Source organism: Mus musculus, chromosome 18 (assembly GCF_000001635.26).
Source record: "Mus musculus strain C57BL/6J chromosome 18, GRCm38.p6 C57BL/6J".
NCBI lineage: Eukaryota > Metazoa > Chordata > Mammalia > Rodentia > Muridae > Mus > Mus musculus.
The window spans coordinates 72670022-72742110 of NC_000084.6; the positions used below are offsets into that span (position 1 = coordinate 72670022).

A 72089-nucleotide genomic window follows, 5' to 3' on the forward strand; every position below is an offset into this window, starting at 1 on the left:
GTCCTGTATCACGATGAGGCTGGCAGAGCCATTTAATGATGACAAGAAATTTAATTATTTTATTTATAAATAAAAGCTATGTGTTAAAGCTAGTGAGGTGCAGATTTTATGCTATTGGCCATAAGTTTAGCAAAACAGGTCAGACTCTCTTATACAAAGGTTAGATTACAGAGGATCTTACACAACAAGAGACTCTCACTTCCATACCTGAATGTTTCATTGTTAGCTTGAAGTATTATCATTGTAATTGTCATTTGTCTTACAGAATAGCTTTTCCTGTGTTGCCTTTTTATTATTAGAAAAACAATACAAACATGACTTAATGCAACAAAACATACATCTGTGATGTCGATTCTATCTCACAACCACAAGCAGGAAAGCCTGGCTCATGAAACGGGTGTTACAAAGTATTCCTAGTTTAATACTCGCTACTTTGGAGATATGAGTCTGTGGATGTTACAGTAAGGATGCGGTCATGGGACTGATGCTCTAACAAGGACCTGGAACACACAGTTCCACCAACCCCAAACACCATCTTTGTATATATCTTCATATCCAAACACTTTCTCATTCTGACCTCACTAGAATCCTCTGGTCTACCTGTAACTTCTCTTTTCTGTTCCAGAAATTTATTAGTGGAATCACATGAGAAGCAAACTTTCAGATTGCATATTTCACTTTACCTAAAGACTTTCAGATTATCTGTGTTTTAGACATCCATGATCCATTCCTTTTTAATACTTTTAATAGATTTTTAATCAAAATGTAATTACACCACTTTCTACCTTCCCATTTTCCTTTTTGACCCTCCCAGGAACTTTTTCTTCAGTTCCTCTTATGTCCCCTCTCACATTAATAGCTTCTGGTATACTATTATTATGCAAAAATATATAAATGTAATCATTCCCTGTGTGTTTGGGTTTTTCTGTGTGTATGGTTTCAGAAATAACCACTTTGTATCAGATAACCAATAAGAGGATTTATCCCTGAGGGAATCTATTTTGCCCTCTCCCATGTCTTTTTATTTTATTTTATTTTATTTTATTTTATTTTATTTTATTTTAATTTCCGAGGAGTATTTCATAATTTAGAGAGCCACAGTTAACTCATCCATCCATTTATTAATGGGTGTTTCAGTGGCTTCAAGATTAGAGTAATTATGAAGAATTATGATCAAAGATTTAATATAGACTATCTGGATAAAAATAGATTTCATTTCTATGGTACAGGTACACAAGAAACAGACTGAATAAACACGGGGTGTATGTTTCACTTCATGAGATGTCAAGACACTTTCTAGAATAGAAGCATGGTTTTTAATTTCTACAAACTGATACGCAAAAATTCTAGTTGTTCTGTAACTTTGCAAGCACATGATAATGTCTTTTAATTAGAATCCACAGTGGACACATTGTTTAGTTGTGGGTCTCTGTGTTAAAGCTTTACTGCAGAAACCTTTTCAGATGCAAGTTGGGCGAGGCACCAATCTATGAGTATATCTGTATGTCATTAGGAGTCATTTTATATTGTATAGCATAGTTTTATAATGTTCTTCCTTGCTTCCTTCCTTTCTTTTTGTTCCTTTCTTCCTTTCTTTTTGTTCCTTCCTTCCTTCCTTTCTTCCTTTTTCTAGAAAGGTAAAGTCTTACTATAGAGCTTTAGCTGGCCTGGAATTCACTCTGTAGAACAGAATGGCCCCAAACTCAGAAAGGTCTGCCTACCTCAGTCTCCCAAATGCTGGGAATAAAGCCATGTGCAACCATGTCTGACTTCTAAAATACTGCTTAAAGAATGGGTATATATGTCTATATAATTATTTTGTAAATATGTTTTGGCTGTTCTAACTTTTCTGATTGTCCTCATAACCTTAAGAACTAGTACTCTATGTCAAAATGTTACCTTGCAATTTTTATCTGAATTTTATTTTATCTGAATTTTTATCCTGAATCCATTAAGTAAAACTGACATCGGCATTGAAACTTTCAACAAATAAAAAAGGAAACATCCCTCTAGTTATAGAGACCAATTTTTATTTTTTTTTATTGGGATTTAGATATTTTCATCACACTCTACATAGAGTTAGCTGTATGATTACCTAAATCTTTGACTCTTGTACAAAGTCATTGTAAATCATATCGCCGTTTCACTTTCAATCTTCAATTGTTTACTGCTAAAACATACACTTATATTTGATATTTGTAGGAAAGTAATATTGTGACATAAAGTACATAGTCACTTATTCTGCTTTTGTAAATGCTAGAGTACTTTTTTCCATAGACAGTTGTGGTTTGTGAATAAACATAATATTCCTTTTGGATATGAGTGCATAGCTTTATTTCATTTTCTTGTTTTGCTGTATTAACTAGGACTTCAGACAGGATTTAAATACTAAAAGCACACATTCCTCTCTGACTCCTCAATTTAAAAAATTTATGTTAAAATAGCTATCTGTCTATCGACCCACCTCCAAAATTTACCTTGAATTTGTGATCCTTTAACTCTGCCTATGCAATACTGTTATTATAGGAAAAGACTATTATGCATTTTCTGACTCACTACTCTGTGGTGGTTTGAATAAGAATGATCCCATAAGCTCAAGTATTTGGGCACCTGATTACCTAGGAATGGAACCATTTGAAAGGATTACAAGGATTAAGAGGTATAACCTGGTTGAGGCAGGTGTGGGCTTGTTAGAGAAATTGTGTCACAGAGGGTGGCCTTTGAAGTTTCAAATCCCCATTCTAGGCCTGGTTGTCACTCTCTTTCTCAGCCTACAGATCAGGATATAACTCTCAACTACTTGAGCACCATGCCTGCCTGTATGGCTACATGTCACCTGCCATGATGATAATGGATTAACCTCTGAAACTGTGAGCAAGCCCTCAGCTAAATGCTTTCTTGTATAAGAGTTGCTTTGGTCATGGTCACAGCAGTAAAACAGTGACTAAAGACCAACGTTGACACCACAGGGTAAACTGAGTCAGGCACCAAGGTGTGGTGCCAGTAATTGGGGTCAGTGCTCATAGCAGGTGACAGGGGTCAAGGACTGGTGGGGGTTGGTCCAAATAGCAACCAATGGGGGCTGCTGTCTATGCAAGACAGCAATTCCAGGAAAAAGGTGGGGGGAGGGGAATCAAATACACACACACACACACACACACACACACACACTGAGTAGTTGAAGCAAAGGCAGACCCCAGTTTTTTATTGTTTCTCTTAACCCTTTTTATACCCCTTTAGACAGTTTTTCTATGTAAGGAAATTTTCTCATAGCCACAAGTGACATATTTTCTTAAAAAAATACTACAAAAACATATTCTTCAGAAACAGATTAAAATCATTACACAAGAGGAAATTACAAGAGGATTATTGATTTGCATTCCTTTTTTTGAAGCCTCATACCTAACTAAACATTTCTCATCTATTCTTCTCTGCACAAATTCACTGAAACCCCAAAGCAATAATTCTCTTGTCATAGATTATCAAAGTTTAAACAGGCAAAGTATCTCCCTATGCTTGGCTGATGACAATCTCTATTTACTAAGAAAAAGGTCATCTGTCCTAAGTCTTAGTTTGAAGTTGACGTCTTGATCAGCTAGTCTGGGTAGTTCTCTGTTCTCGGTTCTTATATTCATAAGAGAATTGTTTACTCTTTGTGCATGGCCTTTCTGTTTCATGGGGCACACTGAAAACCTGCTACTACATCCCTAGATTACAAGACCAAGGAAATCAGTCCCAAACTAGAGTGAATGCTCTCTTTGATTATTAACTCGTCCCATGATTAGTTATCTTTCTACTACAATCACACGCTTAGAATGCATGAATGCTCACTGAGTTCCTTTCTCTAAATCATGCAGTTCTTGCCAGTCTATGAGGAGGGGGCATATTCTAGTCTTGATTCTAACTTTAAGCTTTCTATCAACTATCCTAACTTCCTCAAATTATTTAAATCAAACTAACTTCCTATAACTACTTGAATCAAATTAGTAATTGCAGAAAGTCATTAATTCACCTGAAGAACATTATTTCAAGAATTTTGATCTTCATGTTGATCTGTAGGAATCACTCGAGACTATAGGCAGTGAGGTTCTCCAAGTGTCAAATTGCAGATAAAAGCAATATTAAAAAAATCCTCACACAGAAAGGGCTAGATATTCCAAACACACTTAAACAGATGCTGAATCTCAATAGTATTAAAGTCTTGCAAAGTTCTCTGCTACGGATACAGTTTTATATTCCTGAAATCACCTTCTTTATAATTACATTTTTTGGTAGAAGAGAATTTCTTGAGGAAGCCATCTAAAAATTCACACAGTGTTTTGATGTTTCACAGTTTTGTATAACAATGTGACTGAGTTTAAGGTATATATAAATTTTAAAATAGTTCTATTCATGAAAAATAATTAATTCTTAAGCCATCTATTGTTTAATATTTGTGTGACTTTTAAGCACTTTCTGATTCAAACTCTGGCAGTATCTACAGGGAATGAAATAACAAGGACAGGAGGGGCTCTGTCTCCTGACATTAGTAGAAGGGAAAATTCAGACAGATAAAGTCAATCTTAAGCATACAGTTAAGTTTTCTGTTTTATATACTTTGTCTGAATATGATCATGGGACATCTCCCATTAGTCTCCTTTAGTAATAAGTATTCTGTAACCCTGACTTTTCTTATCAACAAAGGAAAATATTTTACTCTGAGAATTTACCATCAAAATAAACCTAACATATGTTTCATTTGATTCAGAGATTTCCTTTAATTAAAACTGAGTAATTTCAAAAGGTATACCATTCCTTTTCCATTTACTTTCTGAAAGTGGAACTTACATTGCCTATTTGCATATGGATTGGCATTATCCCAGTGCATGGAAGTGTGGCATGGTCATGTAAACTTAGATTTCTAGGGCTCAGGAGGTTCCAGGCTGTCTAAAATGGAACAGGATCGAGTGGGCTGCAACAATAAGAAATCACTGTGTCCATGAAAATTAGCAAATACAAAAACAAACAAAAATTTCTCTCAAGTATTAACAACTTATATGAGGAAAGAAACTTTGCACACTGTTGTATAAAACAATGTAGAAACAGCCTCTTTAATTTTTGTACAACAATCTATATTTAGGACCTCAAAAACATTTAGGTAGGTAGGTAGGGTGGATTTAGAGTGAGAGCCTTGATGAGTGAGCCTGAATTCCTACTTTAACTCTAACTATAACTCTAATTCTTAGATATTGTGGGAGTTATGAACATAATACTTCACTGTAGAATAGTGCAATTTACATTCTGTTTACTGCTTGAATTAGTTATATTGTTATCTCTGCTAAAAAAGCAATATAACTGCATTTATGAAGCATTTGTTCTTGTTGTTTCCCATACTTTTAAAAGATGTAATTCTTCCAAATATTTGTAAAATCATTACTATATTACTAAAAATGTAACTCAGAGAAGTTTGCTCCATAGGTGGACAGCAGAACCAGGTGTGGTCCAAGTCCCAAGCCCCTGCTTTGTTCAGTGCACCATTGTGTTTTTGTTACCATGACAACTAAATTTTGCTATTACCTCCCACCCAAGAATCAGGGAAGCCAATTATTCCTAGGGCAGGACTATAATGCCATAGTCAAGTTCCTATCTTTCACTTTCATTTTCTTCACATCCAGGTTGTTATTAGCAACAAGTTGCTGTGCTGTGAAATAAATGAGATGGAACAAATCCCCAACTATTTCTCACCCCCTTCTCTGTTACTTGAATAATTTACTAACTCTGGATACCTAAAATGAGTTCTTTGAATCTAATGATAGTTTGGTAATTGCCCTTTGACCTCCATTACATATTTTCAAGAAAACTTTTGATCATTTCATTCATATTTGAAAATGTAATATTTCTTGGTTTAATGAAAAGTCACATTAGTCCTTTTTGGGATTATATGTTTAGAAGTATTGAAACCATTATGCCAGTAAAGCAACAAATATTAAAACACAGTGTAATCTAGCACTCATGGTTTCACTGAACCAGTTCACAACCTTCTGCAGGACTTTTGAGAAAAAACTGGGATCCAGAATGCTGTGGCAGCTGGTTGTGTATGATTTTCTTCAGCTCCCAGGCTAGAGACTATCCAGAAAATCAGTCTCAGCACAGGGATACACTTTGTTCACCACTCATTCAAGCCTAAAATCTGAGAACAGCTGCAGGTGGGCTGGACAGAGAAATGAGGCAATCCTCTTTGCAGCCGCTAAGTAACCAAGCAACTTTATGTATTTAATTTACAGAGCCCCTGCTGTTGCTTGCCTCAGGACTGATGCTAAGACAGAGACACCCAATACACACACTGCCTGGCTTGCCAGCTGGAGCAATTTGCTTCCACCTGACCCCTTTAGCCAGGTTGATATTTAGTTGGCTTAGTCCCAATGGCAACAGACACGTTGTCTTAAGGAATCAATCAGAATTGTTAACGTGTGTTGATGCATCTGTTTGAGCTGCACTGGCTCATTCAGCTAGGGACAAAGGAATCCCCCTACAAGTGTATTCAGATGTCATGTTATAGGAAAGTTATGGTCAGGAGTCAGAGAATCCCAGTGCAAGCCTCTGAAAATTACATGGGTGTTGTTTGTTTGTTTGTTTGTTTGTTTAATAAACACTTAAAGTCATTTTCCATTTGGGGATTGGGCTACTTAGATCATAACCAGAGGAAGAATTTTCTCAAATTCCAGGTTCATTAAAAAGTGCAGCTTCTGTACCTGCCAAGACTGTGATGTGTGTGTGTGTGTGTGTGTGTGTGTTTGTGTGTGTGTGTGTGTGAGAGAGAGAGAGAGAGAGAGATGAGAGAGACAGACAGAGAGAGACAGAGACAGAAAGAGAGGGGGGCTTTGTATTATGTACTGTAGGTTTGGTTTATCATAGAATGAATCATATTGGAAGAAATAGTTCTACATGGATGCTAATGATACCATCGTCTACCTGGTTCTCCATATACATGATCTTGATCGTGACATCACCACAGTACTGAGGATACCTTAATAACCTAGGAAGGTGACCACTGTGGGTTTTCAATAAGTGGTGAATGAAGGAAAGAAAGTCAAAATGGTGAAGCTTCTGATAAATCTTTAAATTGAAAATATGGAAAATGTCTTCAAAATATCAATCTATCTCCTTTATCCCCACAGTTAGGTATTCTTTCTCATAAAATACTGAGCATTTGTTCATTTCATGGTTTTCATAAAATTCTATTTTTAATGATACCTACTTGTCAAAACAATATGTAAATCAATGAAAATTTCACAAATCTTTAAGGAAAGCTATGAAAAATATCTGCTACAGTAACTAACATTCTAGACTGGCATGAAGTTAAACAAAATCTTCAAACTTGAGAGTTTAGTTTCTAATTAATTCATGTTCTAGTCAATAAATATTAAAGCCTACAACTGAATGGATAGTGTTAAAGTATTTTGTAACATTTCAGTGAAATCAGAAGTGATAGCTCAAACCTTTGACCTCACCACTGAGATTGCTCAGGCTAGAGGATCACCATAAATTTGAGTCCAACCTTGGCTACAAAATTAATTAATTCCAGGCCAGGCAAAGTGACAGAGTCACACACACACACACACACACACACACACACACACACCTGAAAGTAGATGGCCAACAATACCTTCTAGCATTTTAAAAAGCAGAGAATTAATGACAAAAATAAAAAGTAAGAAAATCATATTTTGATGTCATATGCATTTTTATAGAGTATATATAGCAAGGTTAGGAAGAATGGAGTAGTTTGAAGAAACAGTAAAATAATTTTACAAGGACACTGGTAGGCTACATTGCAATGTGACATTTGGATAAGTGAATAAAGGAAGGGTTAAATAGGGAACTGAGTGCAGAGGCTGGAAGAGATCACTTTGTTGATACATTAGAGGGATAATGAAGAGAATGAAGTGGTATTAACAGGTTGAAAGGGAATACTTAAGAGTAGGCTGAACAGGAACCCGAAAAAGGTGGTTAGCATCATAAGTCACTGTAAAGTCACTGACTTTTTACTGACCACATTAAATCACTGAAATAGAAGGCAGGGAGATAATTGTTTAAATTTCTTTCAAGTAGACGGCATGTTCATGTTAAGAATAGAAAATTAATAACTATAGAAACATATATACTTTAGAGCAAAATATAACAATGGTATATCAAAAAGAATCAGGTGTACAAACCCGATTGGTCACTGAGAAGGAAATAAGACATGGCTAGATCCTGGTTGCTTCCAAAATGAGCCACCAGCATTTCCTACTGAACTGGATATAGAGGATGGGGAATAGAGAAGACTAAAGAATGACCCAGTTCTCTTGATCTTCCATCCGAATAGGATGATAGGATCTGATTTCTGAAGACATCATATGCTTTGTTGTAAGAGCATAGAGAAATCAAACAAGAAGCTCCCTCCATGCTGATAGTTTTCATGGTGCTAGAAGGTCTATGTAAGGCATACTGGTGGGAAAGCTAACAATGGAGTCCAGCCATGGGCTCTGTGAGCTCAAAGAATGCCTACCTGATACATAAAATGTGATTAATAATACATTAGTGGCACAGATGTTATGGAAGTATCCAGCAAGTTTCTTTAGATCTATTCAACAGGAAGAATTCATGCCTAGTATTGTAAATCTTACCTAAAGATTTGTGAGTTCACATTCCTTGTGAGAGAAATTACAGCCATTGTTCTTACTCTTTATGGATATGATGATAAACTGTCTTCTTTTTATATATGTTTATGCCTATAAATTAGTATTATTAACAGCTTCGGTCAGAGAAGTTATTGCTTTAAATTGGGTAATTGAAGTGGAAATTTCTGGTTTGTTGGGAGACTCAGTTGTGTCATGTGATGTTTGGGTAAAACAGACACCAGAGAGTGTGTGTGATATCCAATAAAAAAAAAACAATAAAAACTATAGTTAAAAAAAAAGAAAAGAAAGAATTTAAGTATAACCCAACAGACAGTAAATGATGACCTTGCATTGGTTCACCTTGCGAAACTTTGTTGGTCTTCCCTGATCTTTGCTTGTCATGATTTCATAGAGAGAAAATAACTTCTAGTGGTATTCTAGCTGCTTCTTGGTGCTTCCACAGACTCAGGCAGATTTGGTGGAGCCTTGCAGTTTTTTCTGTATTAAGCTGCTGCTACTGACTCATGTTTGGTGTTTACCGATGGGACTGGACCTCTGCTAGAGATTACTATTTGAAATAACCCCAAAGAAGTACTTATAAACAGGTCCACAGCCCTTATTTTCTATTAACCTTTCTTTTTAGTAGATGGGCTAGAAGGGAAACTGAAGCATTTAAGAACCCTTATTATACAATGTAATTTATATACAATGATATAATTTATATAGAAAGTAGGTAAACAAAACTAGTAAAGTATTTTTAGAATACATGCATGTAACTATGTTAAAATAACCCTTTTCAAGCAATATGAAAATAACCCAAACCCACCAAAGATTATTAATTTCCTTAGTGACCTATTTATAAAACTCTGCTAAAACTATATGACTAGCTAGCTAAAATAAGTTAGAGATATACAAGGACTTTGAGAAACTTATGAGCCATTAAGATAAATACATTTAATAGTTTAAAAATGAAATGGCATCATGCTATAGAAGAAAAGTATTAGTTCTATTTGTTAGTTGCAACCCTGATGCTTATCTTAATTCTGAATATCTTTGCTCCTCTGAGAACTGCTGCCAGTACTACTTACTCATACAAAAAAGTGGCCATAAGTTTCAATTATCTCACATTTACTTATCCATATTTGAATTAGGTGAAGGAAACTTCATGAAGAAATCATAGAGTGAGCCATAGGATTAAGACATCTGTTGAGAGACCTTTGTCTTCTAGATATGACAAGGGAAGTTACACCCATGAAATTAACAACATTATGGATGCCTAAATAAAACCTTACCACTGACACCACCAACTGACAAAGTAGGTGGAGCAAATCCCACATGGTTCCACCCTTAGATGAAGCACTATAGGCAATTTAGAGAAAACTCCTCAAATATATTGTTAGACTGTGAATTTACTCAATTTTCTTCTCCCCTGAATCTCAAGTCAGTACTAGAAATTATATGTATATGATGGATATGTATGTATATAATATGTAATATAATTTATGTGTATAAATATATATAAAACTTCAGCTATCCCAGTATTACAAGAAAATGTACAGTATTTGGAAGAAAAGTATAAAAGATAGAATTTGAAAGTTACTAATCAAAATATTAACATAGACACACATCTGCTATTATTGCTTTAAAACACATAAAACATAAGTTGATTTACTATATATATATATATATATATATATATATATAAAAGAACCCTTATTAAAGTAGGTTTTAAAAAATCTAACCATAAAGGTAATAGTTAATAAAGATTCCTAATTGGTGAAAGTGCTACGAATAAATAAAGTATTTAGCCTTAAATAAGACATCTATATCAATTTTTTTCTTTTTCTATTAGATATTTTCTTCATTTACTTTTCAAATGTTATCCCCTTTCCTAATTTCCCCTCTGAAAATCTTCTATCTCCCCCCCCACACACCCCGAACCCAACCACTCCCATTCCTGGTCCTAGCATTCCCCTATACTGGGGCATAGAGCCTTCACAGGACCAAGGGCCTCTCCTCCCATTGATGACCAACTAGGCCATCCTCTGCTACATATACAACTAGAGTCACAAGTTTCCAGCATGTGTTTTCTTTGATTGGTGATATAGTTCCAAAGAGCTCTGAGGGTATTGGTTAGTTCATATGGATGTTCCTTCTATGAGGCTTCAGTCCCCTTCAGCTCCCTGGGTATTTCTCTGGCTCCTTTATTGGGGACCTTGTGCTCCATCCAATGGATGACTGTGAGCATCCACTTCTGCATTTGCCAGGCACTGGCAGAGCCTCACAGGAGACAGGTATATCAGGCTCCTATCAGCAGGTTCCTGTTGGCATCTGCCTCATGTCTGGGTTTGGTGGTTGTTTATGGGGTGGATCCCCAAGTGGGGCAGTCTCTGGATGGTCATTCCTTCAAGCTCTGCTCTGAACTTTGTCTCTGTAACTCGATCCATGGTTATTTTGTTCCTCATTCTAAGAAGGAACGAAGTATCCACACTTTCATCTTCCTTCTTCTTGAGTTTCATGTGTTTTGCAAATTTTATCTTGGGTATTCTAAATTTATGGGCTAATATCCCCTTATCAGTGAGTACATATCATGTGTGTTCTTTTGTGATTTTGTTAATATCCAATATATACAAAGAATTCAAGAAGTGGGACTCCAGAAAGTCAAATAACCCTATCAAAAATGGGGTACAGAGCTAAACAAAGAATTCTCAACTGAGGAATACTGACTGGCCGAGAAGCACCTGAAAAATTGTTCAACATCCTTAATCATCAGGGAAATGCAAATCAAAACAACCCTGAGATTCCACCTCACACCAGTCAGAATGGCTAAGATAAAAAATTCAGGTGAGAGCAGATGCTGGAGAGGATGTAGAGAAAGAGGAACACTCCTCCATTGCTGGTGGGACTGAAAGATAGTAAAACCCACTCTGGAAATCAGTTTGGTGGTTCCTCAGAAAATTTGACATAGTACTACCGGAAGACCCAGCAATATCTCTCCTGGGCGTATACCCAGAAGATGTTCCAACCGGTAAGAAGGACACATGCTCCACTATGTTTATAGCAGCCTTATTTATAATAGCCAGAAGCTATAAAGAACCCAGATGCCCCTCAACAGAGGAATGGATACAGAAAATGTGGTACATTTACACAATGGAGTACTACTCAGCTATTAAAAACAATGGATTTATGAAATTCTTGGACAAGTGGATGTATCTGGAGGATATCATCCTGAGTAAGGTAACTCAATCACAAAAGAACACACATGATATCAAGTCTTTCATAGAAAATTTTATAAGAAAGGATAGGCAGTACTGACTTCAGTAAGAGACTGAAGAAGGTGAACAATTCTGTGAAAAGCTGTATTCTGGACATAAAATGGCTATTGTATCCATGAAATTACCATAGCAGTGGCTAACTGAACAAGGCCTATATAAGACTGATGCCATGAACATTCTATGCTGTAAGGGAGCGAGGTTCATGATGCTCACCACTCATAAAGGAGCTACAGACAGTTATTAAATGATTTTAAATAATTTTAATGGTTATTAAAGAAGAGAATAAGATTCTTCAGTGGTAGCCACAGATACATTGCCCTTGATCAATTAAACAATCCCCTATGTATGTTCTTGCAGGCAAACCTGATTAAATGTAGTGGTCTACAAACAAACAAACGTATGAAAATAAAACTGGCACTTGTTGGGAGAAAAGGGTTAGGGGGGAAAGTCACAAGAGAATATAATGGGGTGAATATGCTCAAATTTGCATATATATATACACACACACACAGAAACATATATATATATACATATATATATATGTTTCTGTGTGTGTGTGCCTGTGTATGTGAAAGGAATTTTGGAAGAAAAAAGTAGCAAGTAGAATTAGAAAACTATATCTAAAGGCATTGTTCGGCCATCACTGGGCAAAATAATTGATAAGAGACATTAATAAAAACTTCATAAGGTGGAAAGAAATATATATGGATCAAGTGTTTTGGAAAGACAGGATCATAATGAAGTAATACAGAAACAACTGTTTAAAAAGTAACTCAAAACATCATTGAATAGGATATATATATACTAGGCATATATGAAAATATTAACTCATCAGATAGACATACAAGTGTGGAACCAGTGAAGAAGGCATCTGGGGTCAATGATGTGCCAGACACTATGGGTGTGTTGGAGTGTTGCAGAAGTCTTCAATGGCAGAAGTAAAGGGTTAGGATTGGTAGTCATTACCCTAATAAGCCAGAAGATTCTCTAAAGATTGAACGTCTACATAATGTATATTCCTTGCTCTTGTTGACCTTTTTAAAATTTGTTACTCTCCAGTTTCTTAGTTATCACCCTTGGGTCCTTAGAATTGCTAAAAAGCACTACCAGAAGTGATCAGCATCCATCTTTTCTGTGTGTTCTCTTTTCCCATCCTTACCTACTCTGTCATTCAAATTTCTACTGCAATGTGTGTGCTAGCCACTTCTTTTCTCCAGGGTTCATAAATTAATGATTGAGTTAAATACTACTCCCAGGTTAATATGTTAAACATATTCGATAGTAATGAATGTGAACAAAGATTCTCAATGTTTCAAGCAATCATTCCCACGGGGATTTCAGATAAATTGGCAGAGTTACTGCTAAAGACATGTATTTTATACAACTCAAGTGGCCAATTCTGTTTCAGGGGACTCTTTGCAGAAGGTAAAAAAATCATTATTAATATACATCCTCAGACCTATAAGCCTCCACGAAGACAGATGTTGGAAAGCATTCAGATACACAGAGTGGTTCTTCCTTTACCATTCTTAGCATTTTTTTTTTGAAAAGCATAGATTTGAGTTTTGTACAATGGGATTTGATCGTGTTCACCACCCATAACTTTATGCACCAAACTTTGTAAAATTAAAAAGAAAAGCTAAACTCAAGATCAATTAGTGCTATCCAAAATATTTTTGGATATGTGGTCTTCTACTAAAGTGTGGTCGACTTACCATGGTCTACACTCATAGAAAAAAAAAATGACCCTTTCCCAGCAGCTAACAAATGTCAATTGTTCCATGTCTCTGAGTGAGATTATGTGCCCAGCTCTCCTCTTCATACTAGGATTCGGGCTGCCTGGGCAAACACAGGTGTTATCCATGCTCCCATAAGTTGATGTGTTTTCCCTACTGCATCAGAAAGCATATTCCTGTAATCATCCACCACTTGTGACTCTTACACTCTTTCTTCTTCCTTGTCTTAAATAATTCTTACTTGAGGGAATAGCATATATGTTTCCTTACTTATGATCAATCTACACACTCTTCATGTCTAACTTTTGGCCACTTTGTGTTTCTGTATTAACCACCATCTATTGCAAATAGAAGACACTTAATGATCTACACAGATTAGACTCTCCTACTTCCAATAGCATACTTTGTGAGTCCAATTAAGCCATATTAGTTAAATGTAATGAAAACTTCATCTCAGTTAATAGGTTTTTTGCACTTAGTGAAAAATCTCTACCCTCTGCACTCCCCTTTGTCCACCAGCTGGATTCCTTGTTGGTTACTATGGGTCAACTGCTTTGTTTTCTACAAACGAGTGAAACACATGGATTTGCCTTCCAATACCTGACTTACTGCATCTGAGATCCTCTGCTGCTATTCATATTTTCAAAAGCGACATTCTTTTTATGGCTAAATAGCATCCACTGGGTATGTACACTACATTTTTTTATACACTCAACTGTTGAAGGACAACTTGGTTGATTCCCTCTCATGGCTGTGATGAATTGTGCTTAAATAAGTGCAAGCATGTACTCATCTCTCAGACAAAATAGCTTCATTTCTTTTGAATATATACCAGGTTGTGGAAATTGCATAAAAATTTGAAGTCCCCTTGTATAAACTTCTACTTTGCGCCTTTTACAGTCATGTAATCAGTTCTTGACCCTGGTCTTTAAGGCTGTTTCTACTAGTGTTCCCAACAGGTTCACTATTCCAACTTCATTCAGTTCTCCTGTGAGATTGGAAACTCCAGAAAATTAAGGGCTTGGCAAAGATAAGTACAAAGAAGCAGGCACTGATTTAGTACTTGAAAAACACTTTGGGGAAAAGGCTATGATCTTGAGGCATGTGATTTTTGTTTGTTTGACTGGTCTGTAAGGGACATTTTCACTTCTCACACAGTGCTGTCATTCTCAAGACAGTTGCAGTCTGAAAGGAAATGTTATTGCACCCATGTCTACACTGGTTAAAACATTAATGATCTCGCCTTACAGGTGCACATGCTATTTAAATTCTATAAGCTCATAAGTACTTCATGTATGTGGTACCAATTTTACCCCATGTAAATATGCAAAGAGGATTTATATTCAATAGAAATAGCAGCTCAGATTTTAAATTCTTGTCTCTTCTTAAACTAGTAGTGCTGACATCATATTCTCTCTCAAGATTCACGGCAATGGCAATTCACCAGTTAGGGAGGAGTCACAAGGTTAAATGTCTTGCCATACATCTATGTTAGAATTATTATATGCATTTTTGATAGGGTCTCATAATACATAGTATGTTTATTGGGAGGAAATGGCATTCAATCAAGGAGCATTTGCATAATGAAAATGTATATTGCTCCATGTTTTACTTCTCTTGCTTTGTCTACCTTTATTTTCTTTTAAAGATGAAAAACAAAAGCCCAAAACACAAGTTTCCTAGGTGGGAATCACTTCTGCCTTATCTCCAGTTTTACTACTTAACCAGCTACATAGACAATGATTGGAGACAAAGACTCTTTTAACATTTATGAGTTTCAGCCTCCTCAACTATAGAAATTGATATTTAACTGCTGAGACTTTCAGGCTTGAAATGATAACTAGATGTCAGAGTGCATTAAAAAATATTTCATCCACTATGACAAAGCTCTTTGGAGCTATGTTAGCTGGAGGAGAGAATAAATGTGTAGAGAATATGAGGAAGTGGATTGGTATCTTAGAATCAAGGTAAATAGAATTTACAGAAACAAGAGTTTTTTCTATGAGACACAATCAGTGAACGCACAAAATTAAAACAAACAATCAATGGAGAACTCATGTGGTGCAGAATAGTAACTGCTTTAGGCCTCGAGAGAAGGTAGACATGAAAACTGAATAAATTAAAAAGGATTTTAGAAACATGCTTCCACCTATTATATCTTGAAACCCATGTAACTCTCACTTCTATCTGTAGCCAGTGTCATAGGTAGGAGGTCAGATGATAGATAGAGAAATTGTATGGGAATCCCAAACATCATCATTTTTATTAGAACTCTTGGTGCTTTCTGGTGACACTGTGCATGATTCTCAAAGAGGCATCTGGTAACAAATGTGACCTCAACCTTCTGCTCTTGGTAATGATAATATAGAAGAAGCAGATCTCTACAATTTCCTGGTATGGTGAGGGCACAACCACATTTTGTAATTGTTCTGATGAACAGCATACAGTACCATATACATAAATCTAGATGTAACTTTTCATATTATGGGCATTCATTCAGATTTCAGACATACATGTCCATGGGACAATTCATTTAAATTCATCAATCTTTTTTCAAAGCAAAGTGTTATATTAGCAGATGAAAATACAAATATGGAAGCTTGCATCTGTCCAAAGCAATTTGTTAAGTCTTTGTTGTTTGTTTGTTTGTTTGTTTTGTGTTTTTGTTTGTTTGGTTGGTTTTTGAGACAGGGTTTCTCCATGTAGCACTGGCTGTCCTGGAACTCACACTGTAGACAAAGCTGGCCTCAAACTCAGAAATTCGCTTGCCATTGACTCCCAAGTGCTGGGTTTAAAGGCGTGCACCACTATTGCCAGGCTGTTAAGTCTAATATGTGAAAAAGAAAAGAAAAATAGAAAAATAATGAGTTCTATTACAATGTATTTGGTCATTCAATAGACAAAGATATCAAAAGCAAAGTCTTGATTCATCTACGTTTTAAATCTTTATCCCAATCTGATAAGAAACATAGTTCTTGAATGCTAAAATAAACAGATGGTCTAGAAAACTAAACTGTTAGACACATAGTGAGATTTGGTTGGTAACTACTTCATTGTATTTTCTAGTCGTTGGCCCCGGAAAGTTAAGGTATTCTTCTCTTTCCCTCCTAGATTCTGAATCAATAATGAAATAAGAGACAAGCAACAGAAAGATGAATGAAAAACTGCATCATTGTCATTGGCAAAGCTGCTTAAACAATGTAACTTTGTATGGTACCATAGTTGGCTTACTGGTGGAATGATTCCTTACATTCTAGAGTTATGCAAATGGAAAGAAATTGGAAGAGACCATTTCATATATTTTCTCCTGGTTTCTAGGACAGAGTGTGTCAAAAGTCTGTTAACTATATGAATATTAGTAATCATTTTGTATATTGAGCTTTCTGTAATGGAAAGATGGGCATGCACTCTTATGAGAAGCCGCTAAGGTGATGCCTTAGTGTAAGGGACCGGGGGCAAAGATGTGGAAGCACAGGAGATGTCACTGGGAAAGGAAAGGAATTCAATTTCTCCCTACAAGTAGTCCTCCTCCTTCCCTCCCTCCTCCCCTCCCTCCTCCCCCCTCCTCCCTCCTTCTCCCCCCTCCTCCCTCCTTCCCTACTTCCTTCCCTCCCTATCTCTCTCTCTCTTATTCTCTGCCTCCTGTCTTGATCTTTCAGGCCATTGCTCATTTTGCATGTTCACTGTACCAGAAAAAAATCCCTACTGGTCACATAAACATCATTTTGACATGATCCTACCAATAGTCCCACATATCATGTATGCTAAAAGGAAATAGTAGTACATTTTAATTCAGAACTAATATCATTGTTTTATGCAATGAGATGTTCCAGTAAACAAATTCCCTCATGCCTTAGAAAAGGATGATATTTCTTCATCTCTCCTTTCCTAAGTATCCAAATATATAATGTTCTACATTTGGGCAAGACATTTTCCTCTGACTTCTTCATAGCAATCACTTTGTGCTTTGAAGCATGAGATTCAATTACCCATATCATTGTCTTGGCTTGCATAGCTACAACCAATATTAATGATCATAAAATTACCTACTTATTTGATATAAATTCAGCCACAGTATGCAGTTCCAACCATGCATCAATTGTATACATACACACACATATATATTTTATCATAAATTTATCCTAGGAAATAAAATCCCCTAACAAAATTTGCATTCTGTTTAAGACAAAGTTGAAAAATAAAAATGCAAAGAATATTTGACTCTAAATAGCCAAGCAACTATCTAAATTGAAGAAATGGTTCTGAGAGAAAAATAAAGTGATGTTAAATAAATAATAGGCTTGTTTTTTCTAATACATATGTATCTTTATTTCAAATGATATGTATGGATCATTTGTTTTTAGAACATTTTTTTGAACTTTGAATGAATCCATCAATCCATCCTTTTAAGGAGTGAACATAATGTCTTAAATCAGTATTTCAAAACCAAATCAGCAAGAGTGGCATTTCCAGACTGGCATGTGAGTGAGGTGTCAGGCAAATCTGGGAATATATAGGAGGCTTCATTCCAGGCTGCAGAGAAAGAATCTCTCACCCAATAAACACACTGCAATATCACTGGTCTTCCTCCATCACACTTGGAGTCTATGGAACCAGGATAACATCACTGCACCTTACATCATGGAAGGTAAACTTGTAATTTCCATGTTTCAGTGTATGTTGCTAATGATAAAATACAAATTCAGTGATAAAAAGTATTTTTCATGAGGCTGGAGACATGTCTTGGTAAGTAAAAAAAACTGGCTGCTCTTTAATTCCCAGCACGTGGCAGCTCACAACATCCATAACTCTGCTTTTAGGAGAGCCAGAGCCCTCCCTCCTCTGTCCTTCATGGGTACCAGGTATATAAACGTTACACAGACTTACATATAGGCAAAACATCTATATACACAAAGAAAAATAAAAAAGCATTTTAAAAATTCCTTCAGCATAAGCAGATACAGTTTTATTATATGGAATATGATTAACAGTGATTCCTCGTATCATCGAATTCCAAAAAAAGGTTTAAATTTCAGAGTCTTCAATGACAGATTTTGGTTATTAATTAATTAAGACTTAGTTTGTAATTAATAATATTTTTCTCTTCTACAGAAAAAATTAATCCTGTAAAGCTATATTGTTTCATTACTAAAAATGACTGAATATTAATTTTAGTGATGATGATTGTTAACTCAATATTTCACTGTATACTTTTAAAAATAAAAATGGATCATTTTCCATAGATTTCCTGTTTCATTTTAGCTTTTCATTGGATTGAGTTCTTCCCTCTACATAATTTTATATGCTCTTATATTTTCCCTATTTGTTTTGACAGATTTCTCATTTTATATTTTGTTTTATATATTTCATACACATAGGCTTTTTAATATACTATATAATATACTAATTTTATAAATAGGTAGATAATAGTATAGATGGTATGATCCATCATTAGCTGAAATATCTCACACATGGTGATGTCTGTCCATCAGGAGGTCACAGCTGATGGTGATGTGTGTTTTCTCACAGTGTCACGTACAATGGTGATGTGAATCCATCAGGGTGTCACATACAATGGTGATGTGTGTCCATCAGGATGTCAAAAAGGGAGGTCCTCTGTGTCCATCAGGATGTCACAAATGATGGTGATATGTGTCCATCAGGTGTCACAGATGACGGTGACAAGTGTCCATCGATGTGTCACAGATGTTAGTGATGTGTGTTCATCATGGTGTCAGGCTGCAAGTTTATTTATGTTGAATTTCTCTCTTAGTTACCTTGTAGAAGTTACAAAATAACAATACTCACAATACACTCTGTCTTCATTAGTTAGCTAGAACCTTTCATTAAGAATTATTCTTCTGTGACCTATTCACTCAGTGACTGGATTATACAACACAGCCTGAGTATAATATTGTATTGATTTACTCTTATTGCTCTTATTTGCCAGTTTTAAAAGTATCAACTGTGCTGGTTAGTTTTTGTCAATTTGACACAAACTAGAGACATGGAAAGACAGAACCTCAGCTGAGGAGTTAGTTCCATCAGATTGGTCTGTGTGAGTGTGTAGACATTTTTATTAATTGGTATTTGATGGAGGACAGAACAATATGCACTGTGCTATCCTGGGCAGATATGCCTGGACTATATGGAAAAAGCAACTGAAAAGAGATAGAGGAAGCAAGCCAGTGAGCACACTCCTCTATGGTCTATGGTTCAGTCCCTGCCTTGGTTCTTTTGATGATGGGCTATGAAACAGACATATACACCTAAATAATTTCTTTCCTTCCATTTCCAAAATGCTTTTGTTTATGGTTTATTATGGCAAAAAAAGAAAAGAAAAGAAAAATGAAAACTAGGAAACAAATGAATAAATAATAGAAAACTAAATTAGAAAAAAAACCTGCTTCCTTAGTATCTTCCAATAATAAACATTATTACTTCTCAAATTGCCCAATGTGGTCAGTGAAAATCCTCTTCATGTTGCGAAGGAAGAGATATTATTTTTTTCCAGATCTAGAATCTCTGGAGAAACAGAACTATCAAGGTCAACACCATACATATTTATTTACTGTTTTAATCCCTCATCCTGGTTAATGTCTTTGTCATTTTTATTTTTTCCCTACTATATTTCCTGTATTTTTCACCTCCATAGAATATATTAAGCATTATTTTTAAAGTTAGGCTCAGATTTCTTTGACTCTATTTTGTAAATTCATTAATTCAATAGAGATGTTTCAAATGTTTACTTAGAAAGGGTGAATCACTATGTGATAAAAATTGATATATATATATATATATATATATATATATATACATTTCCTGGCCAAAAAAAATGTTATGCAGCATTTTCTTCTCTGACTACTGTTTTGGTCTTAGCGAACATAAGACTAGCAAAATCTAATGTGTTGGGAAAGGAAGGAAACTCTAGTCTTTGGGCTCAGAGTTCTAATTGTAACACTCTCTTCTATGTGGTTCTCAGGCTCATGAATTTTGGTTATGGGATAAAAAGCATCGTACGTGAAATCTATAATCTGGTCTATAATAATATCATATATGGAATAGTAAGTCCCACAGCTAGCTGGCACATCCTTGAGTTGCCAGAAAATCATTCTTCCAGATCAGCTGCTTCACACTGAAAATGAACTTGATGAGAGTAATAAATTATTCTCTAAGAATGGACTCAGTTGCACTTTATGCAGCATATTAGGTCCCTTCATTAGAACAATAGAATTTCATAACAATAGAATTTCATAATATTAATCGGTGTTCAGTAAATCTGTGGATGGGGGTTTAGGCAGAAGCTCTAAGAACTGAGATAGAAATTTCCATACCCCAAAGTAAGTTGCTTTTTCAATAGTAACAAGGTGTTGCCCCTGGCTATGCAGATTGTATAATAAAGTTAATGTGCCATCAGACAGCTGAGGGACCCCTCGAAAGATTGGAATCCAGCATGTGTTTTGTGTTGGCCTCTCCTGTTGTCAGGTTGGCCACTCAGCAATGTGATAGTCAGATCAGTTTAGATAAAACAGGATTGCCTGTGTAGCACAGAGCTCAGTTCAGTACTCTGTATGCCTCTTCCATATTATGATAAAGAACAACGCCTGTCTTCACAAATATATAGATGATATAGATGATGCTCATTAACTCAGGAAAATTCTCCCTTCCACAGCCAATGGTTCTCTTTTAGGGCCTGATAACAAGCCAGCAGCAATTTCTCAAAATTATAACAATTATCTGCAGCGATTATTAGCAAATTTGAATTCAAAACACTGCTGGTATGCAATGTGATTTGCTTATGGGAGCCATCCAAAAGTGTCTCCCTCAGTCTCCTCAGTCAGTACTGGATATAATGATCAGAGCCGCTTACATGACAGACATAGTACAGAGAAGTGTTTCTATTTTAGGGGTTCTGTGATCAATTCAAAACCTATAGTTTCCCAATTTTCTCCGTTTCCCAATTAATTCAGTAACATAGAATAGTCTAATATTTAACTTCATGGAATTGGGGGACATAGGCTTGAAGGAGATAGCAGAGCCCCAGTCCTTCCTTTTTCTCTTTTATATTCTAGTCATGAGGTGAATGCTTTCGTTCTCTCATGGACTTCCCACCATGACATGATTCCCCTAAAAAGGCCCCAAAGCAAGGGAGCCATGAACTATGAACTGTAGCCCCTTATATCCAATCCAAAATAAATATTTTCTTGTTAGAAATTAATCTTCTATTATTTGTTACCATGACACAAAGCTCATTAACTCAATGATTGGAGTTCAGGGAGAACGTGCTATCTCATGACAGAAGTCATGATACTACATGTGACATAGAATTACATACATGATGCTGTTAGAAAGAACAATAGTAAATAGACATTTCTGGATCTACCCTATGAAATAAAATTATTCCTGTTGGTCTTTGTTAATAGAACAATAAAAAGTGTTGGCTTGAGAAGAATGCACCCAGTGGAGTGATAGAATGACATATCATAGCCATGAAGCCACATAAAGACCAAAATGTGTGTGATGGTTTTATATCCTTGGACCAGAGAGTGGCACCATCTGGAGGTGTGGCCTTGTTGGAATAGGTGTGACCTGGTTGGAATGGGTGTGTCACTGTGGGTGTGGGCATAAGATCCAGACCCTAGTTGCCTGGAAGTCAGTCTTCCAGTAGCAGCCTTTCGATGAAGACGTAGACCTCTCAGCTCTGTCTGCACCATGCCTGTCTGGATGCTGCCATGCTCCCATCTTGATGATAATGGACTGAACCTCTGAACCTGTAATGATAGCTATCAAATGATGAGATTTACATTAATCTAATATACAAATACAATAGTCTACTATAAAAAACAGTCTCCTATAGATTAGAGATTCATGCATTCATATCATAGTCCGAAGGTAAGCTGAAGGAGGTTGTGTTATGAATCACTACACTTTCTAATATTCAAATCCTTGATTAAGGGCAAAAATTCTACAGTTCTCTTAGAGAAGAAGGAGGAGGAAGAAGAGGAGGAGGAGGAGGAGGAGGAAGAGGAAGAGGAAGAGGAAGAGGAGAAGGTGCAGGAGGAGGAGGAGGAGGAGAAGAAGAAGGAGAAGGAGGAGGATTAAAACAAAAATATAATCCCATAACATAACTGTGCTTTTTTTTTTTTTAAGAAACCAAACTTCTCACTACAGAAGATAGAACTAGCCAGAGAATAAGAAGATGGGAGATTAGAACATATTGCCAAAGTTAGTGTCATGCCAGGCTGAGCAATTCAATCAGAAACAGAGAAAAGTTGTATTGAATCAGTCATCTTGGAAGATCAGATTTTATGGAGGCTAGAAGCTTCTAGGCCTGGGCCTAGGGGTAGTTAGAGCAGAGAAGGATATATTCTGGGCTCAGCTTAATCCAGGTAATTGCACATCTTGGGAAGGAATCTCATATTACCACTTTACTGAGAAAATAAAAGTGACATTTACACTCAGCAACTAGATCTTGCCTGCATCAACTATCATGAGCCCTCCTCCATGTTCAGACTATCTATGATGTGTACAGTCTTCATTGTGTCTCATATGTCCATTATCTTCTTGTTTGCAGTGATGTCCCTTGTCAACTCTAATCTAGAATCCTCACTAACTGAGAGAGCTAGTTTGGTAATAGAAAAATCTCTGAACCATTATTGACCCTCAATGACTAGACATCAGGAATTCTTCAAATAAATTCTGCAAATATATTTATTATGGCCCTGATGAAGAGACTGTCTTCTGGAACCCTTTAGGAAACACAGTGGGGGGGTGGATCACTTGGTCCTATGTTGAAAATGTATGACATCATTCTAATTTCTCTAAAATATTGTATACTTTCCTCTATAAAAATGCCAGGGAATTCTGGCATTTTAACTGTAGTAGAATTTTAGATGTAGCCTTAGTAACTTAGGTATCATTGCATTCTGAAGCCAGACTACAACTCAGTGATAGAAAGCTTGCTTAGCCATACGATCAGGTCATGGGCTCACACATAGCACCATAATAAAAATAAATAAATAAATAAATAAATAAATAAATAAATAAAATCTATAATTAATGTTATGAGAAACATATACACAACTTTAATTTTGCTCATCAGCTCATTAAGAAGATATTCAAGTTCTTAGACTACAAGGCATACATGAGAAAGAGTCCAATTCCTCTGCTGGAACCTAGACCTACTCAAAAGCTACAGGTTGAATCCCACTCAGTTTATCAGAACATGAATTAAGCTGCTGCCCTAGAAGCAATAAAAGTGTTTCACGCAGACCTTAAAGATGAGCAGTGTACCATGCAAGGATCCAGTTCAGAAGAGAGCATCCTACCCTTCAAGAGTGGACACTGACCTCCTCAACCATGAATTAGAAAGACATCTCTGCTGAGGAAAAGGCTCAGTAAGCACAGAGTTCACTCTTCTCAGAAACACAGGCGTAGTCACACATAAACCCAATGTTCAGAAAATGTCCCCTTCCAAATAAAATGCTATAGTTTTAACCAATGGGGTCCTGTGTAACTATCAGTGCAGTTTGGGTTATACTGAACTTAGTCACATGAAATTTCAAACCTTATACATATGTTTTTAGAAATCCCAAACATTAGCTTATCATAAGTGATTCCTGTTTCTTTCCAGATATTGAGCAGGGAACTAAAAGTTCTGGGCTCATAATTTTCTCAAGTTCTTTACCATATATAAAAGTGGCCAACTAATCCCATTCTGCTCCTTGTTTTCATAGCAATATTCTGGGACACATTTCTTTCCCTGTAGGCACCTGACTCTGTATCTTGCAATGTTATAAACTAGTGAGATGAGTCAGCAGATCATAAATGATGTGTGACTTGCCCAAGTTCAGACACTAGTCTCCAAAGAATTTAAAAAAAAAACAAAATACCCAGAGCTTTCCCTTTTCTCCCCAAATCTTAGGCATGTATTCCCTATGTCTAAGCTTAGACTGGGACCATAATGAGAAGAACGCTCATTGCAACACACTTCCATCCCAGCTAAGTTGACCAGGCCACCACTCATGGTTCTTTCCTCTGTCGGCCCATTCCAGCAGCATGCCAAATTTTGAATACAAAGCTCTAGTAAAAAAACAGAAACCAAAAAGCAGAAAAATCAAAACAACAACAACAAAAACCTAGAATAAAATAGAAAAATGCATTCCTACACATGTGAGACCATAAACAAGAAACACTAGTATGTACTTCCTCATCCCTTTCAGCATAAAATAAAGCATCTCAATTATGTTCGAGTTCATTACTCCCAAAGAATCTATGCCCTGCCTCAACATTTGGAAAGTCATTGTGTCTGAGAACTATTCTTTTGCAACCTGTACACATGTTTCTTCCACTTTCCTTCATACCCTTCAGGCTTCTCTGGCTATCATCTTAGAATGGGCAGCCATCTTCTTTTGTGATCTAGCCTTTTTACTTGAACATGTGGTCATTTTTCTTTCTGTTCCAATCCACTAATAATGAACTCTCTGGTCTCCAGGTCTCAACATCAGAAAAATGATCCTAATTCAGTAGCTGCTCCACCCGTAACTTATGGTGTTTTAAAAAAAAAAAAAAAGAATTTCTACAACAGGACCCAAAGAGTTTGATCTCGTAAAAATATAGCTAAGATTTTACAAAAGACAAAAATTTGGCTCCGCTAAGAGTCTTGACCAATTTCATAAGTCAAAGAGCTTGTAGGTCAGAGTCTGCAGCTGTTGACATACCCCAAATGATTGAGTGCATTGTGTAAGTTCAGGGAGGTCAGAGTTTGTGTCTACAGAAGTTCATTAAACTGAGAGGAGTGCAGGAAGAAAAACAACTCTAAGAAGGCAAAGTACAAAGACCAGGTCAGATGGTCAGAGATAATTATAGTTGAGTGCAGACACTGAGCTGGACCTCAAGAACAAGACTCAAGCTTACTTTTCACTTTCTACATTGCTCACTACTTGACTTCTAATCATACAACTCTGACAGAAGAATATGAAGTCGTGACTAAGTGTGTCCTGTTTACTAAGGGCTGATCAGTTCTAATATAACCATAGGGCAGCCTGTGATCAGTGTGCTCTTTAAGCAACCCTTTGCGTTTTCAGAAGCAAGCAAGTATGGCAGAAAAAGATCACATACTTACCTTATAGTTACATATTCATCTTACATAATATCTTAGTCCCTGCAAAAGTAAACTAATTCTTCAACCTGTACATTTAAAATTTGAATAACATGAATCTGAACTCTTCCTAATTTTCTTCAATTGTTTTGGTAATTATCATCCTCTGTACAGTAATCAACACTGCTCCATGAATGTACACTCATAATGCTCTATGATGCTGGCAACCTGAGCTCAAATCCAAATTTTGTTACCAGGAGACCTTTCCCAAGTTACTTTTCTTCTTTGTGTGTGTATTTCTCCGTTATGCTAGTTTGATTACATCATCTTGACAAACACTAGAATCACCTGGAAAGAGGGATGCTCAACTGAGGGACTGCCTCCATCAGACTAGCCTGTGGGCATGACTCTTTTGTTGCTGTGGTTGGACTGCGCCCACTGAGGGTGGTGACACCTCTAGACTTGTAGTTCTGGGTTGTAGAAGAAGGCAAGTTGAATGAGCCATGGAGAACAACAACATGAACGAACATGGAAAACAGTATGAAATGTTCCTCTATGATTTCTGCTCTATCTTGGCCTCTGTGCTCATGCTTTGAGTTACTTTCTTTGCGTCCCTCAGTGATGTACCATGATTCAGACATGTAAGAATAATGAGCCATAGGTATATATATTAAAAAGGTTGATATAGTACAATTTTGAGCATTATATGCACACACGTGTGCACATATACATGTTTCATGTGTGACATTGTACATTATGCCTCTTTCTTAAGTATGAATAACTGATAGGCTGGAACACTTGATCTAGAGGAAAGAAACTTGTCAGGGTTACCCTCACTCCCTAGAAACCAAATCAACAAAGTAATGTTTGTTTTTTCAAGCAAATATTAAAATCAAATTATTTAACATGTTTTGTCTGTTATTTCTAAGTAGAATTTGCCTCGTTAATATCCATGATACCATGTTGGCTCCCACTGGTAAACATTTAGCCATAACTCTCTGTGAAAAGTCATCTATTTTACCACTCTGCTAGCTATAGGCTGAGGCCGTTTTTAATCAACAAGAGAGGCTATCTCCATTTTAAAGTATTTACCATCCAAAATAAATAACTTACAAACGTAATTTATACTCTCAAACTTCCATTTTTTTAAAATGGAGACATGAATATGAAATACTCATGAGTAAATGCATTCACTAACTTCCTTCTACAGATATTACAGATACACACAACAGATCTCTTATGCTTGTTTGTTATCCTACCCAATTCATTCTAATTATATGCTTTTTCTATACTGTTTATTTCTTAAATCAGTATGAAAACTTACAGAGGATAAGACCTTAATGTGCCTAACTATTCTTCCTCTAAAACAACACAAGAGGGGAAGAGATACAAATCAACCTTAAAAGTTAGTTGAATGAGCAATCACTGAACAAAAGTTAGAAGTCTTTTTCTTGAAGTGTTTTAAAATGCTATGGTTAAAGTCAATACTTAGGGATCTCTCACTATTGCTTAAAGGAGGGGGGGGGGGGGTTAGCCTATCAGCTCAAGAGAATCTAACCAGGTTTCACAGTGGTTGAATCAATAACTGAAATAACAGCCATACAATTAAATGCTACATGATAGATTTTCTTTCAAAATGCACATGTGAGAAGCGAGCAAATCCTACTGCAAACTTCTAAACAATTTTCACTGCCACTCAGGTGAATTTCTGTAGCTTATAATTAAAACATAATGTGGATATGTGCATGAGGGAAGTTGGATTTTGAATCCACATATGGAATTATGGTAATTTTTATATTTGTTGCAGAAGTTCTTATGTAATAATTCTAAAACTACTAAAATCATAGCAAACTTCTCTCTCTCTCTTCCTCTCTCCCTGATATATACATATATATGCATATAAATAAAATCAGTCTTTGAGATAAATTGTAGAGAGACAAGTTCTAAATTATATAAACACCACTGAGCCCCAGTGATATTAAATTTCCCAGGAAATCTGTACAGCAGCCATGTCATTAGAACCCATCATTAGCAGGGTCACTCTTAGCAGAACATGGATGCCAAGAACTCTGCCTAGAGAGTTGATAAACCCAGTGGAGAGATTTAATAAATGAAAATAACTTTGGGGAATAGAAGTCAGGTAAATGAACTTATATATTCCAGCATTTTAAACAGAATAAGATACAGATGAATGTTGAAACAAACATTCTAGAATATCTCCTCTAAGATTATAAAGCTTTTACAGGAGATTAACTGGCTGTAATCACTCCTCAAGGGTAGATGGTAAAATGCTGTTTTATAGAAAGCCTAGGCTAGGGTGCTTATGTCAGTGGTGGTAGGGGACACGAAGTTCCTTCCTACTTTCTCCAACACACATGCATGTGTGAAAAAACGGAAACGCTGCCAGTGATGAAAATAGAATGTTACTATGATGAAGAAGAAAAAAATAATATTTAAAACTATGTTCAGTCATAATAACCAGAATTCATGTCACAATTGCAATATTCTTAGTAGATAAATCTTTGGTGCTTGTCTTTGAAGATCTTAAACATACTCTTCAGAAGGGTATTTTTATAAACCTCTTCAAATTAATTTTACTTGTAAATTCTAATTAATTTTACTTTTTAGGTTCTTTTCCCCTTTCCCCCTGAAATTCAAGAACTGTGAGGAAAATGGGAGGGAACTGTTATTTTACTTTTTAGCTTCTTTTCCCCTTTCCCCCTAAAATTCAAGAACCATGAAGAAAATGGGAGGGAACTGTCAATCACAGATGGTCCCTACCTTTTGGAAGCCCATTGAAAGGGCAATGCTTGCTTTGAGACTAGCCCAGATCACTGGGAAGTATGGAGAGCAAAGGTAGCTACTAATGTGAGCTAACTTGTGAGGTCAGAGGCTCTCTACTCCTTACATCAACCTTTCAGAGAATGGCTCTGTTCAAAGAGAGTGATCAATACAGTTTCATGTGTTACTGTTGTTTAGAGAATGGTCCTCTTGCATGTAAACATCTAGATCCTACATCCCTCATACCCATCCTGACTTACTAGTTTAGCTTTTAGTCCGTAATCAAAGCAATAACACACACCACACACTCACTCACAATACAGGATCTACTGTTGGGACTAAACTGAGGCATTGACAAGAACAAAACTTTTATGTGCAGTCTTATAAATTCATACATATTCTATAAATTGGAACATATTTTATCTATGACGTTATCCATGATTATTTGAAAAACAAAGGTATCAGATCTTCCCCGTCAGACCTTATCTTGTTTTTGCAAATGGTGAGGTATATTGCAAGTCCAAAAGGAGTATCTATTCATAAATTCTAAACATCCAAACAAATGGTGGAAAACTTAAAGGTTAGTTTCCCTAATTGTTTGCATAGCATCATAACTGCAGACAGCCATAATTCCTGCTTTAAAATATTCACAGTAGGTAACCTACAATCACAAGACGCTATTCTGCCCAAACTGAGCATCTCAATAATTGCAATAGTCTTCCTGGACTGTCTCGGCATTCTCTCCAACCCAGAACTTCTAGGAAATGATAGGTAAAGTTAGGTACCCTGAAAATATAACAAATAGTCTAGATTATAAGCTAAAGTAACAAATGGTAGAAGATTCTAGTAGTTCTGGCATCAAAGATTTATATTGTTTCGCTGTTTTAGAAGTGGAAATGTAATAAGCATTTTAGTCACTGGAGGACCAAGGCTCATAGTCTCTGTGTCTATATAAACTGCCACCACTTTGCAGAAGGGGATATAGTATGGGTGTCCTGGCTGTTAATGCATGTGTTCAGATATGATATTATTTTTGTTGTTTATTCATCTGTGGACAAAACAAGTCATCATGTGACCATTTTAATTAAGATGCAGCAGGAAGTACAGAGAACAGAAAATGTTTGGAGAAAATAAGAGAGTATCACCTTCATATAAGAAAGAAAAAATGGAAAATAATATTATGAGACATAAGAGAAATAAGGTGAAAATACTTTAAATATTTAGGTAATAAAGATTTACTGTCTTTTATGTCTGGTAAGCTCTTATAATTCCGAAAGAATAAAAATTAAAGTGGAACTCCATATTTCTTAATAGACATAATCAAGTGTTAAAGCTCACTAGTAATACTTAGAGTGAGAGAGGGCAATGTTGGGCAACTTCACTGCACTTAGATTTCTGCATGCTATCTGAATTTACCACGAATTACACCACACACTAAATATCAATTGCTGGCTCCTCTTTAGAAATAATTCTTTAGGGGAAAAAAAAAACATGCTTTAGAAATGAATAAGGTTGCTCCCCATTCGCTCACAAAATGGTCCCCAGTTGACGTCAATGTTTGGGAAGAATTGGGAAGGATGACCATGCTGAGAAAAGGTCATGTCACTGGGGGCTGCCAGCTGTTGGGTTTCACGGCCATTCTCCACCTGCTTCCTCTCTGTTTCCTGTTGGTGGATGGGATCCGGATATGAGCTCTCTGCTGACCTTAATCTGAGAGCTCACATCCAGCTCTCCTGCCTGATGCCATGGTACCTGCTTCAGTGGTGATGGATTTGCATTATCAAAACACCATAAGCCCTAAATAAAACCTGCTACAAGCTGATTTAGACATGGTGTTTTGTAACAACAATAGAAGAATAACTAAGACTTCAGATCCCACAACTAAGCAGTTAAGGATTTTGACTTCAATCTATGTGTATCTGATTTCATGGCATATATTAACTTATACATTGTATTTCTCAAATATAAATGTAAGTGGCTTTATAAGTTTCATTCATGAAATGTGGAAAAACATGGAATTTAGAAATAAGTATAAGAGAGGTGAATTCAAGAGCAGGTACAATTTTTTAGTCTTTTTTGTGGACTAATAAATAGTATAGCTGCTAAAATTTTCAACTTAGTGAGAGTAAAGTTGGTAAGTTTGGGAGGTGGTAAAGGTCTGTGAGACACTGGAGAGGGGAAAAGATATGAACAGAATATACCACATAAAAAAACATTAAATTAAACAAATAAAAATAGATGGAATGAAATTTAAAATTTACATTAAGTATTTCTCTGTTTCTCTATAATGATACTCACAATGACATACAAAAATAAAGTATTGTTAACAGGGCAAACATAATCACATTTCTCTAATGATCTCTGTACATACATCATAAACACACATAAAAACACAAAGAACATTCTTTATTGCTACAAGGAATTGTGTGAGCATAGTAAGATTGAGTCTCTTTGTGAGTCATTCTGTATTTTTCCAAGTGTTCTCCGTTAATTAATTTGATTTTGTGACAATAACGAAAACCAAAGGGGACGAGCTTCTGCTTTGGCTTTCATGTCTAAGAAAGAAAATGGCCCTACTGAGTTCCCAGGGCCAGGCTAGTCTCCTGCCCTACTGTACATCATCCAGCTCTACGTACTTAGTGTTCCCATTAGTTATAATAATAGAAAATAGCACTTCTCAGTCACTGTGTGATCTCAATAATATAATCAGATATGATGATATATCTGCATTTAAAGAATATATATATATATATATATATATATATATATATATATATATATATATATAATCAAGAACCATGAAAGGTTGAAATTTACCATTTTGTCAACTACCAAGTTAGCCATAAGCTAACAGAAGCCCCCTGCCTGTTATCCCTGCTTTGTTCTGTTCTGGTGGGTGGCACCATTGCAGGCCTGATGCAAGAACCTGCATGATCCATATGTCTCAATAATGTCAAGATTTTTGCCATTTCTTTCTCCAAAAAGGAGACTATTACACTAACTTCAATACTTCAGTCAAGAGATAAATTACACCCTGTTTTATGCATTCATTCATACACAAGAACACACACACAGACACACACACACACATTGTACTTCCCGAAAGAACATATATATTGAGCTGCATTCACATTCTCAAAAATGTACTCACATACACTCAATCACAAACACCCTCATGCCCACTCATTCCTGCACACCAATTCATGGATGACATGAATTAAATAAAGTTAAACGAATTGACTGAATTAAATATTCCAGATTTTTCCATCATAATCTGGATTTGAATCAGGCCCCACCTGTGAGCTGAAACATTCTGGAGTGCCACAATCTACAAGCGGATGGTGTTTGGCTATTTGAACATCTTCATGCTCAATTTTCTGGCTTGTAAGATGGAGATGTTGGCTTACACTAGTTTTCTTTTTATCACTAGATTTAGATAACCAAATACAGTCATCACCAGCATGAAATTTGAAATAAATATCCAGAGATCAGTGCCTGACCCTTACGGCCAAATGTTCTTTGAATCTAGATTAATAGAATACAATCTCAGTTTTAGATTAGTACCCCTCTTGTAGGATATGTGTGTGTCTGTGTGTGTGTGTGTGTGTGAACTCCATAAGAAACACTTACGAGAGTGCTCGATGCACAGTGAGCCAACTGTGAGAAAGGATTATGTGTGAATACAGAATTGTCTTTACATCCCTTGGGAGATATGGCCTCAATAATCATCTACTTAAGACATGTTGTTTGAGGGGCTCTTCCGTGAGCAGGCACCATGGGGTTTCTGTCCTTCTGGCATCTGTAGTTTTGTAGTAATAATAAAGGTGTGAAAAAACATTCACCTTCCTAGAAAATTTCAGTCACAGAAAAGCATCCAGTGAACTGTGTCTGCTGCTATCTACTGAATTCAAAATGGTTTTGCTATAATCAAAATGTAAGGAACTCATCTACTCTTCTTACATGATCTGTTTCCACTTTTCAGACAATGATAATAGGCATGAGTTCTACCATAGGTTTGACCATATGGTGTAAAGCCTTGGTGGTGGAGGCAAACCACAGCTTCTCTTTCCCTTTGTCCACTGTGGTGGGGCGATGTTCCATGGAATAGGCAAATTGCTTTGTTTTCTGTGTGTCACAGTATCACAAAGGTGAGTACTCACCTATGACATCCTAAGAGAGTCGGGGACGTCTCACTGGAAGAAGAAGAGAATGATTCTTTCAAGATGATCAGAGATGAACCTGAGTTAGCCAACTTAAATAAAACTGAATTTGTAGACCAAGAAGCGGCCACAGAGGGAGGTATAGGATGCTTTAACAGGTGCCAACTGTGTTACATGGACTTAACTGCACAAGTGACTTTCAAATTCTAGGAGAAAAAAAAAAGACGAAAGAAAAAAAGAAAATAAGATAACACCCTTATTATCTCTAGGTCTCTAATGTGATTGTCATTTAATGAAGGTCTATGCCTCGTGATTCTTTTCCTTTTTCATCTTGCCTCTCTCCTAACATTCTGTACAATATTCCACATAGATTGTTTTGGGATTTCTACTCACTATATATTTAATTTTAAAGAGGCTGCAAGTATGTGGTAATGAATCAAATTGAGAATCTTTTATGAATGGGTGTGTCCAACAGGAAAGGGTCCAGGTCCTCCTCACAGTTCTGTTCACTGATGTGGTAAGCAAGATGCTCATTCTCCTTGCCAGTTTCTTTTAAAATAGTATTTCTTTAATTTTTTTGTGATTACAGTAGAATTAAATAATGTTTCCCTTCTCTTTACTCCTTACAAATGATCCATTTAACCTTCCTTTCTTCTTTATAAATTTATGCCTTCTTTTTTATTTATGGCTGTTGATATATATATATTCCTAAATATCAACTGCTCAGACTGCATAATGTGGCTCAAATGTATGTTTTGTAGGGCTGACCATTTGGTATTGGATAAACTGGTGTCTTCTTTTCTAGAGAAGGTTATTTTTTCCACTCTCAGAATTCTTTTGTTGCCTGTAGTTCCTTGTGTAGGTTTGAGGTCTCGTGGAGTTTCTCTGTCCATTTTAGCATGTCTGTTGTTGTTATACTTGTCCAGATCCCGGGTATGAAGTCAAATGAATATGATACAGGTGTAGCTTTTGAAAATCCCTCACTCTATCATTCCAGTATGTCATCTGAAACTTGACTTGGTAGCATTAAGGGTATTTTAAATGAACTCACTGTTTCCTAGTTGGGTTGTTTTGGCAAGAGCAAGAGTGTGTCTCACCTCATGGATCCAAAAGAAAACGCATGCCCCAGTAGTTGGCTCCACAACCATGCTCCTCTGGGTAGCATTAAGTGAATTCAGTAGGTAAATAAATGGATAAAAAGAACATGTGATGAGCAGGGGTTCATGGCAGGAGTTGGGGAGAGAGATGTGAAGGAAAGACATGATGAAGATACACTGTATAATGTATAAAAATTTCAAGAATAAATAAAATGAAAAATCAATATACTCAAGACAAAGTCAAAAAGAAACAATGTACTTGGAGGATGATGTACATGCATGAAGGTCATTTTGAAATTTTATGATTTATTCAGAATCATTACTAGCTCGGTAAAAATTCATCTCAAATTGAGAAGTTTCCAAATATATATCATCATTGTAGGTATTGGAATCATGAGAAAACGGTGTGCTCATGTGCAGTTGGAAAAAAAAATGTGAAGAAATCTTATGTCCCCTGTACCTTGTCAGTTCTAATGGTAATATATTTAAAAGCAGCCCATTTCAGAAAGTTGGGTGTTCACATAGATACAGGAGACACACAGAACTCTTTGAAGAAAAGATCCCCATCTTGCTTTTTCTTAGTCTCATCCATTCCTCTTCCTCCCCTCTGTTACTCACTTGTCTTTATCCTGTCCTTTGTTCTGTCAGCCAGTGGTCTACTGTTCATTTCAATAACCTGGGCCTTTCATTAAATTCCCACACATAGAAGTATACTTTTCTTTTAATTTTTTTCATTTTTATTAGATATTTTCTTTATTTACATTTCAAATGCCATCCCCTTTCCTGGTTCCCCCTCCTAAAATTCCTTATACCATTCCCCCTCCTCCTTTTTACCAACCCACGCAATCCCGCTTCCCTGTCCTGACATTCCCCTATGGTGGACATAGAGCCTTCACAGGACCAAGGGCTTCTACTCCCATTAATGATCAACAAGGCCATCCTCTGCTACATATGTGGCTGGAGCCATGGGTCCCTCCATGTGTACTCTTTGGTTGGTGGTTTAGTCCCTGGGAGCTTTAAGGGGATACTGGTTAGTTCATATTGTTGTTCCTCCTATGGGGCTGTAAAACCCTTCAGCTCCTTGGGTCCTTTCTCTAGTTTCTCCATTGTGGACCCTGTGCTCAGGCCAACAGTTGACTGAGCACATCCACCTATGTATTTGTCAGGCACTGGCAGATCCTCACAGGAGACAGCTATATAAGGCTCCTGTCTGTAAGCACTTGCTGGCATCCACAATAGTGTCTGGGTTTGGTGACTGTATAGGGGGTGGATCCCCAGATGGGGCAGTCATGGGTGGCCATTACTTCAGTCTCTGCTTCATACTTCATCTCTGTATTTCCTCCCATGGGTATTTTGGACATTTTGTTCCCCCTTCTAAGAAGGATCGAAGTATCCACACTTTGGTCTTCCTTCTTCTTGAATTTCTTATGGTCTGTGAATTGTATCTTGGGTATTCTGAGCTTCTGGGCTAATATCCACTTATCAGTGAGTACATACCATGATTGCATTCTTATGTGATTAGGTTACCTCATTCAGGATGATATTTTCTATTTCCATCCCATTACCTAAGAATTCAGAATGGCTAAGATCAAAAACTCAGGTGACAGCAGATGCTGACGAGGATGTGGAGAAAGAGGAACACTCCTCCATTCCTGGTGAGATTGCAAGCTGGTACAAGAACTCTGGAAATCAGTTTGCTGGTTCCTCAGACAAATGGACATAGTACTACCTGAGGACCCACAAATACCACTCCTGGGCATATACCCAGAAGATGTTCCGACATGTAATAAGGACACATGCTCCACTATGTTCATAGCAGCCATATTTATTATAGCCAGAAGCTGGAAAGACCCCACATGCCCTCCAACAGAGGAATGGATACAGAAAATGTAGTACATTTACACAGCAGAGTGCTACTCAGCTATTAAAATCAATGAATTAATGAAACCCTTAGAAGTATACTTTTCATGATCCTTTGGACTGATTCTCCTTTCTTTTTTCTTATTGTGGTTCTCTGCATATTGCACATTATTGTGTCTCTTAGCAGTGTAATTATTTTGTATGGCTGAACAGCATTTCATAAAATGATTTTCCATAACTTCCACAGCCATTATTGTGCTAAAGGACAAGTGGATATTTTTTTAATTTATAGCTATTATTTTTAAATGTTATACATAATTTTATTAGTTCACATTTGTGATTATCTGTGTAAACAAAAATTTTCCATTTAAAATAAATAGTCAGGATTGAAACATTCAGTGATAAAGTAGTTGTGTGTTTAACTTTTAGGGAGACTATCCTACAGAGCAGTTGGATAAATTATTGTTCATACTAGCAATGTATGATTAATACAGGCTCTTGAAATCCACTACTTAGTATTTTCTCCTACATTATCCTAACCATTCTGACAAAATATGTATTGATCTATTATTGTAGTTTTAATTTGTGTTTCCCTAATGGCACATACAAATATGTGGCTAGGACAACTAATATTACTTTCTTTTACTTTTCACTTAAAATTGCCATAAATAGCCTCATGCTCCCAATTTTATTGTCTACCTGTGTCTTATTCAGTGTCCTATTGCTGTGAAGAGATGCCATGATAACCCTTATAAAACAGAATTTTAATTGGGGCTCTCTTTTAGTTTCAGAGGTCTAGTCCATAATCTTCATGGCAGGGAGCATTGCAACACAGAGGCAGAAATGGTAATTTACTGTTCTATAAATACTACTCGTCTTTTTTTGGTGAAGGTCACATGTCAAATGTTTTTGTCTTCTGGTTAGGGCATGGAGTCTAACAATGTGTCACAATAACATCGAAGAGGAATAAAGAAAAGAACAATGTCTTCATTAGGGGTGCTATTGGTATGAAAAGATGTAAAGACCATGGCAAGTCTTATAACAGAAAACATTATCTTGGGGATGGCTTATAGTTTCAAAGGATTAGCCTGTTATCATCCTGGTGGGAAGCATGGCATAGTGCAAGCAGGCATGGTGCTGAGGAAGGAACTAAGAGTTCTACATCTTGATCCAAAAGTAGCAGAAGGAAACGGAGCTCTACATAGCTTGAGTTTATAAGAGACTTCAAAGCCTGCCTTCACAATGACACACTTTTTTCAACAAGGACATACTTACTCCAACAAGACCACACCTACTAATAGTGCCACTAACTATTGGTCAAACATACAAACATGTGAGTCTATGGTGGCCAGACCTATTCAAATTACTATAAACTCATAGAAGCCAATTTTGGGGGGAACTGAAGATGATTTTTATAAATTAACCATACCTTTGTGACATGACATTTCATCTAGAAAGGCGTTAAGATAAAACATTACACTCTGATGCCTTTTCTCTTTAAATGAAGAGTTTTTTTTTTTCTATATGGTCAAGACTTGTACATGGTGTAATTCATCTATCTATGCACATTCAGGAACCCCAATTACTGAAACTTTCACATTGTGGTGAGCAAGAGTAATGTGCTTTCTTTTGGATCGACCCAGTGTTGAGCTGCATGTGCTCAGGGAAAGAAACCTTTTAAATGTCAATCTTTAAGAAAGTAGGGGGATCATTGAAATTGCAGTGAGAAAATACCATTCAAGTCACACACACGTACACACACATACACACAAACCACAAACAAACAAACAAACACCCCCCCAAAATATTCTACTTATAACTTCACATAAGTCTCATTACTAATGACACTGCAGTAGAGACTAACAGGACAAATACATTACATGAAAAAAATGCATAAGCATAGGAATTTTGGTCTAAGTTAGTTATTTAGTAGCTATTATTATCAAATGTCAAAATAATTCTGGAAAAAAAAAGTTATTTAAGATAAATTTGGGAAGGCAGGACCACTCAGGAACATACAGGCCATAGAAGTGGCAGAGCAGCTTGGACAGGGTCCTAAAGGTCTACTTCTGCACCCAGGTTGTGGGGTTGTTCAGCAACCCTCTGCACCTTCCATGCCAGGGGAGAGCTTGCCTCCAGGGAGTTCTCTGACCCCAGGACTCAGGGGAGATAGCCATTTCCTCTCCAGTGACTTTCTAAGGTTGGACCACTCATGAGTGCACAGGCAACAGAAGGAGCAAAGCAGCTGGAACAGGGTCCTACCTGCCTCCATATGCACCCAGGAGGTAGGGCTGTTCCACAGTCCTCTGTGCGCTGGTCTTGACAGGAGAGAGCTAGTCACCCAGAAGTGCTGACAGAGTCTTACAGACTCACAGGAGGAACAAGCTCCAGCCAAAGACAGCTAGAACATCTAACACCAGAGATTACCAGATGGCAAAATGCAAATGTAAGAATCTTACTAACAGAAACCAAGACTACTCAGAATCATCAGAACCCAGTAATCCCACCACCTCGAGTCCTGGAAACCCCAACACACCAGAAAAACAAGATTTGGATTTAAAATCATATCTCATGATGCTGGTAGAGGATTTTAAGAAGGACATTAATAACTCACTTAAAGAAATACAGGAGCACACTGCTAAACAGGTAGAAGTCCTTAAAGAGGAAACACAAAATTCCCTTAAAGAATTACAGGAAAACAACCAACCAGGAGAAGGAATTGAACAAACCATCCAGGATCTTAACATGGAACTACAACCAATAAAGAAATCACAAAGGGAGACAACTCTGGAGATAGAAAACCTAGGAAAGAAATCGAGAGCCATAGATGCAAGCATCACCAACACAAGTTAAAAAAATAGAAGAGAGAATCTCAGGTGCAGAAGATTCCATAGAAAACACTGACTCAACAATCAAAGAAAATGCAAAATGCAAAAAGATCCTAACCCATAGCATCTAGGAAGTCCAGGATGCAATGAGAAGACCAAACCTAAGGATAATAGGTATACATGAGAAGATTTCTAAATTAAAGGGCCAGTAAATATCTTCAACAAAATTATACAAGAAAACTTAACTAACCTAAAGAAAGAGATGTCCATGAATGTATAAGAACATTACAGAACTCCAAATAATTTGAACCAAAAAAAACTCCTCCCATCGAATAATAATCTAACAGCAAATGAACAAAAACTAAGAATATTAAAGGGAAAGGAGCCAAGTAACAGATAAAGGCAGACCTATGAGAATTACACAAGACTTCTCACCAGAGACTATGAAAGCAGAAGATCCTGGACATATGTCCTTCAGACCTTAAGAGAACACAACTGCCAGCCTAGGCTACTATACCAAGCAAAAGTCTCAATTACCAAAGACAGAGAAACCAAAGTATTCCATGACAAAACCAAATTCATACAATATCTTGCAATGAATCCAGCCCTTCAAAAATAATAAAGGGAAAACTCCAAAACAAGGAGGGAAACTATGCCATAGAAAAAGCAAGACAGTAATTTTTTAACAAACCTAATAGAAGATAGCCACATGAACAGAATCCCAAATCTAACAACAAAAATAACAGGAAGCAATAATTACTTTTCTCTAATATCACTTAATATCAATGGAGTCAATTCCCCAATAAAAAGACATAGACTAATAGACTGGTTATGTAAACAGGACCCAACATTTTGCTGCATACAGGAAACCCACCTTAGTGACAAAGAGAGATACTACCTCAGAGTAAAAGCCTGGAAAATAGTTTTCCAAGCAAATGGTCCCAAGAAACAAGCTGGAGTAATCATTCTAATATTGAATAATATCTAACTCAACCTAAAGTTATCAAAAAAGACAAGGAGGAACACTTCCTACTCATCAAAGGAAAAATCTACCAAGATGAACTCTCAGTTGTGAACATCTATGCTCCAAATGCAAGGACATCCACATTCATTAAAGAAACTTTACTAAAGCTCAAAGCATACATTGCAGTGCACACAATAATAGTGGGTGACTTCAATACTCCACTCTCATTAATAGAAAGATCATGGAAACAGAAACTAAACAGAGACATAGTGAAACTAACAGAAGTTATAAACAAATGGGTTTAACAGACATCTATAGAACATTTTATCCAAAACAAAAGGATATACCTTTTTCCCAGCACCTCATGGTACCTTTTCCAAAACTGACCATAAAATTGGTCACAATACAGGCCTCCACAGATACAAAACTATTGAAATAATCCCATGCATCCTATCAGATCACCATAAACTAAAACTGATCTTCAATAAAGACATAAATAATAGAAACCCCACATACAAGTGGAAGCTGAACAACACTCTACTCAATGATACCTTGGTCGAGGAAAAAAATAACAAAAGAAATTAAAGACTTTTTAGAGTTTAATGAAAATGAAGCCACAACATATCCAAACTTATGGGAGACAATGAAAGCAGTCCTAAGAGGAAAACTCATAGCTCTAAGTGCCTCCAAAAAGTAACTGGAGAGAGCATAAACTAGCAGCCTGATAGCACACCTAAAAGCTTTAGAAGAAAAGGAAGCAAATTCGCCCAAGAGGAGTAGAAGACAGTAAATAATCAAACTCAATGTTGAAATCAGCCAAGTGGAAGCAAAAAGAACTATACAAAGAATCAACCAAACCAGGAACAGGTTCTTTGGGAGAGTCAACAAAATAGATAAATCCTTAGCCAGACTAAATAGAGTGCACAGGGACAGGATCCTAATTAACAAAATCAGAAATGAAAAGGGAGACAGAACAACATAATCTGAGGAAATCCAAAAATCATCAGATCCTACTACAAAAGTCTGTACACAACAAAACTGGGAAACCTGGATGAATTGGACATTTTTCTAGACAGATACGAGGTACCAAATTTAAATCAGGATCAGATTAACAATCTAAATGTTCTCATATCCCCTAAAGAAATAGAAACAGTCATTAATAGTCTCCCAACCAAAACAAAAACCAAAACCCAGAACCAGATGGGTTTACTGCATAGTTCTATCAGACCTCAAAGAAAACCTAATACCAAACTATTCCACAAAGTAGAAACAGAAGATACTCTACCCAATTCCTTCTATGAAACCACAACTACTCTGATGCCTAAACCACGCAAAGACCCAACAAAGAAAGAAATCTTCAGACCAATTTGCCTTATGAATATTGATGCAAAAAAATACTCAATAAAATTCTCACCAACCGATTCCAAGAACACATTAAAAGGATCATCCATCATGATCAAGTAGACTTCATTCCAGGTTCCCATGCATGGTTCAACATAGGGAAATCCATCAACATAATCCACTATAAAACAAACTCAAAGAAAAAAAAAAAACCTCTTGATCATCTCATTAGATGCTGAGAAAGCATGTGACAAAATCCAACATCCTTTCACGATAAAAGTCTTGGAAATATCAGGAATTCAAGGCACATATGTAAATATACTAAAAGCAATATACAGCAAACCAGTAGCCAAAATCAAACTAAATGGAGAGAAACTTGAAGCAATCACACTAAATCATGGACTAAACAAGGATGCCCACTCTGTTCTTGTCCATTCAATATAATGCTTGAAGTCCTAACCAGAGCAATTAGACAACAAAAGATCAAAGGGATATAAAGTGGAAATGAAGAAGTCACAATATCACTATTTGCAGCTGATATGATAGTATACTTAAGTGACCCCAAAAATTCCACCAAAGAATTCCTAAACCTGATAAACAATTTCAAGGAAGTAGCTGGATATAAAATTAACTCAAACAAATCAGTGGCCTTTCTCTACACTAAGGATAAACAGGCTGAGAAAGAAATTAGGGAAAGAACACCCTTCACAATAGTTACGCATAATATAAAATACCTTGGTGTGACTCTAACTAAGCAAGTAAAAGATATATATGATAAGAACTTCAAGTCTCTGAAAAAAGCAACTGAAGATCTTAGAAGATGGAAAGAACTCCTATGCTCATGGGTTGGCAGGATTAATATAGTAAAAATGACCATCTTGCCAAAAGCAATCTACAGATTCAATACAATCTCCAACAAAATTCCAAATCAATTCTTCACTGAGTTAGAAAGGGCAATTTGCAAATTCATCTGGAATAAAAAATAACCTAGGAGAGCTAAAACTATACTCAACAATATAAGAACCTCTGGTGGAATCACCATCCCTGACCTCAGGCTGTACTACAGAGCAATTATGATAAAACCTGCATGATATTGGTACAGTGCCAGACAGGTAGATCAATGGAATAGAATTGAAGATCCAGAAATGAACCCAGACACCTATGGTCACTTGATCTTTGACAAAGGAGCTAAAACCATCCAGTGAAAAAAGACAGCGTTTTCTACAAATGCTACTGGTTCAACTGGTGGTTAGCATGTAGAAGAATGCAAATCAATCCATTCTTATCTCTTTGTACAAAGCTCAAGACCAAGTGGATCAAGGACCTCCACATGAAACCAGATATACTGAAACTAATAGAAAAGAAAGTGGGGAAGAGCCTCAAACATATGGGCCTAGGGGAAATTTTCCTGAGAAGAGTAACGATGGCTTGTGCTGTAAGATCAAGAATGGACAAATGGGACCTCATAAAATTGTAAAGCTTTTTGTAAGGCAAAGGACACTGTCAATAAGACCAAAATGCAACCAACAGATTGGGAAAAGATCCTGAATCTGATAGGGAGCTAATATCCAATATATATATATAGAACTCAAGAAGTTGGACTCCAGAAAACTAAACAACCCTATTAAAAAATGAGGTACAGAGCTAAGAAAAGTATTCTCAACTGAGGAATACCAAATGGCTGAGAAGCACCTAAAAAATGTTCAACATCCTTAATCACCAGGGAAATGCAAATCAAAACATCCCTGAGATTCCACCTCACACCAGTCAGAATGGCTAAGATCAAAAACTTGATCAACACATGTTTGCAAGGATGCGGAGAAAGGGGAACACTGGTGGGATTGCAAACTGATACAACCACTCTGGAAATCAATATGGAGGTTCCTCAGAAAATTGGAAATAGATCTAACTGAAGACTGAGCAATATCACTCTTAGGAATATACCCAAAAGATGCCACAATGGCATGTATTCTGCTATGTTCACAGCAGCCTTATTTATAGTAGCCAGAAGCTAGAAAGAACCCAGATGTCCCCCCAACAGAGGAATGGATATGGATACCGAAAATATGATACATTTACACAATGCAGTACTGCTCAGCTATTTAAAATAAAATAATGAATTTATGAAATTCTTAGGCAAATGGATGGATCTGGAGGATATCATCCTGAAAGAAGTAACCCAATCACAAAAGAACATACATGATATGCACTCACTGAAAAGTGAATATTAGCCCAGGAGCTTGGAATACCCAAGATACAATTCTTAAAACACATGAAACTCAAGAAGGAAGAAGACCAAAGTGTGGATACCTTGATCCTTCTTAGAAGGGGAAACAAAATAACCATGGAAGGAGATATAGAGACAAAGGATGGAGCAGAGACTGAAGGAATAATCATCCATGACTGCCCCACCTGGGGACACATCCCGTATACAACCACCAAACCCAGACACTATTGTGGATGCCAACATGAGCTTTCTGACAGGAGCCTGATATAGCTGTCTCCTGTGAGGCTCTTCCAGTGCCTGACAAATACAGAAGTGGATGCTCACAGCCATCTATAAGACAGATCACAGGGTCCCTAATGGAGGAGCTAGAGAAAGTACCCAAGGACCTGAAGGGTTTTGCAGCCCCATAAGAGGAACAACAATATGAACTAACCAGCACCCCCAGAGCACCCTGGGACTAAACCACCAACCAAAGAAAACACATTATGGGGCTCATGGCTCTAGTCACTTATGTATCAGAGGATAGCCTATTTGGTCATCAATGGGAGGAGAGGCCCTTGGTCCTGTGAAGGTTCTATGCCCCAGTATAGAGGAATGCCAGGACTAGGAAGCAGGAGTTGGTGGGTTGGTGAGACGCGGCATGGAGAAGAGGATAGGGGGGGTTTCTGAGGGGAAACCAGGAAAGGGGATAACATTTGAAATGTAAATGAAGAAAATATCAAATAAAAAATAAAATATATATATATATAAATTAAGTGTGACAAAAATAATTTTATTTGTTATTTATTTTCATGTATTTACTAAAGTTGGACTTAATATGGGAGCCATTTAACTTTCTTGTGAGTGATGACATATAACACCCAAATATGAACAACTAAAAGTTCAACTTATATTCTCTAAATATATGTCTTTGAACTATAAACAGTGAGTGGGCAAACTTCATATTCATACTTCTAGAGTGAACACATGAGTGTCAAACTGCTCACTACAGAAAACTGAGGGTAATGCCAAGAAGGTTTTCAAAGGAACTGTGGGAAAAGAGCAGAAGAATGAGGCCCACGCCTCGCAAACAGCATCAGTGCTGTGGGATGGCATAGGCAGCCATCACTGGCTCTCACTCCTATCAACCTGGCATGATGTATGACAGGATGCACATGTTCAGTGAATCCTATCTGAGTATTATTAACTTTTAAAAAATAATGTGGGCTTCTGTTTTCTTAATTGTCTTTCTATTGGTATTGATTAGTTTGGGGGAAAAATCAATAATATGGCTAGTTTTAAGGTACTTTGAGATTTCTTCCTATTTCTGATTGTAAACCAACATTTCTTAAGACCTGACAGTTTCCTCACTTAGTTCAGGAAAAGAACATGTATAGTTTCTTACCCTATCTCAGAGTACAAAAATATTACGTCAATTAGTAATGGCTTCCTAATTGTATGCTGTACAAAGTCTGCCATCAGCCATTGTTCGTACCCATCATTTTCTTCATAGCTGTGAGACACATGGGCCAGACCTAAGTCAGTCTTACTTCACCAGGAGAAAACAGTCAAAAGGATACAGATGACTGAGAATAGCAAAACCCCAGCCTCCAACTCACCTTGCTATTCTCCGGCTCCATTCTTACTCTTTTTACTGAGAGTAATGACAGAGTACTGGCTGAGAAGTCGTAGAACTGCTGAAAGGCAGCGTGGAACTCAGGCACAGACACGCTGAGTAGATGAGCTGCTGATATCTGGAGACCAGATGACTGACGTGCATACATACGTGCAGCCATTATCACACAGAGAGACACACTGGCAATGAGCTTTAAGTTTGCTTTAGATGCTACTTATGCTTTGTGCCCATACATAGATTCTAACACAAACAGCCACTAATGGGACATATAAGTCTGGAATGACTATACTTTTATCCACAATAGGACTCTCTGGGTTGAACAGCACTAAGCTTTAACTAAGTATTCTAAAAAATATAAAAAGAGGATGTCATGAATTACCTCTGTGTTAAAAAACAGGAGCAGGATTCTGGGAACTGGTAAGGAGAATTGAGTAGAAGATCCAATTCATATCTGCGTCTTCTGTGCTCAGTAAAAAAACTGATGGGAAGACGAGGAATGAGAAATTGGAAACGAGCTGCTAAACAACCGTGAAGAAAGGTGGTCCTTTGGTTTGTGTATTTAGTGAATCAGGAGCTGTGAAGTTAAAAGAAGTATCTTCATATTCCTCTACTTTAAAACCTAAAAAACGAATGGGCAAACATCCAATAATAACAGAAAAATCACACCTGTGCCTGCCAATTACATAAAAATGTACCATTCTTACCAAGTCTCCCATAAAACAAAGGAAACAGCAAGGGACACTTCTAAATGGCCTGATATTTTAACACTTCCACACAGCACCTTTTCCTGTGTTTAAAAATGTCCTTAAATATTAATGGTGGTCATATTGTCTAATTTTAGGTTTCAACATTAGCAGAAAAGCCAAGTCACTCTATCTCTAACTAAAAAGAAAAAAAAAGGCAGGAGGAGGGGCTTCTGCCTAGCCTTTGTGTTCAAAGCAATTAGTTTTAACTGCCTGGAAGCTAACTTAAAATTCTTTATAGCTTCTGCAAGCTCTCTGTCATTTGCCATTGGTGCCCTTCCTATTTGTATGGAAACCTGGACTCATTGTAGAGGCTCCAGCCTGTCCGGGCTACAGGTGAAGACCAGCTGGGGCCAATGTACTTTGTGTGAACATTAGCATCTGAACAGGGTCTCAGGAGGCCATAACACTGTGGGGACTTAACATTGTAGTCAAGATGCCAGAACCCTCCTCTAAATCTCCTTGCTAGAAAGGCCCAAGCTATAGGAACTGAGCAGTCGTCCAGGCACTGTGCCTGTTAGTTGAGCATTCTAAAGGAAAAACGTGAGGGTAAACTGGGGAGAGTCTAGATAGGGTTTGAGGGGGCAATGAGGTCATAGGGCAAGGCTGGCTGTTTGAGGCTGCGTGCTCTGCGGTGGTGACTGAAGTTCATTAGCAATTATTTCCCAGTCCCCATGGCTATGTATACATGATTTCAAATAACACACATGCTGCCCCTGATTAATGGGTGTAACAGGATTCCCGTAATGAGAAAAGCTGGCTGGTAGAAAATCAGAAAACATAGTTTGCCAGAAAGGCTTTTGCAGAAATCTGTCCCATGTCAAATATTAATGTTAACTCTATGGAGAAAAATCGAAGACTAATTAATTTCTGAATTGAAAGAGAGAAGGGTTAATCCAGTTTTTAGTATTCTAAAACCCATAATCCTTAGAAAGGCAAATCTGCCATGAATATATAAAAATTTATACGTGCAAAAAAAATCTTAAGAACCGGGCAAAGCTTTCTGTGGGCAGAAAATTTTGGCTTACTCATCTATCCATCCACACTCTTAAACAAGGAGGTGTTTCCTGACTTTTATTCTTCATATCTCCCTAAAAATCATATGGAATCTATTTACAAGTCTATCTAATTGAAGTCCAAAGATAACAAGTAAGTAATTAGAACACAACAATTAATTGAAACCACAGAATGTACACTTGGCAAGACTAAGTCTACTTTGAAAAATCAAAGGCTTTTGTTTCTTTGAGAAAATTTAGTCATCATGAAATCAATGTCTTGGCTCCTACAGGAACAACAGAGAATTGAAATTTGGAGGAAATTTTCCAATGTCCAGACATTCTGAAGATTGAAATCAGCTACCCCTTCCTGCATCTTAACAGAAGGAGGATTGTCGTAGTTTTTTAATAGGACTGATACAAAGTTAACTAAGGAAAGAAATGAAATATCATAGCTCATGGTATATAATAAGTATTCAACAAATACTAGATATTTATAGTAGTCCTGGTAGTAATAAGGGTGGTCTCAAACAATCACTGAAAATGAAAACACATAATAGTTTACTCCTAACTAAGATGCAGTGCGTGGGCTTAATACATAATATGCATCATTTAAGAATATTCCATCTATGAGAATTGCAAATGGAGTAGTTTAAACAAACACGAAGTATATTGGTATTGACCTGCAATCTGGGTGGGGATTGGTTACTTTGACTGACCGATGCTTGCCCATGAAACTATCCCATCCAATGTCCATATTGGATCATCTCTTTACCCCTTTAACAAATGAGCTGTCTGGAGGTCCAGTAAAGGGGGTTCCTTAGAGTCAACATCAGGTGCAAATCTGTGTCATTAGGGCTGATTTCAGAAGGATATCCTCTCCTCCAGCTTCTTAATTTCATTGCTGAAAGAGATGAAAAATTAGAAACAACCCTGCCCACAATAACCTCCCCTCCCCTCCCCCAAAACCCTAAACCTTGGAGTAAACCTAATCAAGGAAGTGAAAGACACCTAAAATAAAAACATTAGTACTCGAAAGAAAGAAAGAAAGAAAGAAAGAAAGAAAGAAAGAAAGAAAGAAAGAAAGAAAGAAAGAAAGAAAGGAAGAATAAAGATGAAAAGCCTCCCCATGCTCATTGGTTCAGAGCAGTGATATTGTGAAAATGAGCATGCCACCAAAGCAGTTGAAAATTTTCATGTGCTCAGAATCAAAGCCGCAATGTCACTCTTCACAGAGTTATTTTAAAAATACTAAATTGTACATGGAAGCGCAAAAGGCCCTGGATATCCAAAGCAAAGTTGCCTGAAAAGAATACCTCTGGGAGTAGCTTCCTATCTGATCGCCTTATGTGCAAATGTATCTTAGTAGAAACAACATGGCACCAGTCCCTCAAAATATCATAATTGCTTATTTATTATACATGGTAATATGTTTTAAACATTTTCTAGAATAATCAGCAGAGTAGAGATAACCTACACATGTGAAAAACATATTAGATCATCTGTTTATCCTTTTAACAAATGAGCTGTCTGGAGGCTCAGTAAAGGGGATTCCTTAGAGTCAACATCAGGTGCAAATTTATACTGTCACTGCCAGTTTGCACTTATTGTGAATCTATTAAAAATTCAAACACAGAAGTGGATGCTCACAGTCAGCTATTGGATGGATCACAGGGCCCCCAATGGAGGAGCTAGAGAAAGTATCCAAGGAGCTAAAGAGATCTGCAACCCTGTAGGTGCAACATTATGAACTAACCAGTACCCCAGAGCTCTTGACTCTGGCTGCATATGTATCAAAAGATGGCCTAGTCGGCCATCACTGGAAAGAGAGGCCCATTGGACAGGCAAACTTTATATGCCCCAGTACAGGGGAATGCCAGGGCCAAAAAATGGGAATGGGTGGGTAGGAGAGTGGGGGGGAGGGTGTGGGGGACTTTTGGGATAGCATTGGAAATGTAATTGAGGAAAATACGTAATAAAAATGTTTTTTAAAAAAATCTAAGTATTAAAATGCATAGATGTCTATATAACCCAACAATAAAGGACCAAGTGAATTTAATACACAGTTCTCAAGATAAGAAACACCCGTGTCCTGGCAATACTTAGGAAAACAAAATCTGTCGCCTATCTTTTGCCATCAGGATGATGCAAATGAAAACTTGCCATTTCACTCCCAAGAACATCCCTGAAGTATTCTTAGTCAACATGCCCCGGAGATCTTGGACACCAATGCTTACTGCTACAATAAGCAAATCAAAAAATACAAACTGGCCTAGACTCCCATCAACAGAAGAATTGGTAATGGACATGTTGTACATGTATGCAATGAGGTTTTTAAGTGTCACAGTCACATTAATCAGTCTGGAGAATCAGAAGGACGGGCTGCTCACTCCCTCAAAGTCTGCCACGTGCAGGTTTGCAATGAGTGTCCCGAAGCAAACATGCAAATCTCTGGAGAACTCACAGAGGGGCAGCCGTTGTTCAAGGAAGAGTAATTAGAAATTTCTCATGGTTGTAAGATCATGTCAGAAAATACCTACCTCACAGCTCCACACTCAATGGTTGTCTGGTCAGCTCTTACAAAGCAAATTTAAAACAGCTTCCTACCCCTTCATCCCAACTGCTTCTCTTTGGGGACTTTCACAAAGTCAACTATTGCTTTCCCGATTTCAAAAGCCTGAGGCTTGCTGACTTCTATTCTGTATAACCTGCCTCCGCGGCATTATAACAGAATGCCTTGGCAGCTTTTGTCACCAGATCAAAATTCTCAAAGATTGCATCTTCTCTTACTCATATTTTCCTCCCTCTGATCCAGCAAATATTGACACCTTCTGACCCTAAGAAGTGATCACTAAATGACTGAGCAAATGAATAGTTCTGGGAAATACGCTGCCTTTTACTTTCTTGGATAGATATTTTTGTCCTCTTTGGGTGTTTTATACTTTTACACTCAACTGATGCAATTGACCATGTGTCAATCATACTAAAAGATTCTGTAAGCATACACAAAACTTTGTTTTCCATAGATATGGTGGTATTAAGGCCTTCCTTGGCTCAACCTTCATTTGGTGAAACTGTTTCCAGGAATATGGTTCTGATCTCAAATGATAAGATGATATCTGATCGAAAATCCCAAAGGCTTCCTCTGGGAAGGCTGGAATGCACAATTGTGAGAGTCCTTACAAATCTTAGGAAATTTCCTTCTGAGATGCATAGAAAGAAATTGGTAGGAGGAACAGTGGGTGTTGTAGGGGAGAGAAACAGAGGTGGAGTTATGGGGGGGAGCTTTGACCATTGTTAGGTGGGAAACACTTGCCAGGTGTGAATGAACTAGTAACACACTAGAAATAAACTATACTCTAAAAGGTACTCTAGGACATCAGAAGGCCTCTCGTGTTTGCTGGTGTCCGAGGTTTTGTTTGCTTGTTTTGTTTTTGCTTAGCTGCTTATATTCTCATGCTAAATAAGTTTCCCCAAAACCTGTTTGTAGTGTCCTGACTTAGGGACCTGGACTCCAGTTGGTTTTGATTGGTTATATAAAGTTGCCAGCAATCAGTGACAGGGCAGGGAGACAGAAGTGGGATTTTAGTATTCCCCAGCAAGGGACAAAGGAAGGAATGGAGGGATGCCATACCTGAAAAGGATGAGAGACAGCACACCTGAGAGGTGCAGAAGACAGAGAGCTTTCATATATGTCCTGGGAAATGCAGCCGAGAGGGCTGCAGGTCTGGGTCTGGGGCAGCCAAGATGGAATACAGGTTTTAGTAAGTAATAATTTGGGAATATCGGAGAGTGGATTAGCTGCATAGAGGATAGAAAGTGGTACAGCCATTGAGGTGTTTAACCTTTATATATATATAGGCTGTGCACATGTGTCTTTCATTTGGGAACCCAGAACACTGGGGCAGGTAGCAAGGAACAGGCTTCCATCTCGGGTGTCAAATTTGAGCAGCGATAATTGGGTGCTGCTACAGCTTGTTCCTGTAATAAACTCTCCTGACTTAGTCAACAAGAAGACTTCTGCTTCTCAGTATTGGACAGAACCTAGTTAAGCCACCTGGCCACTTTGTCCTCAAATATATCAGCTCTTGGACTCCTTGTTGTAAGTCACATGTGACCATGAAATTTTGCATTTGTGTTTGTCATAGACTAGAAGAATGTAAGGATATATGGAGTAGTAATATTAATGAATTCTGGCTCGGGTCTTCTTTCCCGCCTTAAACCATTTATGCGTCTGGATGAAAGACACACACAGCCTTATATATTTAAATAGCCTTAGGCAACACACTAGCTGGGCAGCTCCCTATCCTCCATGCTGTTAGAATCTACTTTCCTATCAGTAACCCTAAGTTATCACTTACTTTTAACTATGTTCCAGCTGGGCTTTTCTTAACTCCAATTCGCCATCCCACATGGCCATGGTTTTCTAGCTCAGCAATCCCATGGTGGCTCTCCTTCTCCCTCCTGCATGTTCTCCGCTTATTCCATGTCAGCTTCATTCCTCTCCCTCCTCATAGTCCTCTCTCTCCAAGGCCTTGAAACCTCAACCCCGCCTATGCCTCTTCTGACCAACTATTGGTTGCTGACATCTTTATTCGCCAATCAGAATTAACTTGGGGGGAGGGTTTCAGGGGATACATACAGACTCCAGGTCTTGGGGGCCCACACTTAGAATTACAATAGATAGTAAAAGACAAAACCTCAACAGATATAAAAGGACCCAGCTAATTATCTGAATGAGAAGGCAAGTCATGTTGGGGTTTACAGAGACAAATACTCAAAGTGAACAATGAAAAAAATATTTTCAGGAGAAAAAAAAATGAAGATCAGCAAACAGCTGACAAACAAAATGACACAGACCAGTTAGGGGATTCCCAGTGAGCATTCCTTGTTCCCCAAGAGATGTCTTTTCTGATCTATATGTATATCAGCATATACTTTTGTCCCACAAAAGTAAACCAAAGAGACTCAATCAACATAGTCATATCTAAAGTTTCTGATTTTCTGATTCTCATGCACCGATCTATGGTTATGAACAGAAACTTTTAGCTAGTCTGTTTGGGTCTGAGACATTTCTCTGTGCAACAGTAACTTTGGCCATCTTATTTCCCTATGTTCATCTGTACAATGGGGACTATTAATATAGAAAATAAATATATTATAATTTATTTCCTTAAAGGTCTGTTAACGAAAATAGCTCATAAAAGTGAAATCCTTAGAATAAGATCTCACTCAAAATCCTTGCTAGACAAGAGTCGGCTACTATTATCTCTAGTAGTTAACCTCACATCCCAGTAGAGATCCAGAACATCACCTGTCTTTACCACTCCTCTCAACTATACTTCTTTCAGTTACTGCATGCATGCCTGACGGGTAAGTCTCCACATACTGGCAAGTGATGTCAATCATATTTATTGCTGCCTCCCATGAGTCCTGGCGCTATGGGCATCATCCTGTCTCTAGGTGCTGAAGTGTTCACTTCCAGGAAATAGATTTCAGAGTCATCTAGAAAGACTCTCTCTCTCTTTCTCTCTCTCTCTCTCTCTCTCTCTCTCTCTCTCAACTTCAATCTTAATTTCTGAAATTCTACTTTCAAAATGCCTGCCTTTCCTATTCTTCCCTTCCCAGGTCTCTGTTAGAATAAAAGGTACCCAGGGAAGAATGAGGCAAGACACCTACTCAAAGTCTGAAATACCAGAAGTAAAGATGAATTTAAAAATCAGGGAGGGAAAAAATATATTAAAATCCAAATATGTACACATTATTACTTCTAGATAAAGCCCACGATTTAGTCTGTGATTACACTAATATCATTCATAGGTTATCACAGTAATCTATTTTCTTCTACTGCATAGACCTTATTTGTAACACTTGGAAATTAGTTCTCTTTCCTTGCCCGTATGTGCTGCATTCTAATGGTAAGCAGTTACATCCCTTTTAAGTTTTCATTACAAATGATGAAGCAATGAGTATCCATGTGCCAAATGCTCTATAATTTCCTGTTTTGTACAAATACTTAGAAATTAATATAGCTAAGACTGTAGGTATGTACACTTTAAATACTGATATTCAAGACTTCCTTTTGAAAGTTGCCTTTGGTCTTCATTCCAGCCCACAGCAAATGAAGGCTTAAGCAAACTTCCATCATTGCTAACATTAAACAAAATCAAACTGATTTTTCCAATAGCTTTATACTCTCTCTATCTCTGTATTTTTATGCCTATTTTAATTCTTATATCTAATATTACTTTTTGTGTATTCAATATTTTATTGGTCAAAACTTTTAGTGGTCTTTCTCTTTTAATGTTGCTTTCAATGACCTAGATTTTCTTAACAGATCAAGTTTCCTAATTTAATATTTTCTCATTTATTATTACCAATATACATATATTAGCTGCTTTCCTTCAGGGTCTTGGTGCCTATCTGCTAATTTACTATCAATTTCTAGTTAAGGACTTAAGCCATTTCATTATAAACTGTAATTCTTATCATACAGAGACTTAAATTCTTGAATTTTCTTGGAAATTGTCCCTGTTCCATGCATAACATTTCCCCTTGTGTTTGGGGTCATTGGGGTGATTTCAAAACAGAAGAGAAGATGCATACCCATCCAACACCACAAGATAATCTCTTCTGCTTTTCTTGTGTGGATTTATCTTTTACTTAACAGCTAAGTATCTTGTTCTTGAACAACTCTATCTGTACAAACTGCACCTGGAGCAAATTAGAGTCTTTCAGAGTCCCTGTGTTTTCCACTCAACAAATACATCTCTGCTTAGAGACTGCTCTTTGAATTTAAGCATGGCCATGTGATTTGTAGAGCAAACACAATGTGAGAAGTTACTTCTGTCATGAATGCATAAACTTTAGAAGCTTAGTTTATGATTTGCTTTTCCAGGACAATGGTGGTTAGAGGAGCAGGTGTTGTGTGCAGCATCCCGAGTCTGGGTTCCTGCTGACAAACATGAACAGGGCCATCTGCTCGGCTTCTATGAACATATAACTGGAGCACAAATGCCTTCTCAGGCCATTGGCTCCTGAGAGTCTGGAGTGTTCAATAAATACATCATAGCCAGGAATCCTGAAGGGCACATGTGCCTCTCAGTATCTCACATTAATAATTGGAGACCTTGCATTTCATTCAGCATCAATTTTTTTTTCACAATAATGAGTGAGCATAATGCTGTTCCACAGGTTGATAGAGTCCAGACAGAGTTCTCTCTCACAGACATAACAGAGCAACGATGTTTGAACCATTAGAGATGAAAGCAGAAAAAAATGTATTTTAGTAGAAAATGACAGCATTAATAGCGTCAGTACCTACAAAACCACAACTGAGCCAAGACTTCCTCTACAAGAGCCACAAACACAGTGGACATTTGGCTGCTGATTGCTGACATTTTACTGAATGGCTCGGACAGCCACTGTCAGTTTAAGGTGGCCATGGCCAAGGATCTCCCAATCACTCTGAGGATACTCCTTCACTGAACAATACCTGTTGGTTGGGGTGGGGAGGTACTGGCTTGTATCTCAGCAAATTATTATGAAAGTCACCAGTGACTATCTCTAGAGTCCTCACAACCCTTTTCAGATAGGAACTATGTCCAAGCTCAGAGCTGCAAGGAAGAAGAGCACCCTGGTTGAATGGTCTTGAAGACAAAGCACAATCCATCCAATTATCCCACATGTCTAGGCTCTTATTAGGCTGACACACACATCTGTCTCTATTAACAGTCTATTCTCCACCTTCAAGGAGGAAGTGAATCTTTGTCCAATTACAGCCAAGTCTATTGCTCCATAGAAATAGGTTTTCCTATTTATTGAATGTGTAAGCATCTGCAAAACTGTGAAGTGCTGAAAGTATGAAGCCAAATAATCTCCGAGGCATCCTGATGTTATCAGTTAACAGGATGGGCCACAGCAGTTTCTAGAATACGTGCAAGGTTATAGTAGACGTTTTTAAAATAGACAAGTCAATGCCTTTGAAAATCGTCTTAGGATAATGAATCTATGACATTACCATTTAGAAGCAAAATATTAGATGCATGAAAATTATTTGGTAACCATTGAACACAGACTTCTCTGTGGACTGTCACTATCAAAGGCTATTTATTATTTTCCATATTTTAAAGAAGCAAAGATTAGGAAATTCCATTCTGCTTGACCAAGTGGAGTATTTTCTACACTTTAATATAACATCACGTTATAATTAATCTGTACGAAACTTCCCATCAAAACACATTGTGACAACTCATAATAATCAAATAAAAGATGAGCCAAATACCATTAGGTGGAAGAAAAATTTAAAGTAAAATTTTAAATCAGTTTGTTACAGTGAGCACAGGAAGTACTAAGAGGAATATCGTAGTCAATAAAATGGTAAAAACAGAAAAATTACCAATTCTATGAATAGGTAGTTTCCAGAATAGTATTTGTAATAAAGTTCTAATTATCCATTCTCTGAAGTTCAGCTGTGTTCATTAGAAGTGACATTAAGCACAAAGTCACAGATCGGCCAACATTTATCAGATTGTTAAATGACTGTAAAGGAAAATATTATTAGACAACAGAACTTCATGACTCAGTGAAGTCAAAAGAAATACCAAATATGATTACCTGGTATGAGAACTCGGAGCAACACTCGAAACTCTGCTCAACAGAAGGCCTACAGTGGCTTCTTTTATTATTTAAATGGAAGATACTATAAACAAGTCTGTGATAGTCCCATGCTGTGCTCTTGTTCCGGCCCAATCAGACTTGATTAGGAGTGCACGTTCAGCCTTTTATGAACACCTGTGTCTAAAGCCCACAAATAATTAGCTTAGCCATACCATTTCACTCTAATAATGGTGTAATTTTCCACGCCTTTCAGGCCCTGGACAGCTGGTGCTATTGAAAGGCACCTCAGGATTAGGCCCTGACTCCCAGGCCTGAATCTTTGGGGGGTTCTTAGGTATCCATGGCAACACACTTAGACTGCAAATTATCACCTCTAATAATAACTGGGGCAGTCTATCTTTATTTTATTCCAGTTATCCTTAGACAAGGATATTGCATAGAAAATAACTAAAATCTCTAAAATAAAATATATACATATAAATTACTTTGTCAGTAAACACAAGACGGAGAAGGCCCTCCCAAAAAAGAGGCTTTTTTTAACCATAACTGTTCAAAGTTCATTTGGTTATTTCATATAGATCCATCAAGAGATAATTGAGGGAAAATGAGGTCCAGCACTGACTTCGACAATGCTAATTGATGCCGGTACCTACAGCTGCATGAAAATCTAAGGGTGAATTACTCTCTTGAAAAGCCCCTTCGCTGAGAGCAACTTTGTGACTGCTAGACTTTCATCTGAGACCCTCCCTAGGTTATAAATTGCACAGCCCAGGAATACTGATAGGCACACTCAGGATCTGGGCAGCTTCTCAGCACTCCAATCAGCCAGTCCCATTAACATAAACATGGCAGGCAGGTGGGGGCTAATCAGAGCTCACCTCAAATCCTGGCCCAGTTAAGGAGCAGTCTGTCAAAGTTGTATGAGGACAAGGGGAAATTTCCTCGTATCAAGACACACGGCCGAAGACTCAGGGAAATGTCTGTCCTTAACAAAATATCACTGTGTGTATTTAGTACAGAAGGAAATGAGGGAGCTCTTTCCTACTTCAGCAGAAACTCATTCCCTACATGCGGATTATAATACTTGAAGAGGTGTAACAAAGTATGGAATAGATGTCAGAGGATAGCATCCTGCCTAAATACTGGAGCTTCAGGGTCAGAATGACTGGGTGGCTATCTAAGCCTTGCCAAATACTCACTAGATTCCATGGGATAAGCCCATGGCCTCCGATTAGCCTTATTTTCTTGGCTATATATAGTAATAAACAAAGAAACAACGAACTTTAGTGGGAGAGAAGATATGAATTAATGAGATAATGTGCCTTTAAAACTTCTGCTGCAGTATTCTGACACGTGGTAAAATGTAAACACTTTTCACTATTTATAGTTGTGCCTGACCTAGAGATGCAACACCCAGATGCTCCTTCTAGGACAGCCTTCTAGAGCATGTGACCTGTTACTACTAATAACTTGGTGATGGGGGATGGGGGGGGTCAGAGAACATTCCAGGATGTGGCAAAATAACAAAAATGTTATTAGATCCAGTTTAATAAATAATGTTGCTATGGTGTTCTAGAGAAATACAAAAGAAAGGAATACAGACAGACAGACAAACAGACAGAAAGAGAGGAACGGAGTAGGGGAAAGGAGAGAGAGAGAGAGAGAGAGAGAGAGAGAGAGAGAGAGAGAGAGAGAGAGAGAGAGAAGAGCACTTTACTAGCATCAGCAACTCCTGCAGCCATGCACATGAGCGATGTCACCCATAGCAAATGCCTGGAACAAGAAGGTAATTACTAATTACTTAGTAAGGGTCACAGATAAAGCGTCTTCACAATAATGCAAGAGGCAGATTATCCTCTCTGTAATACTAAGCACTGATACAGCATAATATTAAGATCAGATTTCACTCACTTGAGTTTTTAAAAATAACCCCAAGATCTGTAAGGTAGATGAAGAAGGCAGACCAACAGAGAGGAAACAGCTTAATGATAAAAAGCACTGACATGGAAAATTGTGTAATTGCTTGAGAAGTTGAGAGAGCAGCAAGGAGACAATTAGGAAGGAAACCTTCTGGATAAAGATGGGTATGTGTGGTCGCTGCTGCTGAAGGCAGAATGGTTGCATAGGGCAGCAAAGGAAACCTTCCACCCCAAGTAAAGGAAACCACTATGAAAAAGTTTCTCTAGTAGACACTAGCTCTCCAAGCATCGTTGTCCCATGCCAATCATTGTTTCCTTAGCCTATGGGACTTTAGGTAGATGTTGGCACATGCTAGGGTAGACACTAAATCACTCTAATCGTTAAAATGAATGAATGAAGTAAAACTGTCCGACTGCAAAGTACACACAAGGATGCATAACAACTGTAGGAAGCATGTATTAAAGGGAAGTGTAATTTCACTCACACTGCAGCCAGAGCAAAACAGCTCGGATGGGTTTTTTAATTAGATATTTTCCTCATTTATATTTATATTATCCCCTTTCCTAGTTTCCTCTCTAAAAATACCCTATATTCTCCCCGCCCCCATCCTTCTGCTCCCCAACCCACCCACTCCTGCTTCATGGCCCTAGCATTCCCTATACTGGGACATAGAACCTTCACAACACCAAGGGCCTCTCCTTCCATTGATGGTCAACTAGGCCATCCTCTGCTACATATGCATCTAGAGACATGAGCTCTGTGGGGTACTGGTTACTTCATATTGTTGTTCCTCCTATAGGGTTGCAGACCCCTTCAGTTCCTTGGGTATTTTTTCTAGCTCCTTCATTGGGGACCCTGTGTTCCATCCAATAGATGAGATGACTGTGAGCATCCATTTCTGTATTTGCCAGGCACTGGCATAGCCTCACAGGAGATATATCAGGGTCCTGTCAGCAAAATCTTGTTGGCATATGCAATAGCGTCTGGGTTTGCTGGTTGTTTATAGGATGGATCCCCGGGTGGAGCAGTCTCTGGATGGTTCTTCCTTCAGTCTCAGCTCTGAATTTTGTGGTGCTGGCTCAACTGGTGGTTATCATGTAGAACAATGTGAATTGATCTATTCTTATCTCCTTGTACAAAACTCAAGTCTAAGTGGATCAAGGAACTCCACATAAAATCAGAGACAATGAAACGTATAGAGTAGAAAGTGGGGAAAAGCCTCGAAGATATGGGTACAGGGGAAGAATTCCTGAACAGAGCAGCAATGGCTTATGCTGCAAGATTGAGAATTGAAAACAGGAACTCATAAAACTGCAAAGTAGAGGACACTGTCAATAAGACAAAAAGGCCACCAACAGATTGGGAAAGGATCTTTACCAATCCTAAATTCAATAGGGGACTAATATCCAATATATATAAAGAACTCAAGAAGTTGGACTCCAGTAAACCAAATAACCCTATTTAAAAATGGGGTACAGAGCTAAACAAAGAATTCTCAACTGAAGAATACTGACTGACTGAGAAGCTCCTGAAAAAAAAAATGTTCAACATCCTTAATCATCAGGGAAATGCAAATCAAAACAACCCTGAGATTCTACCTTACACCAGCCATAGTGGCTAAGATAAAAAATTCAGGTAACAGCAAATGCTGGCAAGGATGTGGAGAAAGAGGAACACTACTCCATTGCTGGTGGGATCGCAAACTGGTATAACTACTCTGGAAATCAGTTTGGAAGTTCATCAGAAAATTGGCCATAATGCTACTGGTAGATTCAGCAATACCACTCCTGGGCATATACCCGGAAGATGCTCCAACATGTAATAAGGACACATGATCCACTATGTTCAGCAATATTTATAATAGCCAGAAGCTGGAAAGATTCCAGATGTCCCTCAACAGAGAAATGGATACAGAAAATGTGGTACATTTACACAATGGAGTACTACTTAGCTATTAAAAACAATGAATTTATGAAGTTCTTAGGCAAATGGATGGATCTGGAGGATATCATCCTGAGTGAGGTAACCCAATCACAAAAAAACCACATATGATATGCACTCACTGATAAGTGGATATGAGCTCAGAAACTTAGAATACCCAAGATACAATTCTCAAAACACATGAAACTCAAGAAGAAGGAAGATCAAAGTGTGGATAGTCCATTCCTTCTTAGAATGGGGAACAAAATACCCATGGAAGGAGTTATAGAGTCAAAGTTCTGATGTTTTTTATACCCAGCTAAAGTGAAAGTCTGTGTTCAGACAAAAGCCCAAATAAAAGGCAATGCAAATAAAATGGCTAAATAATGAGGAGGACAGAGTCCCAACTGGCCATCCCTTGTCACCAAATGAAGTTTCCAGAAATGGGATTGGATTACATCTAACTCCATGGTCAAAGGGAAATCCTCAAACATCACAGGCTGTTGCCCAGACTAAAGGCTGTTCTCCGGAAATGGATGGCAAGACCCTTGTGCTAAAGATAACACCTATACAATTCATTGAATATGGAGAGGTTAAGCTGGTGCCTACATGCAGACTTTACCACTACTTGTAAGCGTCTACTGTACGGGAATAATCTCCGCTGGCTACCAAAGGAGAAACAGAAACACCAACCCAGCCACAACACTTTGATGTCCAATGGTGTCTTATCTGCAAGGTATGTGGCAGCAACCAACCAGTATCACATATGACTAAAGGCTACTTCATGACATGGAATCCAACCTATCCGTGCAAGAACCTGAGTCTAGATAGCCCAGGGACCTAGGGGAAAACCAAATACGAGTGTTCAAATAAAAAAAAAGTAGCAGTGACTCCAAATGACATTCTGCTATAGTTATAGATCAGTCCCCTTGCTCAGCCAGCATCAGAAAAGCTTCCCCCACAGCCAAAAAATATGCAGAGAATGAGAGACATTGGAATCCTCAGCACTAAATAAGATGTCTTCATCACATCCCTCCTGTCAGGGCTCAGAGAATCCTGTAAAAAAAAAAGGGGGGGGGGATCTTAAAGACTTTAAGAGTTGGAGGGGTTGGAGTTTATAAGAAAGCAAATCCCTCTAAATCAACAGGACCAGTGCACACACAAAGTCACATAGACTGGGGCACATGCACAGGACCTGCATGGGTCTGGACCACATGGGAGTTCTAAAGATGAATGGAGAACCAGACACATGCCCCCATCCCTAAATAGAAGCTATTTCCAATGATAAACTCTTGCAAACGCTCACACACACACACCCACACACACACACACACACACACACACACACACACACACACACAAATAACAATAACAAAAAACCTTAGTCTTTTCCAAGAGAGTCTCACCAGGGAAACAGACTACTCGAAAGGATTGGCTACATGCCCAGACTTAGATGGCCAACAGAAAACAAACTCACTGACGTCTTTGGTTGCTTATATTACAATGTTGTTAGGCTTTTCTTCTTTGTTGGATTTTATGCATATTTCCATTTTCATTTAAATATATATATATATATGTATATTATATTATCTCCTTTTACCCCACAGTTCCTTTGTACATATATTATGGTTTCCAGTTTAGTGTTTCTTTAGAATTCCGGAGTGTGTGAACAAGAGGGTCTTTGTGTCCATATCTGTTTCTTGTGCCTTCTCTTGAGCTTTTTTTTTCCTACTGTGTATTGTTTTGTCTAATTTTGATGTGTTAGCTTTTGGTTTATCTTTTATTTTATTATATTTTAGTTTATTATTAACCCTTAGCGGCCTCTTTGTTTCTTAATGAGAGACAGAAAAGGGGTGGATCCAGATGGAAGGGGAGGTGGGAAGGAATTGGGAGGAGTAGAGAGAGGGGAAACTAATCAAGATATTTTATGTGAATAAGTGGATCTACTTACAACAAATGGGGAAAATGTAAAATTAAAAAATATCCACAAAATTCACAAATGTTTATATTCTAGTTTCATTCACAACCAGAAAAAGGAAGAAATAACCAAAATGTTCTTCAACTGGTAAATGAAAGGGGGGATCATATTTACAACATGGACTATATGACCTTACAAGAAAAAGACAAAATTAAAATTATTGGTATGTGTAAGGATAAAGATAAGTTGGCTCTCAACAGAAGATGATGTCTGTAATTGGAGACCTTAGGAGGTTGAGACAGGGGGATGAATATTAATTTCACGGCAGCCTGAGTTACCTGGGTTATAGGTCAGTCTAGGCTACAGACTATTTTCAAAGCATGGGATTCAGACAAGACAGAGTGAGAATGTAACAGACTATGATTAAGCTTGTGAAACTTGATGGCATGAGGCTTGCCCAGGGATTATGGCTATAGACTAGTTTGTATGAGATGTAAAAGTTCCAATCAACAAATAGTAACATATCTTTATCCCGAGCTTTTGTGTCCGCTGGCAAGACAACCGGAATCTTCTGCAGCAAAAGCTTTATTGCTTACTTCTTCAGGAGCAAAAGCAAGAATGGCAAAACCCCGTCCCTTTTAAGGAGAATTATCCTCCGCCTAGGACGTGTCGCTCCCTGATTGGCTGCAGCCCATTGGCTGAGTTGTCATCACGGGGAAGGCAGAGCACATGGAGTGGAGAACTACCCGGGCACATGCGCAGATTATTTGTTTACTACTTAGAACACAGGATGTCAGCGCCATCTTGTAATGGCGAATATGAGGGCGGCTCCCCACATATCTTAACATAAATTATTTGTAGCCAGGGACCAGGGGATGGAGTTGATTTCCTGGCAGTGGGTCCTGATGGAACTTTAAAAGCAAACAGAAGAATTCATAGATTTGCTCTTTACAGTGTTGAATTCCTATAATTCTTACAAGAACCTATAGTTGTTGAATTAATTCTGTTTGTACTTTGACAATTCCATGTGTTTATGTAGTACATTCTGATTTTTTTCTCTCTGCCATCCTCACACTTCCTTACCCATCCCTATCAAATCCTTCCTAGAAGCCCCTTTTCTGTTCTTAACTTGTAGGTTTGTTTTGTGACCAGGTTAGTTTCATCTACAGTAATTGAACTTGTCATTATAAATGATCAGATCTATAACGAAGGGGAAGAGAGGCCAGAGGTCTAGGCCTGTGGTGCACTCACCTTCCTGGTGTCTCTATTGTCTACTGAAAGGAAATGGGATCCCAGGAGCTTCCAGCTGTTGCTGCTGTCTCTAACTGAAGCTGTATGTGAGAAGTGTCTTAAATTAAACAGGAAAAATCTTTTCCCATTTCAATTTCCTTGGTGTCTCTAACTTAAATGGTAGAGTCTTAGACACATAGAGTAATATAATTTTACAGTTGAGGGTCCTTTCTGTAACCAGTAGATGAATCCCTTCTCTTTCTCTTCTCCCTCCTTTCTTCCTTCCCACCCCTTCTGTCTGTCTCTATCTGTTTCCGTCCTCTGTCTCTGTCTCTCTGCCTCTGTCTCTCTCTCTGTCTCTGTCTCTCTGATGCACAAATACCGACACACATACACACACACACACACACACACACACACACAGAGAGAGAGAGAGAGAGAGAGAGAGAGAGAGAGAGAGAGAGGAGGGGAGGTGATGCTTGCCTGCCTGAGTCCTCTGGTGAACTTATGGCCATGAGCTCTGAAACACAGGGATGTAGGTAGTTTTGATCTTTTGGGCAGTGGGGAGAAATCGAATGGAACATATCCTTTGTTGTCTTTCTCTATTTTAAAACCCGTTTCCTCTATATGAAACAAGCTTTTCTTTATTTATTGTGTCATTTGAGGATGTATAGTTATGTATTAAAAGAAAGAATAAAGAACCGGGCCTATACCCTCTTATCAGAAACTGAACAGCCTGCTATATAGTCACATGGTATAAATTAAAGAATACCACAAAATTATACTGTCCTTTAGTAATCTCCTTCTACATTGAAATTTGCCCAGTGCAGATGAATTGTTTGTTTTTGTGGGTCAGTTCCATTATTGTTGTTCTATTTGTTTTGTCTTAAAAGAGTCCCATTGTAGAATGCAAATATTATAACAAAACTGTAATGAACTCTGTGAGGTCAGAAACAACACCCCCGGGCAGTCTGGTCTCCTATGAATGGGAGGAAAATGAAATCCAGTGAAATTCAGAAAAGTATTCATTTCTCCGCTTTCAATTCGGTTGCAGCCAGATTAGAAAGGAACACTCAAAGTCAGGGAGTGATCACAGAGGAGGAACCAGAGGAGGGGGGAGGGGGATGGGAGGAGCCTTGATTAAAACACTCATAGGAATATTTGAAAACATAAGACCGTAAAACAATACTGTCTGAAATAGGGTTTTCTACTAAAGTATTTATTACATAGAAAAAGAGAGTTGCAGGCTAAAATGATTAGGGAAAAAAGTAAGAGAAGGATTGGGGGATTTCCCTGGAATTGTAGGAAGGAAGACGGTGTAGATAGACCTGTGTAAAGTCACCTTCTTTAAAGGGGAACTGGGAATAGCAACCTGACAATGCAAAGGAAAAACTGACCTGGCATCCCAGAACTGCAGGCAGAGAGTTCAAGTGCAGGTGCAGCCAGGAGAAGGGTGTGTAGGGGCAAGGCTCTTTATACTTTTTAGTTTTGTGTATGGTTTCTGTTCTGTTGTTTGCTCTGTGCCTTCACATATTAATTTTGACACAGTGGTTCTCTAGATAAGTGTTTCTTGAACAAGATTTTTGAGTATGTTCACATATAGCTCATTATGTTTTTTAAATATGCAATCTGCCTTATTTAACAAAATTTCAACTGCTTTTTATTTGACTTAGTATGAATCTTTACATCCATCTGCTCAGCCGAGACCCTGATCTGTTGTGGTGGTGTTTCTTGAAGAGCACACTTCTTTTTAATTATCCACTTTCCTTACTGTTTAATTGATTTCTGGCTTCATTTTTGTCTTGAATCAGATTCTCCTTCTTTTCCATGTGTTCTGTTTCTACTCTCCCAGCTGAGGGAACTGACCATCTACCTCCTGTGTCTGCAGCATATCTTATGTTCTGATCATTAGTCAATGCTCCCCCGTTCCTCCTCTGCCCACTTTAGCAGCAAGTGCCAGATTTGAAGCGCATGCTTTCATTTCACTAGACTACATTCACTGTTGATTCTTTGTAATCTATTCCTCATTTATCAACATAACATATTGTGGAAGTTTTAATAAAGAGCTAATAGCCCAATGCTAAATGTATTCATTGCTTTTAAATTCTATTTTCATAAAATCATGTTCAAAGACCATAATGAAAACAACATTGAATCTTTGAATTTATTGAAATTCCTTTGTAGCTTCATAAAGGTTGATGTAGAAGAATGGTACCTTAGGACCTAAGAACAAGTTTGTTCCCTGTATATTTAAAGGATATTTGGGGTCCTCAAATTTTCTCAAGGCTTGCTTTTGAAAAAGACAAAGCAACTTATTTGAAATAGCATTCCATATCATAATACATTCTTAAAAGTACATGATTCTCAAGTTTTTTTCATTTTTTTTTTGTATATACTCAAAAGTCAATCCATGGACCCCTAAAGAATTGCGAACTCACCAGTTACCAATTTCTCCAATTTGAGACCTAGCCAAGGCTCCAGCCTGTGCTCCGAACTTTCAGTCTTTGGATTGGCTTCTCTAGACAACATGGAAAATGATCCATAGTGTCTTGTGTCTACTGTCTTCCAACTGCAGCTTTCAAGGTTTACTTATGCCTTGGCAGACATCAGTATTTCATGTCTTTTCTGTGTGTTGTGTGAACCTTTAACCTTTAAAATCTCTCCCTCAGTTGGTAGACAATCTAGCTGTTTCCACATTTGTGAACAATACTCCCAGGAACATTTGTGGACATGGCTTTGCATAGATATGTGCTTTCTTTTCTCTCGAGTCCATATTTGGAAATGAAATAGTTTGATCGTGTGGTGACTATAATTACCGTCTGAATGTCCTGCACAGCAGTTTTCCAAAGTGACTGAAATGTTTTCCAATTCCATCAACACAATCATCTAGGGTTTCCAGTGTTTCAACATCGAAGACATTTGAAACGAAATGAGTGCTATTACATTGTTGTTCTGATCTGCTTTCCCAATGCTTGATATAATGTCATCCTATTGTATACTTGCTTTTAAAAAACTTAGCAGAACCTCAGTGCACTTTTAATGAACTGAGATTTATTGTTGAGTTTCCTGAGCAGTTTATACTCAGTACTTAATTCTCTTCAGTCTTACCATTGTCCAATATGCCTTCCAATTCTATGGATAATCTTACTTCATTATTAAGTTGGTTGTTGCACAACACTTTATTATTTAGGTTTGGTCTCCTTTTCCTTTGTGACAGTTGTGCTTGTATCAAGAAAGCTTTGCTAACCAATGGTTATAAGGATTTGTGCTAGTTTATCCTTCCCCTCCCCCAAAATTAGAGGTTTCTTATTTCTTACATTTAGGAGTATGATTTTTGTGGATTTGCATTTTAAAAATTACTCTAAAAAATACTCAGAAGTAGTTTTAGATTTAATCAAATATTGTGTTCCAATCTACTCCATAGTACGTAACCTATTATTAATATGCAACATTGCTTAGGAATACATTTATAGTTAATGGACACATAATTATATTGATATATTGTTATTAACTAGATGTGCATATTATTCAGATTTATGATTTTAGCATTACCAGGATGTTCTGTTCCACATCCAGGGAGAAATTTTCATCTAGCCCTTGTGTTCCTTCACACTCCTTTTGGATGAGACTATTTCATAAACATTCATTATTTCTTATTGCTGACAGACTTAGAGGTCCTGGCCAGGTAGTTTGTAGAATGTTCTTCAACTGGATTATCTGGTGCTTCTGCCATTAGACTGGCAATGTAGAGTTGGTGTAGGACATCCACAGAGATGGGCATGCTTGCCTCTGCTGATGCAGCTCTGTATTTCCGGACTGTGTATGTGTGGGCTGCTTTTCTCCATCCAATACACATATTTTCTTCTTTCATACTGCACTCTTGGGAAAATGACTTCATTGGCATCATCCTGAGTGAGGTAACACATTCACAAAGGAACTCACACAATATGTACTCACTGATAAGTGGATATGAGCTCCAAACCTAGGATACCCAACATATAAGATACAATTTGCTAAACACATGAAACTCAAGAAGAATGAAGACTGAAATGTGGACACTATGCCCCTCCTTAGAATTGGGAACAAAACACCCATGGAAGGAGTTACAGAGACAAAGTTTGGAGCTGAGACGAAAGGATGGACCATCTAGAGACTGCCATATCCAGGGATCCACCCCATAATCAGCATCCAAACGCTGACACCATTGCATATACTAGCAAGATTTTATCGAAAGGACCCAGATGTAGCTGTCTCTTGTGAGACTATGCCGGGGCCTAGCAAGCACAGAAGGGGATGCTCACAGTCAGCTAATGGATGGATCACAGGGCCCCCAATGGAGGAGCTAGAGAAAGTACCCAAGGAGCTAAAGGGATCTGCAACCCTATAGGTGGAACAACATTATGAACTAACCAGTACCCCGGAGCTCTTGACTCTAGCTGCATATGTATCAAAAGATGGCCTAGTCGGCCATCACTGCAACAAGAGGCCCATTGGACACGCAAACTTTATATGCCCCAGTACAGGGGAACGCCAGGGCCAAAAAGGGGAAGTGGGTGGGTAGGGGAGTGGGGGTGGGTGGGTATGGGGGACTTTTGGGATAGCATTGGAAATGTAAATGAGCTAAATACCTAATAAAAAATGGGAAAAAAAAAGAGTACCTTAGTCTTAAAAGTTCCACTACACATGTTTGTTTGTCTGTTTGTTTCACAAAACAATGTTTTCTGTGTAGCCCTGGCCATCCTGGACTTTGTTCTATAGCAGGTTAGCTTTAAACTTAGAGATCTTTCTGCCTCTGATTAGTACTGGGATTAAGAGCATGTTCCACAATCCCTACCTATGTGGTTCCTTTTTAATAGCACCATAATTAAATGATGCTTTAGGTATATGTTGGCAAATGAGATGTTCTATGCTTTGTCTTACTACATTATAGTGTTTTTAAAAATAGTCGTAAGAGCACCCCTGCTGTGGCCCATATGAGGCACAATGATAGGGTCTATATGATTTTTGTTACACAAATGTGTCTGCCAGTTTCAAAATGCTTCATATTTTCTTACCAGTTCTTTGCCACTACATTATTTATGGACTTGGTTTAACTTTAATATGAAGTTAAAAATCAAAAGCTGTACTCCAAAATTTTTTCTATTTCAAAAAATTTTTAATCTGTGCCTTTAATCCATTTATTGTACAGGAAATAAAATTTGCCCACAACTTGTAATTTCTTAATATTTCTAAGAACAATGCTAATGGATTGAAGTAATCTTTCTTCTCTCTTCCTTCTAATGCCTTTCTTTCATCCTTTATTTCCCATTGCTTGTTTCATTGTTTCGATGTAAACTCATGTTTCATGGTATTTCATTGTAAACTGTAACTCACTTATTAGCAAATAATTCATTCTTTCTGACCACTCTCTCGGGTTCTGTTATACCCAACACTCTCAATGAAAAATACATTGGTCAATGATTGGCCAACTTTTCTTTCCTTTGGTTTTTACTATAGTCTATTTCATCAGTTTTAGTGTGGCATAAAGTTGTTAATTATGCTGACTTATACTTCATTTTATTACAATTTGCTAGATCAAACAAATTATTCTCTTTAGTAATGCATTCATTTATTATTGTTCTTATGGCTTAGTGGTTGTCTTTCTCCTCTGATGATTTATTTTCATGTGTAAATTTTGGTCTAACTGATCTGTATATGTAGATTTTCTGTTTTCTTTTAATTTTGCATTATTATTATTTTTTTCACATGTGTGGGTATTTTTTCTACATATGTCTGTGTACCGTATGCACACAGTTCCCACACTCCTAAGACATTTTACCAATTCCTGTATTGTGGGGTTTGTTTGTTTTGTTTTGTTTTGTTCTTTAAGACAGGGTAGCCTTGTTGAGGAGCATCTGGGTTCTTTCCAGCTTCTGGCTATTATAAATAAGGCTGCTATGAACATAGTGGAGCATGTGTCTTTCATACTAGTTGGAATATCTTCTGGATATATGACCAGGAGAGGTATTGCGGGATCTTCCAGTAGTACTATGTCCAATTTTCTGAGGAACGGCCTGACTGATTTCCAGAGTGGTTGTACAAGCTTGCAATCCCACCAACAATGGGGGAGTGTTCCTCTTTCTCCACATGCCCCTCAACAGAGGAATGGATGCAAAAAATGTGGTACACATACACAATGGAGTACTACTCAGCTATTAAAAAGAATGAATTTATGAAATTCCTAGGCAAATGGTTGGACCTGGAGGGCATCATTCTGAGTGAGGTAACACAATCACAAAAGAACTCAAATGATATGTACTCACTGATAAATGGATATTAGCCCAGAAACTTAGAATAACCAAGATATAAGTTACAATTTGCAAAACACATGAAACTCAAGAAGAACGAAGACCAAAGTGAGGACACTTTGCCCCTTCTTAGAATTGGGAACAAAACACCCATGGAAGGAGTTACAGAGACATCATTTAGAGCAGAGACAAAAGGATGGGCCATCTAGAGATTGCCAGATCCAGGAATCCATCCCATAATCAGCCTCCAAACGATGACACCATTGCATACACTAGCAAGATTTTGCTGAAAGGACCCAGATATAGCTGTCTCTTGTGAGACTATGCAGGGGTCTAGCAAACACAGAAGTGGATGCTCACAGTCAGCTATTGGATGGATCACAGGGCCCCCAATGGAGGAACTAGAGAAAGTACCCAAGGAGCTAAAGGGGTCTGCAACCCTATAGGTGGAACAACAATATGAACTAACCAGTACCCCGGAGCTCTTGTCTCTAGCTGCATATGTATCAAAAGATGGCCTAGTTGGCCATCACTGAAAAGAGAGGCCCATTGGTCATGCAAACTTTATATGCCTCAGTACAGGGGAACGCCAGGGCCAAAAAGTGGGAGTGGGTGGGTAGAGGAGTGGAGGGGAGGGTATGGGGGACTTTTGGGATAGCATTGGAAATGTAAATGAGGAAAATACCTAATAAAAAATATGTAAAAAGGAAAAAAAAAAAAAGACAGGGTAGCCCTGGCTCTCCTCTGAACTCACTTTGTAGACCAGCTTAACCTCAAACTCTAAGAGATCCACCTGCCTATGAGTCTTGAGTACTGGGATAAAAGGCATGTACCACCATGCAGGGCTATAGGTATGCGTTAAGTAATTTGTTAATATATTGATTTTGCACCTCCAAACTATTCTCAATCTATGAATGGGTATTTTGATAGTTCTTGGAGTCATTTTTCCTTTATCTTTCAATGTTAGCTTTTCAATACTTCCTTCTATCATTCATGTTACATGAGTGTTTACATTGTAAGATCACCCCTCCTCTTAAATTTCTACAAATGATCCCTGACAATTTTTGCCATATCCTTAATTGAAAAAATCTTCTCAAGCTGATCCTTTTGCCAATTAATTAATTTTTTACCTATTTTAATATTTAATTTTCTCATTGAATTCTTCATTTTAATGATGACATTTTTTACAGATGATATCTCCAGCTGGTTTTTCCTTATAAACATCTGTCTATTTTTCAAGTTTGGAACATATTTCCCTAAGGGTATATATTATGCAGTTTGAATTTTCTTTTCTTTCTGTTCCATTAACTCTGCTTTCTCTACTATATTTGTTGTTGCCTTGTATGATTGTAACACTCATTAAATATTTTGTAACATTAAATTTTCCCTTTATTGATAGTCCAAAGGTCCTTAAATAATACTTCATAATTAGGACAGGGAAAAGTATAATTCTAGGTCAATTCTGCTTATTATTTTGGGAAAAGAGACCTGCAACTCTATGTGCATACATGTGAATATAGTCTGCTTTACCTCTAATTTTTTAATTAATTAATTAATTAATTAATTAATTAAATTCCAAATGTTACTCCGTCCTGGTTTCCCTTCCAGAGTTCTTCACCTGGTATCTCATATCTCCTCCCCTTTATCTCTTAGAGGGTGCTCTCTCACCTACCCTTGGGGCATCTGGGATCCACCTGTTATTTTTTTTTACAGCACCTTGGCATTCTTTGAGGCAGACATACTCATGATTCCAACAGCAGTCATCTAGCCATGATGAAGAATATAGGGAAAGGTGTTGGTAGAGAGTTGTCTACTTACTACCTTCTGAGCAGCTGGTTTTTCATTGTAGAAAATCAAATAACCATAAAAAGAAACTTTGTGTCATTCACTAATATTGTAGGCACCTTGAAAAACAATGGCTATAGAGTCCATAGATATCTATTACACAGATAAATATAGAAATTGCCTTTCCCTACCCCAGGCTCCAGCATGGTTTGTGACTCACTCAGGTCTAGCTCTCTCACCAACTTTTTGGACACGTTGGTCATGAGATAGATCTGTCAGCCCAGAGTGTCTTAGTCAGGGTTTCTATTCCTGGACAAAACATCATGACCAAGAAGCAAGTTGGGGAGGAAAGGGTTTATTTTACACTTCCATACTGCTATTCATCCCCAAGGAATTCAGGACTGGAATTCAAGCAGGTCAGGAAGCAGCAGTTGATGCAGAGGCCATGGAGAGATGTTCTTTACTGGCTTGCTTGCTTCCCCTGGCTTGCTCAGACTGCTTTCTTATAGAACTCAAGACTACCAGCCCAGGGATGGTCCCACCCAAAAGGAGTCCTTCCCCCTTGATCACTAATTGAGAAAATGCCCCACAGCTAGATCTCATGGAAACACTTCCCCAACTGAAACTCTTGTCTCTGTGATAACTCTGGCTTATGTCAAGTTGACAAACAAATCCAGCCAGTATATAGAGTAAAGCTCCAATGCAGTCATTTATTCCAACCTGCTTCCTGTGAAGATCCTGGGAAACAATTCAAGCTCTGCTAACTAGGAGTGCCAACTAGTCCTCCCACTGCTCTATTGGAGTCACACGGTATGTGTTCCCTCCAGGTTATAGTTCTGGCAAAAAGACCTGAGAGACAGTAAAATATGGAAGAAATACATATCCAAGAATTTCCTCTACAACACTTCCCATTTGTTTTCATCAATGTTGTCTCTTTTTTTTCACTTGTGAAGGTACAATCTTAGCTTTCCTGGCATGTTTTTATGTTATGGAGCATTTGTTCATGGATTCTACCTATTCTCTCAGCCTGTATATAGGTATCTGTTGCTCACTGATAGAAATGTGTTCTGAGAAATGTTTCTTTAGGCTCAATATCATCATAGGAAAATTATAGATGTGTCCACACAAATATAGATGGCATATCTTTCTATCCCTAGACTATATGATATATATATATGTATATTCTACAGTCATATGATACCATTCACAGCACATGCACACACACACACACACACACACACATGCAATGCATGCATACATGCACATGCACGCACTTATTATAACTATGATGCACAAAACACAAAATTAAATCAGGCTTGAGAAAGTGATGCAGTAAAGCAACTTAGTAACTATGTGATATAAGATATATGTACTGCTGGCAGCTCTCAGTACAATGTTTTACAGTTTATGCTAAACTCTTTTGTAAAGAAGAATAAACTCCCCCAAAAGATAAAGCTATATATAAACAATTTATCTAAATGATAAAACTATATATAAATGATTTATTTATTTTCTAAATGTATATATTTTCTAAATGCATAAGAAACAAGGCATGGTGTACAAACATTTAATCAAAGCACTTTCAGGCAGAAACAGAGAGATCCCTGTGAGTGTGAGACTAGCCCGGTCTACATAGCTAATGCCAGCCCAGCCAGAGTTTCATAGTGTGATCCTGTCTCAAAACTAGATAAAGAGGGAAAGAGAAAAATTAGTGAATAAAGGAAGGAAAGAAGAATGAAAGAAAGAAAGAAAGAAAGAAAGAAAGAAAGAAAGAAAGAAAGAGAAAGGCGGAAAGGAGGAAAGAAGGAAGGATGGAAGGAAGGAGGAAAGAGAGAAAGAAGGAAGGAAGGAAGGAAGAAAGAAAGAAAGAAAGAAAGAAAGAAAGAAAGAAAGAAAGAAAGAAAGAAAGAAAGAAAGAAAGAAAAGAAAGAAAAGAAAGAAAGTGACCAAGCAGCGAGCCTGCAGTCCGGGACTGGGTAGGCAGAGACAGGCAGCCTGCACCCTTCTGGCTAGACAGTTCAGCAGAATCCTGATCTGATTCTGAGC

At 37.6% G+C, this 72089-nt stretch overlaps 1 long non-coding RNA gene across 5 annotated transcripts; it reads right to left on the minus strand.

Moving 5' to 3' along the window:
- Positions 1-15886: 15886 nt before the first annotated feature.
- Gm31819 lies at positions 15887-55062 on the minus strand. Of its 5 annotated transcripts, none has more exons than XR_003952579.1 (5): positions 54981-55062; positions 47140-47268; positions 45006-45200; positions 32695-32900; positions 15887-22436 (listed from the first exon to the last, which is right to left on the minus strand). It is a non-coding gene; the product is annotated as a predicted gene, 31819 (long non-coding RNA). The 5 variants fall into 5 exon arrangements; XR_386327.3 differs by having other exon boundaries at positions 47048-47268; XR_003952580.1 differs by lacking the exon at positions 54981-55062 and adding an exon at positions 50726-51015.
- Between the last annotated feature and the right edge of the window lie 17027 nt (positions 55063-72089).